At 36.8% G+C, this 72,089-nt stretch overlaps 1 protein-coding gene, 1 long non-coding RNA gene and 1 other non-coding gene across 6 annotated transcripts; 1 reads left to right on the plus strand and 2 right to left on the minus strand.

The window, feature by feature from the left end:
* Positions 1–7,810: 7,810 nt before the first annotated feature.
* LOC125495187 (uncharacterized) lies at positions 7,811–9,977 on the minus strand. Of its 2 annotated transcripts, XR_007271877.2 has the most exons (4): positions 9,469–9,977; positions 9,260–9,396; positions 8,807–9,182; positions 7,811–8,725 (listed from the first exon to the last, which is right to left on the minus strand). It is a non-coding gene; the product is annotated as an uncharacterized LOC125495187 (long non-coding RNA). The 2 variants fall into 2 exon arrangements; XR_007271876.2 differs by having other exon boundaries at positions 7,811–9,182.
* A 1,899-nt stretch (positions 9,978–11,876) lies between these two features.
* LOC104886953 (beta-hexosaminidase 1) lies at positions 11,877–32,161 on the minus strand. 3 transcript variants are annotated; one of them, XM_048638945.2, is made up of 16 exons: positions 31,632–32,158; positions 31,471–31,554; positions 30,213–30,248; positions 29,151–29,262; positions 28,920–28,990; positions 28,665–28,795; positions 28,243–28,259; positions 27,603–27,651; positions 26,993–27,093; positions 26,712–26,771; positions 21,123–21,156; positions 15,060–15,131; positions 14,809–14,907; positions 13,836–13,895; positions 13,506–13,756; positions 11,877–12,507 (listed from the first exon to the last, which is right to left on the minus strand). In XM_048638945.2, exons 1-16 carry the CDS (start codon positions 31,995–31,997, stop codon positions 12,332–12,334), a joined length of 1,719 nt encoding a protein of 572 aa, XP_048494902.1. In that variant the 5' UTR covers positions 31,998–32,158; the 3' UTR covers positions 11,877–12,331. The 3 variants fall into 3 exon arrangements, with proteins under 3 accessions (XP_048494902.1, XP_010669816.2, XP_057248562.1); XM_010671514.4 differs by lacking the exon at positions 15,060–15,131 and having other exon boundaries at positions 31,632–32,150; XM_057392579.1 differs by lacking the exons at positions 27,603–27,651; positions 28,243–28,259 and having other exon boundaries at positions 31,632–32,161.
* TRNAH-GUG (transfer RNA histidin (anticodon GUG)) lies at positions 32,137–32,208 on the plus strand. The gene has a single exon. It is a non-coding gene; the product is annotated as a tRNA-His (tRNA).
* Positions 32,209–72,089: the final 39,881 nt, after the last annotated feature.

Consider the following 72,089-nt stretch of genomic DNA (forward strand, 5'->3'; position numbering starts at 1 on the left):
TTCTGAGTTCATAGAGGGGATATTCCATTTGGTACCATTGAATTTTTGGCTTTTCCATTTGGTACCACTGTTATTTTAAAATTCCACATGATACCACTCTAATTTAATATTAATCTTTATCATACCATTTTTTAAGTAAAATGTTAGTTAATGGTTGAACAAGAATACGATTTTGTTTGGGTTTGCATGTTTCTATTTGCAGTTACAAAAATTTAATAAATTAAGATTTTAGGGTGCCGTTTTAACCCTCAAAACTCTATTTTTCAGTCAAAATTTTCATAAAAATGATCATTATATTCTATGTCTTTTAATTGTCAAATATGACCTCAACTTTGACCTTAACGACTAAAACAATTACTAAAACCTTAACACAAATTAAAACATGTAAATCGAAGTAAAACTCTAGCCTATTTTAACTTAAATTAGCACTTTACTTAGTTGAATGCTACAATAGAGAATAAAATCAAATTATAGTAGTACCATGTAGAATATCTGAAAAATAGTGGTACCAAATGGAAAAGCCTAAAGTACAATGGTACCAAATGGAATATCCCGTTCATAGAGTCTATTATGGAAGTCTTTATGGATGATTTTAGTGTGTATGGCTCTACGTTTGTTACATGCTTAGTTAATCTCACTAAAATCATGAAAAGATGTGAAGAATGTAATTTGGTCTTAAACTGGGAAAAATGTAATTTTATGGTGACTGAAGGTGTTGTTTTAGGCCATATTGTTTCTGATAAAGGCATCCAAGTGGATCGCGCTAAAGTCGAAGTGATTGAGAAATTACCCCCACCTAATAATGTTAAAGGAGTTTGGAGTTTCCTTGGTCATGCGGGGTTTTAGTGCCGCTTCATTGAGGATTTTTCAAAAATTGGTAAACCACTAACACAGCTCCTTCTTAAAGATGCTCCATTTGATTTTACTGATGAGTGTCTTGAGTCATTTGACAGGATCAAGAAAGCTTTGATAACTGCACCTATTGTCCGTTCTCCTGATTGGGAACTCCCTTTCGAGATAATGTGTGATGCAAGTGATTATGCAGTTGGGGCCATACTCGGTCAACGCCAGGATAAGGTCTTACATGCTATCTATTATGCCAACAAGATGTTGGATGAGGCACAAGTTAACTATGCTACCACATAAAAGGAACTTTTGGCTATTGTTTAAGCTTTAGAGAAATTCAGATCCTATCTGATTGGCTCTAAAGTCATTATATATACTGATCACGCAGCCTTGAAGTACCTTCTCTCTAAGAAGGATGCCAAGTCTAGGGTCATTCGCTGGATTCTCTTACTCCAAGAGTTCGACATCGAAATTCGTGATAAGAAAGGAGCAGAGAACGTAGTTGCAGACCGTTTGTCAAGGATTCGGCATGAAGATGCTATTAACTCCACTCCAATAGAAAATTCTTTTCTAGATGATCATTCGTATGCAGTCACCTCACAGATCCCTTGGTTTCAGACTTTGCCAATTACTTAGTAGATGATATCGTACCTCCTGACTTGTCCTACCAACAGAAGAAAAGGTTCCTCCACGACATTAAATTCTACTTTTGGGATGATCCCTTCTTGTTTCGTGAATGTTCAAATGGTCATTTCGCAAATGTTTTCTCGAGTGGGAGGTCACTGGAATTCTGAACCGCTGTCACAACTCGCCTTATGGAGGTCATCATGGTCCTTCACGAACTGTAGCCAAGCTTCATGATTCGGGTTTCTTTTGGCCCACAATGTTCAAGGACGCTTCTTTTATCATACCATGTGACGCTTGCCAGAGGACCGACAACATGTCAAGACGGCATGAGTGTCCCAAACAGGTATTCTTAAAGTTGAAATTTTTTATGTTTGGGGTATTGATTTCATGGGACTGTTCCCCTCCTTCAATTGGAATTGTTAAATCTTGGTTGCGGTCGATTATGTCTCTAAGTGGGTAGAAGCCGTGGCATCCCCTACCAATGACTCTAAGGTAGTCATAACTTTATTCAGGAAAATCATATTTCCTAGGTTTGGGGTCCCACGAGTTGTAATCAGTGATGGAGGCTCCCATTTTCATGAACGACATTTGGATACTCTTTTGAAGAAATATGGAGTTTACTATCGTACTGGAATAACATCACACCCTCAAACAAGTGGGCAAGTAGAGGTTTCCAATCGCGAAGTTAAGTCAATTCTTGAGAAGGTGGATGTAAGGTCTAGGAAGGATTGGAGTACGAAGTCGGATGACACACTTTGGGCTTACAGAACTGCATTCAAAACACCGATTGGTACTTCACCTTATAGACTTGTGTATGGGAAAGCATGTCACCTACCCGTTGGATTAGAATATAAGGCTTTCTGGTCCATCAAAGAGCTTAATATGGATCAAAAGCTTGTAGGGAAGAAACAACTTCTACAACTCAATGAGCTTGATGAATTTCGATTGTTGGCTTATGATAGCGCGCGAGTATATAAGGAGAAAATGAAAAAATGGCATGACAAAAAGATCCTACCAAGGGAGTTCACTGTGGGCGACAAGGTTTTATTGTATAATTCTAGGCTCAAACTTTTCCTGGTAAGTTGAAGTCTAAATGGTCTGGCCCCTTCACGGTTACTAGCGTGAACAAATTTGGCTGTATAGAGATTGTGAGTGAGAAAGGTGAAGTGTTCAAAGTTAACGGTCAACGCCTGAAGTTGTACCACGAAGGAGCTCATGTGGGTCTAGTCGAGGTTCTCTACCTCTCCACACCATCATCACATGACGAATGAGGGAAGTAAACGATCGTGTGGGACCTTTATATATATACCAGCGCTGTTCGGGAGGCAACTCGAATCTTCCTTTTAGTGTAGTTTTGATTTTCTATTTTTATTATTCTTTTTGGAGTGAGAATTTTTCATGTATGGGACACACTGTTGCAGGCATGTGTGTAAAGGGGCCACACTCCGACCAATAGCAGAACAACATTTACTGGGAACCGCCTGGGTAAGTCGGGCGCAAACCGCCCGGTCGGGCCCGTGAGTGAAATATCATGGCTCTCACAAAAAAAATGAAACAGGTGCAGAAGTTTTTCCGCCCGGGCAGGTCGGGTGATATCCGCTCGGCCGGACCCGCAAGCAATTCACCTGGGGAAAAAATTCACGAAAACGAAAAAAAGTCTGAAGAAAATTTCCGCCCGAGCAGGTCGGGCGAGACGCAGTGAACACGGTTTTTCGATATAAGCTGAATTTTTTTGTCTTTCTTTTCATCCTTTTCCAACTCTCACAACTCCTTCATCGTCTTCCTTTCACTCTCTCTCTCTCTCTCTCCTAACCCTGACCCCAACTTCATCCACTCTCACCATCCACACTCTCAATTTTCTCCACAATCCTTGATCTTTCACTGATCCTTCACAATTTCCCCATCCTAATTATACTTTTTTTTTCCCTCACTCTTTCACTTCTTCCTTTTTCTTCTTCCTCTTCCTTCTTGGGTTTATTGAGTCAAGGTTTGAATTTTGTGATAATTCTTGTTAGTTTAACCTTGCAAATTGTGTTCTTACACTTCATGGTGTCCTATAAGATGATTTTACTCAAGTTTTCGTGAAGTTCTCACTTTGTCCACCATTGCTCTCTGTTTTGCAGGTTTATCACCATCTTCAATGGCGGTCCGAGGTGGTGCACGTGGGACTAACACTCCCATAATTGAGGTTGATCCTACATACCCCCATATCATTTTCAAGGACGGAGACCAAAAGGTATGCTTTCAAAAACTAAAACACCGTCTGATTTCCCCCACTCGCTTTGTTAATCGGGACCTCTGGCATGTTCTTGGTATCTATGAAATCACCCGAACCTTGTTTGTTGGGGTTGGTATAGAGTCATTTTTTACACTGTACCATGCAACTTATGCTGATATCACCCTTGAATTTTTAAGTTCCCTAGACATCCGTAAGCATTCCACATATGATCACGTCATGTACTTTAGGATTGCTAATATGGATCGAAAATTGACCATTTGATAATTTGCCCAATTGTTTGGCATGACTGTTAGGGGGGGATAGGAAGAAACCCACCACCATGTTGTTGGGCCTCCTTTGGCAAGGTTTAACTGGCGTTAGACCCCCCAATGGCCAAGACTTGCATGTCCGTCCATAACCCACGTATTCGCTTCCTCTTAAAATTTTTTGGAGGCACGATTTTTGGGAGGTGGGAGCCCAACATCACCCAGACTGAGGAGATAAGCGCTCTCGGCACTTACCTATGGCCTGCTACCATGAACATGCAGTTCGACCTTGCCCATGCTTTTATGCATCATTTGCACAAAATCTCCACCACTTACCCCACTTTTGAGGAGGACGGCAGTGTTCGCTCCTCTGTGCCTATTGTTTTTGGGGGTTAGTCAACCACATCGCCTGTCACTTTGGTTATGTTGAGAATCGGAACAATGTTGTTCCGGGGGGCACTTATCTTGACCTTGATCACTTTCTTTCGGCCCGGTACTTTGTCCCTAGTGGTAGGCACTATAGGTGGATGATTGCAAATCGGATATCTATACTCCTCCCTAATCCTGACTTCGTCCAATTACCCATAGGAGATGGCTACTCCGAGAATGTTGCACCACCTACCTACCTTCTCCCTGTTGGAGATGAGGCACACTCCCCTGAGACTGGTCCTGTCCCTGAGCCTCGTCAGATCTGCCCTAGGTGTGAGCCCGCTCCTTCCATCCCCTCCTCTTCTTCACATCCCTCTACTGCTGATTTTGAGGGTATGATGAGTGTTTTACAGTGTATGGAACTGAATATGGCTACTAACACTCAAGCTATTGAACGCCTTGAGCGCTGTGTGGACACCATCTACGCTGGCCAGCGTCTATCAATGTTTCCTATGTACGACGACTATTGCAGGCTTGGTAAGATAGTTCAGGCTGGCCCCCACCCCAGTTGGTACACTTGGAACCCCACATATGGTGGTGCTGGGGAAGTAGCACAGGCAGTGGTACTCAGGCTGTGGATGAGACTGCTGGTGGTGCTACTGACTCTATGGCCGACTGAGGCCCGTGTTCCTTTCTTTCTCCTTGCTGCAGTGCAGACATTGCCAAGTTCAGCTTAGGGGAGGATATCTACGGTACATATGGTATCTTCTCTCACTCTTTAGGTAGTTTAAGGCTTTCGTGGTTCAAATTAGCATAAGTTTTCTTTTGTGTGGGTCTTTTCTTTCTTTTTCTTTTTCTTTTTTTTTTGTTTTTGTTTTCATTGTGTGTGGTGTGTGAAGTTTACTGAAAATCAAAGTCAAGTTGAATAGTTGTTTCCCTGTGCCGCATATTATCATAATGGTGTTTTAACTTTGGATTGTTGATGGGCATGAAACAATGATTGATCACCAGGGCATGACATATTTGTACTTAGATTTATGATAAGAATCAAAATTGTGGCACTCCATATGTCCTACAAGCATGTTTAGGCTTCTGAGCTTTTGTGCCTTAACATTGTGTTTTCTTGTGTGTATGCCCATTTCCTGAGGAATGCTAGAACTTGTGCTTTCTCTCCATTGATGCATTAGCTATATAATGTATAAACATAAATGATTATGACTCTCGTAGGAAATCGCATCACAAGACCAAATAGCCTTCCTACATTCATTTCCCCTAGTTAACCACTCTGAGCTGAGCCTATTTCTTTTGACAACCACACTATGAGCTCCTCATTTTTCAAAAATACATCCCTTTACCATTGGCAGTGAAGTATTTAGGAATTCTTGGTTGGTTAATGCTTGATAGATGAAATTGGTTGTTGGTGTGAATGAAAATTTGAAGTCAAAGCGAGAGAAAAAATTCATGTACATGAACAAAAGAAAAGGGCTCCGGATTATTATTATCGAGTCCTAATTGTTAATTCTCCTCTATCCTTATTAGCTAGTAGCTAAGGTAGAAAACTTTTAAAAATGAGACAAGGCTTCCAAGAAAAATAAAAAAAAAGTTGAAAATTCAAAAGATTTTGAGAAAAAAAATCTCATTGTGAAAAACGTCAAGTTGAAAGTCCTTACTTGGATTATATGAAAGGAGAAAGGAAATGAAATGAAAGAGAAATCGGTTGTAGTTGTGTTGCAATCCAATATACTACGTGGGGGTGTTTTATGCAAAGTTGTAGTAATACTTCACTCCCTTGAGCACCACATTCCCAAATATTTACCACACCTACTACCCTAAGCCCCATTACAACCTTTAATGAGTCATATGATTTGTTTGCATGTATAGCTACCTGATGTGAAGAGATGATACAAGCCTACGGACGAACTTGGTGAAGTGGAGCAATTGAGTGTTATAGATCACCCTTCAAACACATGAGTGTGAGAGTTGGGACGGGCACTAGGGGTGGACAGAAGCAGTCATTTTAACTGCTTGGAGATTGTTCTACAAACGAGTGGAGATTCCCCTAGTGAGATCCTTCTCATTGATTTGTAGCGCATATCTAGTGGCCTCTCTTGATTCTTATCCCTGATTGGTACTTCTTGTTGAGCTTTACAGATTATGATTTGCGGTGTGCTTGGATTCAATCTATTATCACATAAGTATTCCTTTTTGCAAAAATTCTATGATGGGGTGAAACTACTATTACTTCCTTGAACTCTTGATTTTCAGACAATTTTTACCCTTCTAGCTTGGGGGAGTTTGATATGTCTATTTTGTATAGAGTTTTTACCCTCGTCCCTCATGAATTATTGGTCTTAATTGTGCTCTTTGGAGCCATTTTTAGTACTAATGTGCTCCTTGTAGTGTGTTTGTACTCTCAGATTGATTATTGTAGGAATTAGCATGTTTTGGTGCATTTCCTATTCTTTATACCACTACAACAGATGAGTATTTTTGGGAGGACGATCACTTTGCATGAGTTGGATTCTATGGATCAAGAACTTTCCAAGGAGTGTCATTTGCTTAATTCCGACAACTAATGCAGAAGTTGTGATAATTTGAAGACCGGATTTTGCGCGTCAAAAGCTGATGAGGGACCGACCGGGAGACATCCGCCCGGGTTGGTCGGGCAACTTAACTTATCTAAATTCTGAGACTTGAAAGATGCCAATAAATTTTACTTGCGGGCTCGACCGGGCGAGAACCGCCCGGGTTGGTCGGATGAGACGAGGATACGTGAAATGAAGAAGCTGGAATCCGCCCATCCGCCCAGTCGGGCGCGACGAAGCAATTGGATACCTGATGACCGCATGGTCGGGCGGAATCCGCAGGGTTGGTCGAGCGGAATTCGCAGGGTTGGTTGGGCGGAATTCGCAGGGTTGGTCGGGCGTGATCTTTTGAGGCATTTTTTTTTTAGCACGTGTTGCGCCAGTTTTTGATGGAGATATAAATACTTATCCTTTTTAATTAAAAGGACTATGTTTCATTATTAGAGTTTCGACTTTTAGTTTCTAAGCGCTTTTTAATTACCTAAGAACCCTAGTATTACTCTTTCTCATTTTTGATTCATTGAACTTTCAATAGAAGTGTGAATTTCACAAGAATGTTTCTACAATTGGTATTCTTTCTCCTCCCTTATGATTCTTGCTTTGTTCTTGATTATTTATTCATCATGTTTGCTTATTTCAGCATCAGTATATTTGTTTCAAATATGATTGAGTAGTCTATTTCTAGGGTTTAGGGGATCCATGATTATTCATGAAGGGATGTTTATAAAGTATTGATACTTGATGATGTTTGTTGATTCCTATCGAATGTATTATCTCTATTCAATCTTATTTGGCCAGATTTGATTGTTATAGTATTGCAATATTAGGTTATGCGCTGAGAGGTAGAAACCTGATATTAAGGCTAGTTTCAATAGGTAGTTTTGGTATTGATAAATTGCGAGAGCTTGTTAATATTATTCTATGGTTGATTTCGATTCGAGAGAACAAATTAACCTGTTTAACTGCATTATTAATTATTGATTGTTGTGTTTCATCCTGGAATTATTGTTCACTAGTTAACCCATACCCTAGGCTTTTTATTATTGATATTCCTGATTTAGTTATTGTCTAGTTTAGTGTAATGACCAACAACACTTGTTCCCTATAATCTAGATTTGATCGACAATTAGGAAAAGAACACTGTTTTTCCCTGTGGATTCGACCCTACTTCCCTGACTATTATTTGTTAGAGGACTTTAGGATTAATTTTGGTTTGGCGATACGACTTTAGCCTGTCATCCATCAGCATTTATTCCATACTGGAACAGGCACAATTCCCATCTCTGAATCGTTGTCCTGTGAAATGTCATACGTCATCAATGTTGCACTTGTAGCAAAGACATCATCCTCTTGCTGACCAACACTCAGAGAAGACTCTGCATTCGTTTTAACCAGATCGTTCTGTCTCATCAAGTCCTTCATCGAGCCTACCCATTTGAGGTACAGATAAATTTCCTTATGACGTTCCCACTACACTTACGCCCCATTATATATTCATACATAAGTTTGGCCCTGATCGTTGTGGTCACCTAAACTTCCATTCCATCCAGCTCGTTCTTTTGCGCAGCGACTTGTACCTGTAACGCCTCAATTTCAATCCGTGAGGCCTCTTCAACGTCTGGAGCCTTCTTCCTTAGACCCTCTAGTTCATCCCCGTTCTTCTTCAGAGCCTTTGTCACCTTTGTCATTTCAAGACAAACCCTCTTTATTTCTGCGTCCTTCTCTTTCAAAACCGCTTCATTCTTCTCATCACATCAGGCTTTGGTAAAGCGATTATATCTCCTTCTTAACCATTAAAAAATGTTGCGACGAGCCTGGTGCACAAAGACCACAGTTAGAAATCATTATGAACAGAGGTAAAAAAAAAAAAACAAGAGTATGAGTCACTATGACACCTTGAATATCATCTCTAAACCATCTGACATTAACCCTGGCGTAAGACGGTCTCGCAAACGATCCTCAGCTCCAGAAAGAGGAATTTCTCCGCTTCAGGCCAGATTGACTTGTTTGACGACATAAAATAGTTAGGAGCTGTCACGGAGTATGATAGTCCGTCTTTGTCATGAGGGGCAGATAATTCAGACTTACGAACTTTTTGGTGATAATGGCAGCGTCGTCATCCTCGACGTGGACGACATCATGATGTCTCTGTTTGTCAGACGTTGTGGTAGATGACGCAGTAGAATGTTCTGTTCCCCCTCTTTCTCTTTCTAAGACCCTTAGCTAGGGCACGACCGTCCGTAGATCCCCTCTGTCGTGATTGCGAAGAATCTGTCGCACAAAAAGTGGGTATATTCAAAATAAATTACAAAGATAGTATCCAACGACTCATGGAGTGGTATATTTACCTGACGCCATTGAGGAGCAACAGCCTTGGTCAACAACAACAATTTTCTTGAACGATCATTCTTCTTCACCAAATTCTAAGAACTCCCTGCACCTTTTTCTGATACTTCATTGCGTACTAGCAGTTTTGGGTCCAAATCTGCGAAAAAAGCAACGTAAGAATAATGTTAACAACCAGACGTTCAGAAAAATCACAAGGAAATTCACGAACCTTCTATATTTCAACCTTCGATTAAGGAACTCCCTCAATCACCAAGAGACGATTTTTTCACAAAGATGTAACGATTCTTCCAGCCTCTGTCGTTCGACGGTACCCCTTCGACTAGCGCGTTTCTTTTCGCTCTGGCGTGTAAGGCTAACCTGTTTTTCCCTTTAACCCTAATCGCATAGCAGTACATAAAGTCCTAAAGGGTGAAATATTTGTCCCAGGTGGATGTTGCTCCATCAACGACGCTAAGGACCCCCCATGCATTATCTTTCCCGAGCTAATTTGGAAAACTTGCAGAAGATCTCTGACTATGGGTGGAAAGGGTAGCCTAAGACCTACTTTAAAAGGGTAAACATAAAGGACAACCCAATCGTCGGGACAATCTTCTGGACGCTCATGTGGTTCGAAGAAAAAGTAAGAAATTTGCACAAATCGGAGCTAAAAGTGTCGGAATTTAAGGCGGTTCGAAGTTCCCCAGAAATTTCTAGAGAAAAAGCCAAAGGTGTTGGCTCAACTGGCATGGCTTTTTATAATGTTATTTTGATCATTAGCAACGGATATATTTTAATTGTCAAAGAGAATTTATTATCTTTAATAGCTTATCTTTTACATATGACTCTTGAGTTATCTTTTGCAAAAGTTGTCTTGTTAGAAGTTAATTTATCGCATGACTGTCCTGATTATCAAATGGTTTCAAGTGTCAACGTATCAATTGATTTATGACTTTAACGTAATCCTTATTGTAACAATTGGGGGTAAATTGTTATGGCTGACTTTTAATGATTGGTATTGACGCAAGGAAGGAACGACGTTGACGCAAACAACAATGATATGACGCAAAGACTTGGTCAAAAGACAACTAATTGCCGGAGAATAAGGGTGACTAAGTCTTGTCAAACCCAATCGGTGCAAATGGCTTAGTAAGCCGTCAAGGAATGTGCCAAGGAAGCAAGGATATTATCCCATGACCTTAGTTAAGTACTTCTTATATTTTTGGGCGCACGTTGAAGAAGGTGAACGCTATATAAAGGCTATGAAGTAAAAGAAGAAAGGGCTACAAGCATACATATCACTCGTACAAGCAAGAGCAATCATTGTTTCACAACAGTCGTAAACACTTTACATTTTAAGCTATTCTTTCCATTACATTCCTATCAAACTATTGTACTTAGAATAATCATCCTAGGGTATATTGACTGTCGTTCACCTTGAACGTCATATACATACAGTGGATTGGTGGACTCATCTCCACCCGCGGTCTTTTTACCTATATATCTTCATCAAAATTTTTCTGCGTCAATATTTCCTTGTGGCATGTTCCTTTGATCCCCTTTGCATTTATCGTTTTAATGTAGTTGTTGTTGTCCTAATATTGATTTGTGTCGCTAAGGCAAAAATCCGCTTAAACAAAATCAACGATGTTCAACCATACAAGTAACATAACGCAGTGTTGCCTTATGGCTCGAACATATGTACTTTACTTCACAGCTCATGTCACACCGTATGTGATTTTTTCTATGATATATCCCTGTATTTTTTTTTGAAATTCTACGTTATACCCCTAATGTTTTTTTTTCTACACAATACCCTTAAGTTTTTAATGTTTTCTACATAATACCCCTATCTTAAGTGTACATAACGTTTACCTTTAAATTCTCTTTGCATCTTTGGGCTTCTCTCTCAACCTTCCCCCCTACCAACCCCCATCCCCTCCCCCTCCCCCTCCCCTCCACCCCCGCAACCACCATGACCACCGCCAGCCACCACCCCCTCCCCCTCCCCTTCAATTTCCCGCAAGCCCCCTCTCCCCTCCACCCTTTCCCTCCCTCGCATCGCAGCAATGAGTAACAACCACCACCACATTCGTCATTGTTTTTGTAAAAAAATCAACTTAGAGTCAATCATGTTTCAACGCAAAATCAACACTCATATCTCTCTCTTCCATCTGCAACTGCACGATGCATCAAAAATTGATGCGGGAAATCAAGGGGGAGGGGTTGGGGGCTGCAGGAAATCGAGGGGGAAGGGTGGGGGCCACAGGAAATCGAAGGGGAGGGGGTGCGGGTGCGGGAAATTAGAGAGGGGGTTGGGGTTACGAGAAATCGAAGGAGAGGGGTAGGTGGCTAGGCTGGCAAGGGGGCTGCAACAAAGAAGGGGAGGGGGCTGGGTTGGTAGGGGGAGAGGGTTGGGAGCTGCGGCGGGTGTGGGGCTGGGGTGGAGGAAATGGGGAGGTTTGGGTGGGAGTAGATTGTACTAAACGAAGGTTTGGGTGGAAATTCAAAAATCATTAAGGTTCGTTTTTATTAATACACACTAGGGGTATTTTGTAGAAAACTTAAAAAATACAAGGGTACAATGTAGAATAAAAAAAACATTAGGGGTACATTATAGAATTTTAAAAAGCACAAATATATCATAGAAAAACACTTTTTTTATTACAAAGGTAAAGATACAAGTAGGCCACCTTATCTCAAGGAAAATTCCACAAATGATACAATATTGGAAGAAATTGAAAGAAAAATAAAAGCAGCAACAAAGTTCAAAGGAAGTCTGAGGTAATACAGAGGGGTAGATTTCCAGAATCTATGCACCAAAATAAAGGCAGGTAAGGTAACATTCGGATTCCGAATGCCGATCCATATCCACAACCCTAGAGCATCCCCAATCAGCCGAACAAACAAACCCAAATCCCACAAGTACATTTTAATAAGGTATATGCACAACGACGAAACAAGCTTCTGGGCTGTCAGCAACTCAGCATGCACTTCAAGCTCCATATCAACTTGTTTGAACAATTACCACAAATTGGAGCTCATCAGTAGTTTTGTGCGACCATCATAACAACTGTACATAGATAATCCCACGATCATTGTTCATAACAAGATCCTGGACCAGTAGGAGGACGTCGAGCATAATAGTTAGTGACAGGAGCAGCTTGAACCCCACGCATATTCAGGAGGCATCTGAAGTAATGCAGTCGGGGTAGAGCTGTTATGCTTATATTTCCTTCAGATGTAGCACCTCTCCTGCTCCATAAGCGTTCTGGATGGTAAAGGTAGATTGAATATCAAGAAATAAGCAGAAGCATATAGCCATATACAAACACATAAAGACACAATTTTAAGACCGCAGGCACTATCCTATCAAGCCTGGCAGACTCTATGATATTTATCAAGGTGAATGAACAATTTAACATGGAAACTGCTTTCTACACATTATGAAAGCTAGGAAAATAATCATACGCCATCATCTTTCTGAAGAACAGAACAAAAAAACTCAAAATTGAAATGTTTCATTAAGAATCTTACTGCACAAATAACTAACAGGAAGGCAATGAGATGAGATTAGGACCACCAACCTCTCAACAAAAAAATTAGAAAACCAATAAAAGGGTGCAATATCCATGTTCCTTGACTACAGACAGGCATGATACAATTAATTGAGACAGGGATGGTTTTGTACTTATGTCCTAATCTCACTCTGTAATCTGTATGCTAAGTATCTAGTCTTTATCACTCTCAAGTCTCAAGTCTCAAGTCTCAACCAATAAAACCAAGATTACCTATTCGAAATCTTCATTTGTTATGAACTACTTCATTTCATGATGTTTCAAAATTCAAACCCCAAATCTCCAGCTAACCTCACAAAATATGCTGGTGAATGAAACCAACAGGAGGAGCAAAGCTATGCTAGAGGTGTCCACCAAATCAGGGTCTCGAACAGGCTTCAAAAGCACAAAGCTTCACCTTTGCCCTTTCCAGGAGACTTAAGATAACTTAAACCTATGACCTCCAGATCACAAATAGGCAATCTCAGTGCCGCAACTAGCACATCCTATAAAGATAATGGTGGTCTATCAACGCCTCAACAGAATAACTCTTGGCACAAATGCTATAAACCCCCAATTCATATCAAAGTTCAATGCCTAAAATTTTCTGCCAGATAAACGTCAGACAAGGAATTCTGAACTGGTGAGCATGATTAGCACACTGCAATTTTCTTTTTCTTTTTTTGTCAAGAGATGTAACTCATGTACATACCTGCAGCAGCAGCTGCTCGTGGCCATATAGTTTGCTGAATATCTGAAGTATCAGCTGTCTCACCCCACATGCAAACTTCTCCTCCAAGAATTAACTTTTGCTGAGTGACATCAGTAATATTCTCCAAGGGATCTGCCTTGTAGACAGGTTGCCAGGGAACATCTAAATGATCAAGGTACCAAACATCCTGATTGCTGAATATACATCTAAAACCTTTAGCGACAGCCTTAGGACAGATTCCAGAGACCAGCCTATCACCAATTTGCACAGGTTATATGATTACATACACGAGAACCTTACAAGAAGACGTAAAAGTTTAAGTTAGCTTACCAGTTATGCACAATCGTTCTTGGATTTAGTTTTGTCGGGAAACTTATAAACGTTTCTTCCCTAAAATGAAAAATTAACTGATTTCAGACAAGGTAATTTCCATCTGGTACGAAAAGCAAAGAGTGGCACATGCAAGGTCATTGTATGGCTCTAAAACACAAGCTGCTGAAGTACTTCCACTCCCATTTAACTGCAACACTCAGTTTTGGCACTATTCACAATCACTCATATAACTAGTTTTTGTGTTTCATATGTATGGAAAAATATAGTCATTTGGGATCTTGCTGGATTTGTCTCAATGTATAGTATTAAAATATAATTTTTTTAATTAAAAAAAATTACTAAAGATATTAATAATGTAAATTGTGCATAGTTAAGCATGAAACTGGAAGTGTTGCAATTAAATGGGAGCAGAGGAAGTAGATAAAAGAAACAGAAATTGTCAGCAGTTGACAATTCGCAGTCATCTTGTTCTTCCCTCAAAAGTAGATCACTTTTACCAAGATGACCCTGCATATTTATTGACTGATGCTAACTCATCTCATGGCATTTCACATTGAAACACTCACTTTCGCCTAGTTTATTTTCCCCATTTGACAGTGGTGTTAGAGAGCCAAACTTTTGACCTTTAATTGTGATCAATAATGAAAGTATAGTTATATAAAGACAAATTTGTGAAAGCTTTCTTTTTTATTGCATCTCACATGATCAGTTTTTCATAGTAAATTAACATGCATACTGAGTTACATATCACGGTGAACAAACTTTAGACCTCAATTAAAACAAGGCAAACAAAATGGGACAAAGAGAAGATTCTTTTTCAATGTTTTACTTTTTAAAGAAATAAGTCATATTCATTCTGCCTGCCTCTCTTCAAAGCATAGGTAAGCTGGGGAGGACACTTGTGCAGTGGGCCTTTTGTGTTTTGTTTGGCATCCAAGGACAAATTTTATGTAGCATACAAAGAGCATACCAGTTGACAGGTGTTCGATTATTTGTAATAGCTATTTCCTGAGCTTTAAGTACGAAATACTGGTAGGCGTCTTTTCGAGTCATATTACGGTCATGCAACCTGCATCAAAGAAGTTAATATACAAATTCCATGGACAAACTACTTCACAGTGATTGTAGTAAAGCATCTCTTAGATACATAAAAAAAATATCGGGGGGATAGAAAGGAGGAAAGAGAACACTTGATAATTAAACACACACAAAGTACCTCACCTTGAAAATTCTAAAGCCATGAATGAAATGTTAATCAAGATTTGAACAGTTCCTCGAATAGATATCATGTTCCTATAATTTCATTCTTTAAATATATTAGTACTACGAGTGGCGGATCCAGAAATTGAACCACGTGGGTTCGAACTTGTTCAAACTTAAAGTCAAAATTATTCGCATACGGCGAAAATTTAATATTAATACTTATATTAAAAAGCGATAAAAAGAGTTGTACTCTTGATAGTATTTTGAGTTAATTTTTTTTCAAAGATAAACAAATATGTCCTTAAACCTCTTATCTTTAATATTAAATATTGAAATTAAGCATATATATACAAACTTCAATCAATAAACCAATTAATTAAAACTCTGGTATATTTATCTTATATTGATAATTTTGATAGAGTTGTCTTTGGGAAAAATAAGTAAGGAAACTCCCAAAATTCTCACGGGTGAAATGAAGAAGATAAACAGATAGTATTAACAACAAAAAATACAAGAAGAGAAACACTTAAGTTGTAGTAAACTAGTAATAAAGCACAAAGGGGCATCAAAAAATGAAAAACAAAGGGTGAGAAAAAAGGAAAAATAGTATTAACAAAAAAAACAAGAAAAGAAACACTTAAGCTGTAGTGAACTAGTATTAAAACACAAAGGGTAGTAAACTAGTATTAAAACACAAAGGGGGGCATTAAAAAATTAACACCAAAGGGTGAGAAAAAAAAGGAGAAGAAAAAAAAACTAAAAGTATAACTCATGCTGTTGCTGGGATTCGTTCCCACGACCTTGATTAACAACAGCCCCCAAGATTAAATGCAGACTGTACCACTGAGCTACAAGCGTATGACATGATGCATTGTTTAACTTCTCTTTATATGATCCTTGTTTTTTTCCTGTAAAAATGGGCTTTTTTTACCATCGATCCGTGTGGGTTCAATTGAACCCACTCTACCCACGCTGTATCCGCCCCTTAGTACTACTGACATAACTACTAAACTTTTTCCATCAAGTTTCTTTTATGCTGCTTTGACATATATAGTAATGCAAAATTTTGTTAATAGAGCCATATTTCATCACCAAAATTTCAACAAATATAAGTAAGTGTACAATGTTAATCACAAGATTGAATGTCAGAGCACAAGCACAATGACTTGACTATGATGAACCTCTCATTCGATTTCTTCAATATAATTTGGACAACCCAAAATGGATTCTGACAACAATATGGTCTAGGACTTGCATATATATATGCACCTTGTCAGTAACTTAGCCCAAACTTGGAGGGCTCATAGAAAATGTAAACTCTTGGAAAGCAATAGGAAAAAAATTTAGTAGCTTAATACCCCCTCCCTCTACATATACTTCTTCCGCTCCAAAATGAATGCTGGCAAGGAGTAGGAGGGAGTCAGAAGTAGGGTTTTGTGTTAATAATTATGTTAAAATAAAAAAAGAGAAAAGTTGTTTAACGTGAGTGGTCCCATGCGTGTGTATATCTTTCCTTCCATTTATAGAAGTCACTCCATCCCCTCAAACTTAAGAATTCACCATAATTTTACCAACATTTTGAGAACTTGTATCCTTCCCTTCTTTCACCAAATCTTATACTTCCTACTGTTTTCAATAAGTGAAACACATGAGTTTTTTTTACGGTTTTTTCACCACATGTTTCACAATATTCAACTGGTACCCTCGCGTTTTCAACAATTCACTTGGTGCCCTTGAGGTTTTGAAAAATACTTAGAATATCTTTAATGACTAACGCTGTCAACTCCGTTAGTCATTAAGGTTAAATCAACCAAATTAACCCCTAACTAACCTAATTAATCCTAATTAACTCTAATTCAACTTAATTAATACTTTAAAAACCTAATTAACCTATCTCTCTCCCTAACCCCTAACCCCCTACCTAACCCCACCTCACCCTAACCACCCAAAACCCACCACCTGACCCACCTCACCTTAACCCCACCACCACCGCATCCCCTCCCACCACCCCTGCCTCTCCCCACCGCAGCCCCTCCCCCCACCTCTACCCTTCGCGCAACGCCTCCCCTCACCCCCACCCCTCCCACCCCTCGCACAACGATTCCCCCACCCCACCTTCCCCGTCGCATTCTGCGCTCCCCTCCCCCCACCTCCCGTCGAGTTTCGCACTACCCTCCCCCACCCCCCATCAAATTTCGCGTAGCACCTCCCCTGAGTCGATTTTTTGCGCAATCGAGGGGGTGGGGGGAGGGGAACGCGGAATTCGACAGGGTGGGGGGTAATCGTTGCGCGGTGGCCGGTGGGATGGGGTGGGGGGAATCGTTGCGCAGCGAGGCTGGGTTGAGGGAATCGCTGCGCGAGGGCTGGGGTTGGGGAGGGGTTGCGGTGGGGGGAGGGGTTGTGGTGGAGGGGCTGCGGTGGTAGGAGGGTTAGGGTTAGTGTTAGGGGTTAGGGTAGGGCTAGGAAATAAGGTTAATTAAGTTTTTTTTAGAGTTATATTTAACAGAAGTTAGTGGTAGGGTCACTTCAGGTAGGGGTACATAGTGAATTTTGGAAAACACGAGGGTACCAAGTGAATATTAAGAAGCCTCATGGATACCTGGTGAAAAAACCTTTTTTTTCAGAGTCTCCCATGCATGCTTTTGGCCTTTAGTCTTTTTTTTACGTATTAGTAGAAATTATAGAAAGTTGATATCTTGAAAATACACATTTAAAACAAGATAATAAGGTCCCACAAGATAATATTTTGCTCATAATTAGTTAAGGAAAAAGGTCAAAGTTTGTGAAGTTTAACGACCGAAAAAAACCAAGTGTGCACTTAATAGTACATGTCTATTACAAAATCCAATAACTCAATTCTTTTAGGAAACTTTTAGGAAACTTAGACACTTTTTCCTGGATATTCAAAAAGTATATCTAATTATTATTTCCAAATAAGAGGAATATAAAACTAATATCAAGATATTAACACCACCACCATCATGAAAACTAACACAAATACACATTATTGTGATATGATACAGAGATAAAGTGAGCACTTGAACATAAAGAGATAACACACATTAGTAAGAATTAATATAAAAGAAAAGGCAAGTCAATTAATCTTAGTAATACACATGAGTGGGAGTAGAATATCCCCAAGAGGACACGATCATGCTAAGGGCCTAAAAAGTCTAAGAGGATGACAACCACCCCCCCCCCCCCAAACAAAAAAAAAACATTACTTAGGGATCACGATTCACGAACATGAATCCTTGAGCATGAAAACTTCCTGTCACAAGCCATATCCTCCATATGTTGTCCATGACTTATATCATGTTTGATCACCTCATACTAACTCTTTTTAGCTCTACCTTTCTTCAATCACATTCGGTAACATAATATTTACACATCCACTAAACAATAATATATTACGCATGTTGCCTTTGAACAGGTCCAAACCATCGAAACATTATCTTTCATGTCTTAACTTCAATGGGGGAAACCCACCTTGTTTTTGTTAACTTAATCTTGGCATTCTCTATTCTGTAAGGTTGCACATTCAATGGTAGTCAATGCCACAAAGAAGAGCTGGCCTACTAGCTACTTAATTAAATATCAACTTTGAGTTTGAATGGGATTTCCTTGACTCACAAGACTCTTGATGTATCTCTTAGTTACAACCACCATCCACTAACCTGATTCCAATTTCATAGGCTATAGTCAATTAGGTACAAAAGATGCTCTTTGAAATGAGAATCATGAATCTGTTTGGAGTAGGGAATCATGAATCTGTAGTTGACGTGGAAAAAATTGCTTTGAGATAAGTTCAAATTTGCTATTCCAAATGTACTAAATAGTTATTGTTCCTTCACAACTAAATGCGACCCTTCTAGCTTGTTAATCTCATACCCCCTTAAGTCAAAAACATTTCTTAAGAGGTTCTTTAAAACATAGAACAAGGCAAATAAGAGTGATTATTGGAAAAATAATCAGCATGGACTTTTTCACATAGCAAAAAATAATCTTCACCTCCCACCAAACACAATCCAATTCCTCCTTAAAGTAGATCTTTTGGTATGCATTACAAATCATCTTTCTACAGCTCATGATTTCATATCTCCCATTCGACAATAATACTCTAGTTTTTGCAAGCCTCATGAGGGTAAATTTGTTTCTTTTAAATGTTCTCTTCCGATTATTAAAGCAATGTTGGACTAGAAGTCAATTTTACAAAAGAGTGTACTCTTGCTAGTTGGTGAGACTCCAAATTTGGGGACCTCCGTTGATGTCTTAGCTATGGGTTGGAGTTCCTTCCATGTTCTATATGAGTCTCCACTTGGTTCTCCATCAAGTGATAATCTATTCGGGAAAACCAAAGCGTTTACCAGGGAAGGGTAGATTAACATTGACAAAAGCACGCTATCCAAGAAGTAAGATTACTTTATGCACATGTTCACAATCCCAGGTTGTCTACAGATAGAGAAAATTAAAGGAAAATCCCCATGGGATACAAAAAGAAGATTATCAAAAGGGCTCTCATTGTATTAAGGATGATTTCTCTTCACTTTAACAAGACAAATCTTAGGAAACTTCACATCATATAAAATTCAACAAGTTGTAAATATAAGTTCCAATAAGTTTTCAAAACTTCAATTCAGCAAGGTTTAGGTGAGGATAACACTTAATGCACAAATGTATATCGCTTAAAGCATAATAACCATCTTTGTATTACACCCCTATCAACAATGAATGAGGCTTTGAAGGAAAGGGCTCAGAAAGTTCACATTTCAAGAAAGGTTCAGTAAAAGAAATTATCAAAATCACCAATATGGTCTAGTTAACATAGGGTGGTGAAGCAAAGTCTTTTCCTCTCATAAAGTAGACATAAAAATCCAGTTTAGGACACTTGCATATCCTTGGTTGAGTTCAAGGTACAAAGTGTTTGACATGATTTTTTTTTTTTTTTTTGATTTATCGTTTGATATGGGAATCAACCCTCAAAGACTGAAAATTCTCTTACTTAAGAAGGCTACTATCAGAGAGGTGTTAGTGTGTAATGGTAATGAGAAGCATTCTCTTCCAAGACTTTGTAATAGTTGAAATCACACTCGTGGATTGGAGCGTCTTTTTTTTTCTTGAGAAGATTGATGTGAAGGGATTTCACAGTAGCATGATAAGATTGCTTCCCTTTTCATCGAGATCTTATAGATTTCTTTTAGATTTTTCTAATGATACCATTTGGAAGACAAAAACTTTTCCTAGAGCTCTTCTTTTTGATAAGCAACCATCATTAAGAAGATTTTAGAGGAGAATACTCTAAAGAGAAGTTGTAGTGTATCTCATAAATCAAGGGAGAATTGATCATCCTTCACACTTTTGTCTTTGGGTTATCTCTCTTTCGCACTTATCATTAGCCTTGACTGCGACCTAGTTCTACCAATCATGTGCCTCCAAAAACAAGGATGAAGAAAGGTTGGATTGCAAAGTATGAAGGATAAATCTATTCCCAAAGTAGTGGTGCACCTGGAAAGAAGAAACCAACTACTTGTTTAAGCTTTCAGGCATAGGGCTGAAGATTTTGCTTTAAGTTATTGTATATCTAGAGTCAAGCTTTGAATTTGAGTGGCACTTGCTCTTTCTTGATTTTGTAGATAAAATGTTACATGATCCCTTATCGGCATGAGTTATTTACCTTATCAGAGCTTTAAAACTCAGTCCATATGTATTGTATAGGCCGATACATACAAGATTTTTAACTTAACCTGCAATTGAGCCAAACGAGCTGATATAGCTGTTAGGGGGAAAAAAGGCTGATATAAAATCATAAAACATGAAACCACCGTTCTTTACACATACTCCGATAGTGTACACTTAAGTAGGACCGTCGCTGCAATATAAAAGCCCTGAATGTGTGCCCTCCTTTAGTATATGGGTGGTACCCCCTTGGCTTAATTGTAGTATGTGTGTATTATTTTATCCATGAGACACAAAAAGGGTATCTAAATACTGCGGCCAATTGAAACTGAAAGTCAAATTTTTACAACATGAGGCACAATATCATGGATAAAGGGGAAAAAAAAAAAAAAAAAAAGAACTTACCATTGCTTTATGTGTGCTGTAGAATTCCAACAGTCTGTCAAAAGATAAAAGCACAATAACAATTCAGATTCTACATCTAATAGAAACCTTTAAGGGAAGAAGAATTCAAAGCACTACATTACTACAATCCTTTACACAATGTACTAATAACATTCATTCTAGCTTAAGACACCTTACTTTAACCTAACCACTAACTCGTCACTGTTAATGATACCATGGCGGCATCAAAAATCTCAGTCCCAACGAAAAATTGGCTCTTAAGTAAACAATATCTCCTAAGACAACACTTAGATTTAACATTTCATTCTTGAAGGACTGAAATGTCTAAGAGGAAACAGCGGACGGCTCCTTGTTTCAAAATTAATAAGCTAAAGTGTCAAAACATAAGAAAGCCAAAGACAAGAGTCGTCTCGAAGCCAGCAACACAGAACCTAAAGGTTAGTGGATTACTAATAAGAAATCCAGTCACTAAGAGGTCTAAAAAGTGGTATTTGAGTTGTAGAGCCTCAACTCAAAAGGGGAGACCCTGTCAGCTAGTATCAACCAAACACAGACCAAGGGATGTTAGAAAGATATGAAGGGTATAACTTTAATTCCTTTTAGTAAAGTTCAAGTAGTAAAGTTTTTTAAGGAACTATATGATACTTAGTGAGTAAATAGTTTGTTTCGAATAAGGAAATCATGGCATATTCTCTATGAGATCATCTAATTTTGTTTAAGAAACTTACATTCAATGCTTCCTCCTAATATTGCAATGTTTTGACTATCGAACTATTCACATGCCTCACTTCGAGGGTTGGACCATATTTTTTTTTTAGGACATTATTATTTACCGTCCGTATTTACTACAAATCGTCCGTATTAATTTCAATACATCCCTAAACAGCCCCTACATATACCCTATCATTATTTGTCATCCGTATTTTTCCTTTAAACGCCCCCCATACCTTCCCTTTCCCCCCACTCTTACTCTCTCACCTTTCATCCAACTTCACCCCACTCCTACTTTCTCACCTCTCGCATTACCACCACCGGAGCAACACTCGCACCACCACACCACCACCAGAGGTACACTCGCAAACAACCACCACCACAGGAGCACCACCACCACTGGAGCAACACCACTATCACAGCACCACCACCACCGGAGCAACACAATGTCCGACGAAGAACCGTCAATGCCGCCATCATCAACGAAACAAAATGTGGTTATTCTTTAATATATTTTTTTCCGAAGCGTATGAAATTTCCGTTTCCTCCATGGAGGAAACAAACAAGATGTTCGTTTCTTCCATGGACAAAACGAAATTTTACCTTGTTACCATGGTAATGAAACTAAATTTTGTTTCCTCCATGGAAGAATCGAAGATCTTGTTCGTAATGGAGGAAACGAAGATCTTGTTCGTTTCCTCCATGGAGGAAAGGAAATTTCGTTTTGTTACCTTGCATTTTTCGATTTTGTTGATATGTTATCATAACAAATGCGCAGAGTTAGGAAACACTTCCCAAATCGCTTTCATAAAACCCAAATCACGGTCAGTTATGAATGTAACATGACAACATTCACCCCGATAAGCAACTTAAACTTGTTCAACACGCAATTGTAACTATCAACTGTTTCGTTGGTTGTTGAAGAATAAAAACCATAAAGTTCTTATTACAAAGTGTCATCCGAGCTCCAGAAAAGGCATGTTATACTTGTTGGTTTTGTACGTTGTATCCATACCAACATACGGATAAGTACGGAGGTTATTTGGTGACCGAGGGTACACCATGAACATCTGTGTCATTATATTTGTCTTCTCGTCTTGTCTTATCCAATGAAGGTAGTCGTGCTCTCGAGCAAGGTGAATGAATTGTTGCATCATGTCTCTACCATCCATTACTTCCTTTCAATCTTTTTCTTTCAGTTTATAGAAATGTCTCATATTTGTATGATCATCGGAATATTTCTCATTCACAGCTTTCATGATACTAGCACGCCTAACGTGTGACTTAATCATATCGCCAGCAAAAACTTTAGCCGTACTAAGGCCGCTCATGGGTGGGTGGCCCTCACGATAGTGAATGAACTCGTGATTGTGCATTCCCCTTATCTCTATTTTGATCACCCATCATGTTCAATCAGTGTAATGCAAAAACTCTATTTTAACTCCCGCTTTACACGTTTTATTACGTTAAGATTCCTACCATCACCTCGATGAGGTATGGCATACCTCGGTTACATTTCATATAAACATATTCTCGACCACTATGCTAAAGTCTATGATTTGACGAAATTACCATCACAAACCTAATTTCACGTGCCCTTGTTTTAACCCAAGCTTGCACTTCATTTTTCTGAGCCAAAGCGCTTCATTATAAAACATGTGATTATATTCTATATAATCACCCCCAAAATCCAGCAAATAAATCTAAAACATTTTAACACTTACTATTTCGACCTAGGTAGCATGGATACGGGTAAAGGGACGAAAAACGGCAAAATTAAAATTTTCGAAAACGGGTACAGCTTGGATTCGGCAAAAAAAATTAAAAATTAAATTTATAAATTAATATTCATATATAAGTCACTACCATAAATAAAACGGTTTTTTCACCATGTACCCCCGAGTTTTCAGAAAATTCACCTGGTACCCCCCAAGTTTTCAAAATACACCGGGTACCCCTAAGTTACAAACTAATACACTCAGATACCCTTAATGACTAACAGCGTTAACCGTCGTTAGTCTTAACTCTAATTAACCGTTAATTTTAACCCTAAACCCTAAAATCTAACTCCTAATTAAACCATAACCTCTAACTTCTAACCCTAACCCTAACCCTAACCCTAAACCCTAATCCTCCCACCACCCTTTCCCCACCCTCCCACCACCCCTTCCCCCACCCTCCCACCACCCCAACAGCCCCCTCCCCCACACCCGCAACCCCCCTCTCCCACCCCACCCCTCCCCCTCCCACATCCGTGTCGCGAGCCTAGAATCCAAGAGCCCAGTTGTCGGCGAGCTTCCCGTCGCGAGCCCAAAATCGCCGGCGAGCTGCCCCACTACTGTCGCGCTCAACCTTCTCTCCTTCGTCTTCGAACTGGAGTAGAGCAAGGTAGGGGGATTCAACAGGGGGTGGGGAGGAGGGGGATTCGACGGGGGGTGGGGGAGGGATGCGAAATTCGTCGGGGGTCGGGGAAGGGAGTGCGGAATTCGTCGAGGGAGGGGGTGGCGACGGGGCAGGGGGAGGGGAGGGTAATTCGACGGGGTGCGACGGGTAGGGGAGGGAGGCTGCCACGGGGTGGGGGGGGGGGGGCTGGGGTGGGGGGTGGGGGTTGTGTGGGAGAGTGGGGGAGGGGGGTTAGGGTTAGGGTTAGAAGTTAGAGGTTAGGGTTTAATTAGGAATTATTTTCGTGTTTAAGGTTAAAACTAACGGTTGATTAGGGTTAAGACTAATGACGGTTAACGCCGTTAGTCATTAGGGGTATCTGAGTGTATTTGTTTGTAACTTAGGGGTACCCCGTGTATTTTGAAAACTTGGAGGGTACCAGGTGAATTTTCTGAAAACTCGGGGGTACTTGGTGAAAAAACCGTAAATAAAATACTACTTTTTCTTTTTGAGGTGAGTGAACATTTTTATTAATGTTTGAAGCAAAATTCGGAAAATAAGGAACACGTTGTACGATTTTTCTTTAGTTAAAAGTGAGCTCAAATTTTTTATGAGTAATAACTAAAAATTTAAAAGAAAGGGAGGAAGAATTAATGACTTGATGACAGTTGTATATTAACTTTAGCGGTGAAAGTTTGAATGATGTGTCTCTCCTCTTCTCCTACTCTCTCATATGAAGTATTTAAATATTATATTTATAATATAAGTACAACAATCACTTTTGACAGTCATGATAGAAACTAAAAAGCAAGGCAAAGTTCGCAAAAAGTAAGGCAAAGTTAGCAAAATATGTCGACATATTGAGTCAGAAACTATAAAGCAAAAGAGTAGAGAGAGAAATTAGAAATCATAATAGAGAAAACAAAGGTCAAGAAGGGAGAAAAGAAGCTGAAGGTTTCTAATGGCAGAAAAAGAGAAGAAAAAAATGAAGGTGAAGAAGATGAAGAAAGAGAGAAAATGCTTGGGGACGTTGCATAGCCTCTAAACCCGTCCACAAGACGTCTTCAGTTTACAGCCAAGGCGTACCCCCACATGAGCTCGGCGTCCCCACCAACCAGGTTCGTTTTGGGGACGTTTTTGGGCCGTACCCCTCCCCGACCTATCCTCGTCCCCGGTACGGGATTCGGTCTAAAGGAGGCGTACTCGTGCTTCATAGATTTCGACAACATTTAATCACAATTGACATGCAATAATCACTAATATAGGCTAATTAAATCAATCACTTACTTGTCGTAACAACAAATTACTCAATTAATCACAACTATTAATATTAACTAAATATTTAATATACATCCATTAACAAAATTAGCAAATTTTTACAAGATTATTATTTGCTAATAAAAAAAACAACTAATTATCAGAATAATTCTTATAATACGCAAACATATTTAGAAAAAGTTAAACTTAATATTAACTAAATATATACTTACACAAGCTAATAACAAATGTTCATTAACAACATTAACAGATTTTCATGACTATACTAATCAGAAAATTACTACTAATTATCAAAATGTTTTCAATAATGTGCGAATTAAGAGATTTTCAATAATGCAAGGTAACGAAACGAGATTTTGTTTCCTCCATAGAGGAAACGAACAAGATCTTCGTTTCCTCCATGATCTTCGATTCCACCGTTGAGGAAACGGAATTTCGTTTCTTTACCGTTGTAACAAGGTGAAATTGCGTTTCCTACATGGACGAAATGAAGATCTTGTTCGTTTCCTCCACGGAGGAAACGGAAATTTCACACGTTTCCGTGCATTGGTGGCAGAAAAAAAATACTTCATCCGTCCCAGAATCCTCTTTACACTTTCCTTTTTTTTATTTGTTCCAGAATACTCTTTATACTTCTATTTTAGGATATGACCCACTATTATTTGAATCATTCTACCTTTTAACTATTGGCCCATATTCTTTCTCCTTTAAGTAAAATAATACCACTCGTATTACTTATCAACTCTAACCATGACCCACATTTTCTCTCTTTAAACTGAAATAATACTACTTTTACTAACTACTAACTCTTATCACATCTACTTTTCAATAGTTAAAAGGTAGAATGATTAAAATAATAGTGGGTCATATCCTAAAATAGAAGTCTAAAGAGTATTTGGGACACATAAAAAAGAAAAGTGTAAAGAGTATTCTAGGACGGAGGGAGTAGTACATAATTAAAGATATCAATGGTTAAAATTGTGCATTATCCATAGTGCTAAGTCTAAATATTTCAACTTAGAGACAGTGAGGAAGTAATCAAAGAATAAATGTGTTGCATCCTTTAAGGAGGTTACAAGGACTTCGGGTATACATATGTGAGTAAAGCATAATATGATGCATTTGCTACTTGATCATTGTTGTATTTACTTGATCAATCAGGGTCTAATTATGGCATAATGAATAGTAAGCTTTTCAAAAATAATATTCTCAGTATACCTGTATTAACCTCATCACCTCCTAAGTGGAATAGCTCAAATGGGAAGATCTTTTTCAGATCTGCAAGATACAAGTGTATATCATGTCATGAATTGCGACACACGGGAGCATCTATAATATGACATTTCATTGAACATTGTGATATGACTAATTAGTAATTTGATTTTTAATTAAACAATCATCTGAGGATGCTGACTTAAAGTGAGATTTAAGGGTCTAGAGCCAATCAGTTTAGATTTATTATAGGTCATATCTGTGAGAGTGTGAGTTGAAGATCTGACCTGTCAAAATGCCAGAAACCACATCGAAAGTAAAATTTTTAGAAACATCAAGTGGCTCTTTACAAGAAGAAGAAGGCCAGAGATCAGGATAGCCAACACCCCTGCATAGAGGAACAAGTCCTGATATTGGGATTGGAATTCAACAGTATGAGAACTACTGATAATCATCAGAGATTAACCCAAGTGATAGACTTTGAGCTTATCAGCACAGACACAACATTTACAAGCATCTTCACAAAATAATATATGGCAGGGAAGTCTTTTCATGGGTTCTAATTTCGTCATATAATTAAAAGCTACAAGAAAGGAAGGATGCATCAGAGGCAGTTTAAAGCAACCGCAAAAGATACTGAGCCAGGTCACATAGGAGACTAAGTAACAGAAAGGAAAATAAATCCCAAGGGTCATTCTTTCAATTCAAATTGACAAAAAGAACCAAACATCGTATGAATATTTCAGAAGATATATAGGCTTCCAACAGTTGCAAGTAAACTGATAGCCTGGATAGCATTAATAGATATGGGACTTTCCTTATCGGGGTAGCTTCACTTATGGAGGTTCAAGCTTAATTATATACAAAAGATAAAGGCCGTACAAGGAAATTACATACCATGATTCAGCATGACCAGGAACATCTATCTCTGGCATGACATTAATACCTGCCACAAGTATGGAGTATTGTAAAGCTAGAAACCTTATAAGCAGTTTAGCACAAAAATATAGATAGATATAGCACACAGAAAGGGCCCATGGTTTAAAAAGCGCAAGCCGCAAGGTGCTCCAAGACAGTAAGGGCTCCAGAGACATGAGGTGTTATCTTAAGGCATGCACATCAAGCACACAAAGTCCAACAGTCAATGTTTATGCAAGAATGATCACATTGACTTTCACTTGAAATTTGCATTAAAAGCTCATATTGAGAAGGTAGGAAGATTATGTTTAAAGTAGTAGTATCAAGAGAAATGAGAAAAGGTAAATAAATGGGGGGAAGAATGAAGAGAAGGGTGCGCCTCATTGTCTAGATTGCGCCAGGATTGCTTGATGGGATGAAGTTGGCATTTCACTGCTTATGAGTTTATCAGGCCTAGGCAAACCACAAGAGCCTTTTACATGCTAAGCTAATGGCCAAGAAAGATGACAAATGTGGAATACTAGATCTAATTTTATGATTTAACGCCAAATTTAACTCCGGAGTGACCCATAGAAGGAAAGTGATGGGGGAAAAACACAAAGTAAATGATAAGGCGTACCTCTTGTCTTTGCAAAGCTGCAAGTAAGCCATCACATAGACACAAGAGGGTGAAAAAATTAGTTAGTAAGAGAGAAACTAAGAAAGCAACAGAATTAGCTATCATGCAGTCCCTGATCAAGAGACAAAGAAGAGGGAGGGAGCAAAAACATAGAAAATGTCAAAACGGAGTGGAGGGTAGGTCATAATGATACCAAAGGAGTGGTCAATAACAATAAACATTTTCAGCAAGATGAATAATGGAGTACCAATGAAAACATCAACAATGCAGCAGGGCTATAGAGCAAACCCACTACAGACAAGAATCAGTTCCAATCACTTTTCTGACCTTCCCTTTCACTACTTCAACTACCAAGAGCTTAGGAGATAAACAAGAAATGCTTAACAAGTTATGATACAAAGAAAACGATAATGAGAACATACTTAACGATTTCATAAGCATCCTCAACTGTGTATCGTTCCGACTTTGAGTATGAATCCTTCCACAAATATGGATACGACGGTGTTTCAAGAGGAAAAGACTCCTCATCCACGATATGCCAATGAAGAACATTCTACTGAACAAAAATTTCGAACATAAGGTTCACAAACAACTTAAGAGGCAGCAAGACAGGAAAACAGTATATCTCATACGCTAAAGAAAACACATGAAAATAGAAAAGTTGGAAGAAGACTTACAAGTTTAGCATATGACATGGAATCAATTATATGCTTGATAACATTTAAGGGTAAATAATGTCGAGAAGTATCTGCAAGGAAGTAACAAATGTAAGAGAGGAATGACAGCAGATGAAAATTTTTAGGCAGAGCAATTAATTTTTGTTCTTTTTTCTGATTGGGGTAGTGGCAGCTCAAGGACAGTCGATATTGGCATTTGTGGTACTGGAATTTAGAAATGTTTTCGCTTACCAATAAGAAGTCCACGATATGCAAACCTTGGTTTGTCTTGAATATACCAAGGAGCCTTGAAAACTTTCACAGTTTTTGATATATAATCAAATGTGCATAACTGGCTGAAAGTCTGCACAATAAATTTAAAGAAAAATTTCAGGGAGAAAAAAAGAAAGAGAACAGAAGGATGTTTAATGTATTCTCGGCAAGCAAAAAGAGGAACTTCCCTAAATGAATTTATTTGTAGATGTTCTTACTTGTATCAAGATAAGGGGAAAAGATGAAAGGCACTTCTTAAAACTCCATCTATTTCCATCTCTCTCACGTTATATAGCAAAGGTACCAGCATAAGGGAAACTTCATTTCACTTCCGTATTTTCTAATGTGAAAGAGCAAATATGTGAGTATGCAGGTGAATTCTGCCGCATTCAAGAAGATGAGAGAATAATGAATATTACCACTTTATGAGCTTAGGGAGTTTACTCCTATTGTCAAATAAATTTGTGATAGTCCAACTCTCCTCCCTCGTGGAAAAAGCCAACGCCCATATACAAATACTTAAAAAGATTTACAGCTTGTTCCGTAATATGGATAAAAAGCAATAAGAACTGCAGATTTGAGCATACCAGTGCATAAAACCGTACAAACTGCATGATATGCAATGGTATAAGAACAATCAACCCCTTAAAGAAAATTAAGGAGTCAAAGAGACATTCCTCACATCTTGAGTCTCTTTATCTGAATAACTACTCTCATAGCGGCTTCTTGGCGCATTAATTGCAGAGGACTATGACATAAATTCTGAAACACATACAACATTAAAAAAATATTCGCCTTGGCATATTTATACAATCCACATTCTAAGCAGTCTTCTTACCCCAAATACGCGCATAGTTTTTCCCAAGTACAAGGGAATATGAAGGGCGAACTTTCATTATTGACGTTTTATATATACTACATGCAGTTATGAACTTCTAATTCACAAACTCACATGCAATCCACCAACGGAGGCCTTACCATAAGCACTAAAAAATCCATCTTGAATAAGACATGGCCAGAAATGTATTACAAAGTGCATACCTCTAATGCCCGCAATGCACCATATACAGTATTGGCCTACAGATAGAGCAAGAAAAACATCAGCCTCATTCCCATTTTCTTACCTTTTTTTGGATGAAATGAAATTAGCTCAGTTAGTATGATTTCAGTCACAGAATTGCGTAACCAAAGTAGCTCGGCCACAATCCTATCACAAAATATATTCTATGTCTATCCATGATGAAATTACATCCGCCCAAGCTACAACAAGTCAACAACTCCCTCTATCAAATTCTCATCCAAAAACGAAAAAATAATAGAAAAAAGAATCACTTTTCAATTTTGCATTACCAAAAGAACTGGAATTTTTTACTTTTTTTCTTCTTTTGAGGGAAACAGGAATTTCTTTAAATAAATAAAAAATATGTTATTCCCTCCATTGACTTGCCATTTGCTTTTCTTCAAAATCAAACAAACTTTAACAGTAAATTCTCATCAATGTATAATAAAGCCTAAGGACATAGTCACCTGGAAATTAGGTTAGATTCGTCTCGATATGTATTATCCAAAACATCAATTTCTGAACTTCCTCCTTTCTCTTGCAACACGTTCTAGTTTTTTAATTATTGGTGTTTCAGTTTAGTTGCAACATTATCTCTTTTAAATATTAGTTATTTCTTATTTGTATCTTTCTCCTCATCACATGGTCCCTTTTTTATCTCTCTCCTCACATCATATATTTATATCAATGTGCCTCCCCTTATGTTGCAAAACGGAGGAAAAACTATTTTTACATAATTACATACATAATTAAACATAGGAAATTTTGTCAAAACTCATAAACAACCTTTTCAATACAAGTTAACAATCTTTAAAAAAATATTGCCAAAAGAAGACCTTAAAATAATTTTTTTGTGAGGAGTACCCTTGACCAACATTGACCACATATATTTCGGCGTTGATTCATTGCATCTCTTATGTTAAGGTTCCTCCATTATCCCAACATATACTCATGAAGTCAACGTCGGAAAATACTTGCTCGATGCCGAAAAATGGGGTTGATACATAATGGATGCAACTCACATTCCCTTCCCATGTTTGGTTTTAATGAGTCAACGTCGGAAATACTTGGGTCAATGCCGGAATGTATCAACTATCAATGTTGTTCCTCACCAAGAAAATCTTTTGGAGCCTTATTTTCCCAACTTGCATTGAAAAAATGCTGTTTCTAATAAATTTTCCTTCAATGTATAAAAGGTCAAAGATGTGTTTTAGATAACAAAAAAAGTCAAAAACTAACCTCAATCGTGATGACTCCAACAATGGAGTGATCATCTCTCCCAGATATCTTCAAAATGTAGCTCTCGTCCACTCCAAGTTGAAGCTGACAATTCCAAACAATTATAACCTAAAGAATGCATTTAATTTTAATAAAAAAAAATATTAATTTAAAATTGAAACCTCTTCACTGGAAGAGTGAACAACGATCTGAAGAACGCCGATGTCAAAACTGGGACCACTGAACCGGAGAGAGCGAAATCCAGCGGGAATTTTAAAAGCGTGAGTGAAAATAAGGCGTTTGTACCGGAAAAAAGCGTCGGAGATGATCGGAGAACCGCCGGAAAAAGAGAGTGAAAGGTCGGGATCGACGGTGAGAGTTTCGTCGCCGGAAGTGAAATATTCCGGCAACGGCCAAATGTAGGTGAGAGAATCATTGAGGGAAGAAGATGAAGGTGAGGAGAGAGATAAGAGTGTGAGTGTTGGTAAGAGGAGAGAGAAAATGAGTGCATGAGGAGAAGTGATGATGGTGGATGTGGAGGTAAGCATTTTCTTGGGAGCGTCAATGACTGATGATTTCTAATCTTGGTACTTGGTAGTAATACTTTTATTTTGTAACCATTTCAGACACTTTGCTGTGATTTTGATAAACAATACATATCTGTGTATGATATTTTTATTAACAAAAGTGGCTGTAGTTTAGTGGTTAGAATTCCACGTTGTGGCCGTGGAGACCTGGGCTCGAATCCCAGCAGCCACATTTTTTGTTTTGGAGGAATTTTTTTAAGAAAGACAATTTTTTAAATATTTTTGGGCAACTTCAAACCTTAATAAAAAAAAATTGTTGAAAACAACCTTAACCTTGTTTCCGATGTTGACTCGCCGGATTCCGGTGTTGACTCCACTTAATGAGTCACGTGACTTCATTAAACCCAATTCTTTCCCTCATTTTCCTCCTTTTTCCACTCCCTAACATTCATCTTCACCTTTCTCTCTCTTTTCCTCATTCTCCATTTTTCCCAAAGCTTGAAGAATCTCAACTCTTCATCTTCTGTTTGTGTAGGGAGGTAAATTTCTTGCACAACAGGATTGGTTTGTGAGCGTGCAATTAAAGGTAAGTTCCAAATACCCTTTAATGTGGATTTTTTCAGTTTGTCGCAATTTAGGGTCTTTTGCCATTACGAATTTATGTCAATTGTACCATTTCGGTGGTTGAGTGCATTAATTCGTAGCTTCTCCAATCCTCCAGTTTAGTAATGGCGAGAAAGGGGAGTTGGAAGAGCAGTAATGGAAGTTGGATGTTAGGGGGTGGGAAAAGGTGGGATGAATGTTAGGGGGGTGGGGAAAAGGTGGGATGGATGTAAGGAGGTGGGGAAAAGGAGGGAAATGGGGGGGGGGGGGGAGAATTGGGTTTAATGAAGTCACGTGACTCATTAAGTGGAGTCACACCGGAATCCGGCGAGTCAACACCGGAAATGAGGTTAAGGTTGTTTTCAACAAAAAAAAATTCATTAAGGTTTGAAGTTGCCCAAAAAAATTTAAAAGGTTGTCTTTAGCAAAAAAACTGTTTTTAAAAGGTTGTCTCTGACAAAAAAACTCTATTATTTATAATTTATATTAATAGTTTTATCTCCCTCAATTATATTACTTGGTGATTTGAATGAAATCAGTAGTGACATAGATAAAATAGGTGGTACACACTTCAAATTTAGTCGAACAAATGTAGTGAATAATCTCCTTAATTTCATTTGTACTACTGAAGGAGGTAAAAAAAGAATTATGGTGATAATCACATTCATGAACGCTTATATAAAGGAGTGGCTAGTATTCGGTGATTAGTTGAATTTCCCCAAACTAAACTCAAAAAACACTTTTTTTTTCTTCTTCGGATCATTATTAAATTTCTTTGAGTTTTTTTTCCAACTGGGAGTTTGAAATCCCCTCCCTTTGAATCTGAAAAAAAAATATAGTGTTTACGTAAATATTCGATAATCTAGTAAAAAATAATTGGTGTACTAGATTTGCATGCTCTAACATGCTTGTTTTAGTTAAGAAATGTAAATTATTGAAAGTTAAAGCCAAAGTTGGGAATCAAACACAATTTCAAAACATTTTTTTGCAAATGCAAATGGTTGAAAAAGATTCATTTACTCCTTCACTCAAATGATAAAAAATGCCAAGATAAACAAAAGAGTAAAGCGATGTACTTACGTAAAGGAGATGCTAATTTCGAATATTATCCATGCTCATGCAATATCATTCAATGGTAATAGATACACTTGGAGGTAAAAAAAAATTATGGTGTTAATCACATCCATGAATGCTTAGATAAAGGAGTGGCTAGTATTCAATGATTAGTCGAATTTTTCCCAAACTAAACTCAAACAACACTTCTTTTTTTCTTCTTCGGATCATTGTCAAGTTTCTTTGAGTTTTATTCCAACCAGGAGTTTGAAATCCCCTCCCTTCAAATTCGAAAAAAATATAGCGTTTACGTAAAGATTCGATAATCTAGTAAAAATAATTGGTGTACTAGATTTGTATGCTCTAACATGTTTTTTTTAGTTAAAAAATGTAAATTATTGAAACTTAAAGCCAAAGATGGGAATCAAATACAATTTCAAAACAGTTTTTGCAACAAAATGGTTGAAAAAGATTCATTTACTCCTTCATCCAAATGATCAAAAATGCCAAGATAAACAAAACAATAAAACAATGTACGTTACGTAAAGGGGATGCTAATTCCAAATATTATCCATGCTCATGCCACTATAAGGAGAAATAGAAATCAAATCAAGGAGTTCACGAATGAGGCCCGAGAGATTATTAGTACTCCCTCGTCCATTGCTTGGTGAAATCTCTAAAGAATTCTTCTAGAAATTCATTTCTAATTATACCCGCTCTTTTAATATTGAGAGTGATTTTAATCTACTCTCCCCAATTATTTAGAATTAGGATAATGAATTTCTCACTAAGGATGTCTTAGGATAGGAGATAAAATCAACCAGTTTCGATTTAGCTCCTGATAAGTCTTCAGATCCGAATGCCCCTTTCTTTTTCCAAAAATATTGGCCTTTAAAATTTATCATACCTTTCTTACCTTAGTTCCTAAAGTTGACAACACGAGTTGTGCAAATCATTTTAGGCCTATAAGTCTTTGTTCTACGATCTACAAGATCATTTCTAAAATAATCACTAATAAACTCCAAATGGTTATAGGTAAGATCATTCACCCTCTTCAAGGAGCCTTTGTCCAAGGACGCCTAATTTAGGATAATATCCTGATAGCCCATAAAGTGTTCCACTCATTTAGGAAAAAAATTAGAAAGGTAGGCTGGATTGCGGTCAAGCTTGACATGAAAAAAGCCTATGACCGATTAGAATGGAGCTATATTTTATCTACTTTAAACAAACTCAGTTTCTGGAACACTTGGTGTACCTCGATCAAGATTTTTGTGACTTCCCCACTTTCTCTGTTCTAGTTAATGGTATTCGAGGGGACCGATTTACCTATCTCGAGGCATTAGACAAGGGACTCACTTTCTCCTTATCTTTTTATTATTTGTGCACAACTATTGGCACGTGATAGTGTAACAACCCGAATTTTTTGACCATCTTACAGAAGATTAAGCAAAGTGGAAGAGACTTTAGTCGAGATAACTCAGACTATTACCTTCACACTCACCGAACTACATCAGAGAGTGTGGAACTCAATTCCCAATTCTATTCAAATTAATTTAACTATTACAACAACACCCTGATTCTCAAACTCTACCCTCATAGATTTCTATAGAAAATCCGGCAGAGTTTCCTTTGAAAATAGGATAACTCTAAAGTGAGAAATAATATGAACCTGTTACGTACAATTTCAATAAATAAAATATTTCCAAATCCTAGAACTCAACAACCTCAACGCTTTCACGGAGAAACACCCAACAAAGAATCAAGAGCACTAACAACACTTAAATGGAGAGATATATTATAAACAGTAAACGACTAACTATTACAAAGTCGAGCGTCCTCACTTCGAAAGGAAATACAATACCACACCATCTTGTATCAGCTTCAACTTGAAAAAGATTAAAGTTCAACCTAAAACATTTAGGATACTGCCATCCACCAAGTGGCAGGCCACATAAATGACAAAACAATAGACACATCAGCAAAGCTGAGTACTAAACCCATAAATAAGATTAACACATGCTTTGGTGGTTTTACTTGAAAATGACTCAAAACTCAACAATCATCATGCTCAAATTAATCACACAAGTCATAACAAAGTATAGCATTAGTTCTGACGAACACATACATGCAATACCATTATTCAATGCACTTCATAGTACACCATCGTTCATAAAATAGCAAACTAAAGCAGAGACATATCTCATATATCTTCATTTAATTAGTTTTCAACATATCATACTTCCTTATGAGGAATCTAAGTTAACCAACTCTGATATATGTTATATGACTTATTTTCTTTAATCGATTTCTTATCAGAAATCCAACTTATATTATCTAACACTATATCAGTCACTTTCTTATACTTCTTACAAACAATTCCTTATTAGGAACTAAATAACATGACAACAATCCATGACATGATTCCTTATCGGGAATCCAATACCAAATATGATTCCTTATCAGGGATCGAATATCATAACGACGTACCATGTACAATTCCTTATCAGGAATTCAGTATCAAAATGTGATTCCTTATCAGGAATCCAATATCATCATTCATATTCAAATTTTGAATAAACATTCATTACTTACCCGATATGATTCCTTATCAATCCAATATCGAAACAACTTACCACGATATGATTCCTTATTGGGAATCTAATATCGATGTAACTTTCATAATTTGAGATAACTTTCTTTTAACCGGGGGGGAAGAGAACGCAGCGGATGAGACAAAGCTTACACTCCGACAATGGGGGTCGTCATCCAACCATTCGCTTTACTTCTGGCCAATAATTGCAACTAGTATGGAGTACATTTTTCACTGATTGAATCAACCATCCACATGTTTTAAATTTACTTGATATATCACCCGATTATTGCCCCACAGCGCGATGGGCAGGTTTCCTTGTGGAGACCCCCCCAAGGTTCACATTCCATGGGGGTACTGTTCATGTCACCTCATCCATCGATTCAGACGAGGATACTTTACCCTTTAGATCAATCTCCATTATCATTCATAACATAATCATCATTCTTGGAGCTCATCCAATAATACTCGTGATTCTTAACACCTTTTGTACATCCAACCACATTATAAGACTTCACTCTAGAGAACTATACTCATTTATCATACCTTCATACGTATTTCAAGTTCAATATATATATACATTTACGTTCAATCCAATTCCAATCATAAAACTTGTCACTACAATCATATTCAACAGCATATTCATCACAATGACAAAAGTCTCTCAGTTAGGATTAACTGATGAGAGTTACTAAATCACTTACGCATAACTTGTACACTTGCATATAAATATGTTGCTTATAAATAGTTTATACTCTTTTATACTTCATGGTTATCAATCAAAATTTATCTCAATAGTGATAACAACTGTCATCAAGCAACAACAACAATTACAATAAGTCTCTCTCTTACAATTAACTAAGGAGAGTTAGCGTAGATTCCACAATTCGAGATTCATTAAACAAAGGTTGATTAGACTTAATCAATTATGGGCCATATTATCGCGTAAGTTCAATTCCAATACTATTATAAATGTCAACCATTAATGGATCATATTCTTACTTAGTAGAGAGAGTCAACCTAATTTCTAATTAGAAGTCGTTTAATTACATAACTCAAATTACTTCAAAGTATTTCATGGACTTACACTTACTTAAGTAATATGAGGTATTAACTTACTTTTGGTGATTACTAATTAAACAATAGAATAACCTTATTATATTACTTCATCTATCAATATTAAAGTGAAATCTCATTTTACACAACTTAGGTAACTAAGTTCATAATTAATTAAGCAACCAATATACAACACATTATTAGCCATTATTGAATACCTCTTTCCAAGGTTATTTCTAGCATCAACAAAGTCACATCCTTCTTTTGAGACCCAATCAGATTGAATCTCTTGCAATTTAACTTTGATTAACCCAACTCTCAATCATTTTACAAAGAAATGGATAATGTTTTGCTCTATGGAACTATCAACTTTATTTAGTAAGTGTTACTAAAAGGAATAGACATCTTAATTCCCTTTTAGTAAACTATGAATAGTGTTCTACACTTTACTATATTAAACCGTTTATAGGATAACCTTATCACGTTAATTCATATATGTTCACAGATTAACCTTGTTAATCGACTTTAGGAGTTGTTAACTACTTCTTTACTTTAGTTAAGTAAACTGACAAAATCAATTCATTTTAGAGTGTAGGTAAATAGTCCCCACTGACATACTTATATCATTAATTATTTCAAAAAGTGTTTTAAGTCTTATTATAAAATTTAATTAATTATTAGTGATAATTAATTGCATTTTGAGCTCAATCCTTTGAAAAGCCTAAAATTAATTATTCATGATAATTTTTTATTTTGATAAATAAATATTTTCAAAGACATTTTCGTAATTAGAATCAAAGTTCCGGAGTCAAAAGATAAAATAAAATCATTTGCGTTTTTACTAAGAAAGCTGTCAAAACTTGTCAAAACCAGGCTTGTGCGCCTAGCGCACACCTTGCGCCTGGCACACCATTGCCCACCTATGTCAGGTGCACCAATCTACACATGACACGTGGCATTATGTGTCAGACCGAGTTGTGCGTTTGGCGCACTCCTCTACGCAATGCGCAATTTTCTTCCTTAGCTTTTTCAAAGCGTGTACCACGTGTATGAAGTTGATTGGGCATGATGCGTCAGACGCACTAATGTGTGTCTGTGATTGTGCGTCACATAGGTCCCGCGCCTAGCGTACCCAACACGTGATGCCCAATTTCTTTTTCCCTATAAATAGGTCGTGATTTTCGTACGATTTTAAGATGGTGTTTCACAATACACTTCAACATATATATATTTCATACCTTATGAACCTTTACAAAACCTCTCTACAAACTCATCATTCAAAAACACATATTTTCCTTTAGGCTTCACGATTGCTCGTCCGAATGTTGTCAATCTCTCTAACCCAAGCCACGGTATAATCCTGAGGGTCCTTGAATAAATATATTGTTTTTATATTCAAGTTACTGCTCATTTCTTTTATCATCTAGATCTGTAATATAAATCGTGTCTTTGTACATTCGAATCCTTTATTTCTTTTTATTTATTATTCATACATGCATGCTATATGGTTGTCATTTTCAATAATTTCATCACTCATATGTTATTTTTGCTAATGAAGACCTAAAGAATTGTTCTAGTATTAATTAGATTAATTTGAACAACCTGCTAGGTTACCAGTAATTTGATTTCCTAATAATTTATCACAAAAAATAGTCTTTTATGTGTTTCCTAAACCAACCTAGACTAAATTATTTTTAGGTGCATGAAAATATTTTATGGTCTTTCTATTGCATATAAATTAACATGAATCGATATTAAGTAGAGGCCAACAATGGGTGACATGGTTCCTGACCGTGTTCGTACCTTCATCGCTCGAACTCAATCTATGGTTCATTGACCATCTATGGAGTTAGGATGAGAAAATCTACATTGGATAAATCTCTAATTTGTCCCTATAATTTCTCAATATCCAATTAGGTTTATGAGTCTTCCTTTAAAAACTAGTTGGCGACTTCAGAAACGTTTTCAATAAAACATTTACAATGAAGTAGTCAAATACGTGCTTACACCGCTTAGGCGAAATAAAAACACACCTATAAAAGTATATTTAATAAAAGAATATTTTAAATTATTTTTATAAACTTAAATAATAAAATACTAACTAAGCATGTATAAAAATAGAGGTGGCCAATGGGCGGGCTCAACCGGGTACAACCCTGGACCAGACCGGAGATGGAACCGCCCGGACTGGACCACTAAGACAACAGGTCTGAACCGGCCCAGGACCGGACAAAGGAGAGGGTTGGCGTGGGTCCATAGTTGGGGGTAATGGACCGGACCACCCTGAACATGTAATGGACCGGACCACCCTGAACATGGACCGTAAATCGGAATATAACCGAGGGTTAGCCCGCCCACGAACCTGACCCTAAACCTGAACCGTGACCATCCCTGAACCTGTACCTCGGACCGCGACAAAACCGGCCCAGTAACCGTGATGTCCAAGACCCTGAACCTGCCTGTGACAAAAACCGGCCCAAAAACCGACGAAATGTCCTTCCCTGCCTTCGAATTTCGAAACCATGGGTTGGAACTTGGGAACCGCGCTTCTCCTTGGGACCGTTGAAGACCGGCGGTCTGGCGACATCTCCATCCCTGCCTGCGCTTCTCCCTCCGGCCCTACCCTACCTATCCCCTGTCCCCCAGCCTTCGAAAATGAAGAGGAGATTTTTGAAATTATGAAGCTTCAGAATTGTGAATTGTGATAAGATAATGAATGAGTGAATGTTGTGGAAACTGGAAAGGATAGGATAAGATTAAAAGGGAGAAGAAAGAAGCAATGGGTGGAAACTGAAAAGCCTGCAAGTTGCAACCACCATTTTTGATTTCACCATGCACCAACATACTATTAGTAACAGTATCAAAAGAGAGAAGGAGAAAATGTAGCCGTATATTGTGTTATATGTAGGCCACATGGGCAAATTTTTTTTTTAAAAAAATGAAAGATAACTCATTTGTTACTGTTACTCCCAACATATTGAATGAATTTGCAGGATCACAATGTAATTGCAAGCTTTTGCAATGTAGCTCTACTATTCATTTGCAGATGAGTGAATTATCATCCGCTCACCTCAATTCAGCAAGTATCTCCCAAGTCCCAACATACTTCATTTCATGATTTTCCCACCCCAATTGAATTTCAAAATGAAAATTCCCCCCCCCCCAAATTATTCCTATAAATACCGCATTCTATCAGTTTCATTCTTCACATCTCACATCTCAGCATCTCAATTTCATACTCTTAAACATCCTTTTATTTCTATTTCCTTGAGTACTACTTAAATATCCTACTTTCCATCTTTATTTATTACAAAAAGAAAAAAAAAACTTGTTTCGCTTTCTGTTCTCTACTTAGCTAAGTTTTAGTTCCTTAAGCTATTGTTTTACTAGATTACTTTAATATTTTAGTTTCTATCTCCAAAAAAATGTCTAAATTTTTCAAAAAAATAACTGGAAGAGGTAAGAGCGGTGGTTCAACTAGCCGAAGGGGTGGTTCTTCTAATTCACCGTCCATCGACAATAGCGATTTCATCGAAGATTTAGAACATGAGTTGTTAGATGATAATGAAGTATTTGTGCAACCATCCAACCGACAACCATCTGCTTCAAACATGCAACAGCCGGGTTAGTGTTCAATAATTACCAAATCAACTATCAGTTAGAAATTTATTTATGATTATTTTAATAGTCAATGTAAATAATTAAGTCAATGTAGATAATTAATCATGATTATGATACAATAATAATTGTTGTATAATATGAGCACTAAAAGAGGGGGGGTGAATTATAGTGAGAGAATAAGCTATATTTTTTTGCGGAATTAAAAGTAAACTTGGGAACAAACAATGGGAACATGAGAGATTTAGCGAGGAAAAATTTCCTAGGCCTAGTAGGAAGAAACAACCTCGACCACAAGGGATTTTAAACAACTTTCCACTATAATAGGCCAAAACAACTCTGATTACAACCTATTACTTTTCTCTCGATTCTCAACTTAATTCACTCAACTCAAGTTCCCAACGACAGTTCCCACAACTGACGTTTCTCTCAAACTTCACTCGAAGTTCCTTTCTCTTTCTCTTTCTCTTTCTCTTGCTTCTCACACTTACAAGAGTTCACTCAAACCCTTTTCTCAAAAATACACTTTGTAAAATAATGGAAGAGTAATAAACTCGATTAATGTAAGTATGAATTCTCTTAAGGAAAAGGCACTGACACTTTAGATAAATTAAGACTAATTAACTAAGTCAGACACATTTTACTCAAATGAATTAGGTGCCTATTTATAGACAATTAAGACAAGACATGTTCTCCACTAATTACACCATTATCACATGATCTCCATGATGTTTAATTAATTAAATTAAATTAAATTAATTATTCCATGTCATGTAAAGCATCCACTAATCCACTACTTCACTTCATAAGAGAAGCAGTAACACATTACGTGGTTTTTACAAAACTTGGAGATTAATTAAACTTATTTAATTAAATAAATACTTGGAGGATAATTAACTAAGCCACTAAATCCACTAACTTGCTGCGGGATAAAGGCTCTTTGAAAGGTAAATGAATGCTTATCCTGTGGATGCGGCACTCGGAATTAGGTAGTAAGTGAAGACTTTGGTCTTTTGGCCACCGACTGTGAAGGAGGCTTCCCCAGTCAACATAGAGAAGGACAGTCGATAGAAGCAATCATCCGGGAAGCCTCTCAATGTGAAAAAAAGACCCCAAACCTGCTGAGAGTACTCACAAGCAAAGAACAAGTGCTGAGCAGATTCTGCACCCTGCCCACATGCCACCAACCAACTCCTGAAAGAAAACAAGAGCTTCTCCGTCCGGCAAACCACTAGAAGTACCCATCGAGCCGAGCAATGATCCAATGAAGCAAGCTGCTCTTTGTCACCCCACATAAAACGTGTAGCAGTAGGTTTAGGCGTGCAATCTAGTTTTTAGGAAATAAATAAAATAAATCTTTTAGCTAGTTTTTAGGAAAAATATCTTTTTCAAAATATATTTTACAAAACCGGAAATAACAGTTTTATATTTAAAATCCGAAACATTTTAAAAACCGGAAATATTAAATTTTCGAAAACTAAATCTTTTAAATAAAATATAAAAGATAAAAGATAAAATATAAAAGGATAATATTTGAAAATCAATTAAATTAAAATCAGAAAATCTTTTAAAATCTTTTCCTAACAAACTTAAACTAAATTCCTAAAATAGTGGATCTTAGTCAAAATATCCCTAAAAACTCTAACAATTATATTGGGCACAAGTTTCACTTAGGCGCACAATATTAGAGTCACTTAGGAGTTCCTAAATTAGTTTTTAAGTCTTGTTCCCTAACCTTTAAGTCTTGTTCCCTAACCTTGTTCCTATAGTGTCAGGTATGTTCCTTTCATGGGAACAGAACCAAGTTCCTTTGAGAATTCATCACGAACTTAATTAAGCTTTTACTCAACCTTAACAAGAAGATTAATAAATACCCTAATGTATTCTAATCTTCATTCCATGCTTGATTCTTTATCTCTCGAACATCTTTACTTCGATCTTGATTAATTCTCCGCTTTAATCTTCAATCAAGTATTCTCTTAGCTCGAGCATGAATTACCTTGCAACAACATAAATAAAATATACTATGTCTTTTGTGGTTAAGTCATCTTCAAAACTCAAGGGTCAACAATTTCCCCCTTTTTGAAGATGACAACAAAAGGCATATACTAATAATAATACACATAAGTCATATAAAAATAATTTTAACAAAGTATGTAACCAAGTTAAATTAAGTATATAGACTCGTTATTTTATTTTGTAAAGTAGAAATATGAGAACATAATCCATGACAAAAAAAAATTTACTCTGATTGCCTTTATCTTTCCCCCTTTGGCATCTTCAAAAACATTAGTCCACGATTTCAAAAAGATGAATATTATCTACTAAAAACATCACACCACGAAACTTGTGAGAAATAATTTGGTTAGTATAAGCAAATAAAGCATTCAACTCTCAAAAACCGCAATCCAAGAATATTAGCCATTCATTTAGACGCACACATGCAAAAAGATCAAACTTAGAAATATCAAATTAACAAGTTCCATTGTAGCATGATTAAAGGAGAAGGATAGAAAAGACAAATATTAAACAAAGTTCATGTTCCCACACACAAAAACAAACTAAACTAGAAAAGGTTTATGATTTAGGAGAGGGAGGTTGCTCGACTTCTTCCACCACATCATGAAGTTTAGCCATCACTTCTTGATGATTTTTGGCCAATGTATCATTTCCCTTGAGCACAATATCTTCCAACTTCAACAACCTAGAGTTCATTGCTTGAATGGAGGAAGAAAGTTCACCAAGCCGAGCCATGATCTCTTGTTGTCCGTCCAAGGCTTTGTCAACTTTGTGCATTACCCTTTTTACCAACCCATTTAAATCCTTAGCTTCCGTAGCAAACTCCATCATTGCTTCCGAATGACCCATAACCAAGGAGAACAAAGAATCCAATCTTCTAGCATGAGCTAGAGTATATGTAGAACCAATGGTAGGATTTTGAGAAGACGAGGGAGCATTTTGAGAAGGATTTGGTGCAGCTGTTTGTTCCTTAGGTTTGGGAACAATAGGTTGTTCCTCTGGAATGGGAACATCATCTGTTTTCTTATCTTTAGGAACATAACAGGAGGGTTTTGAGGTAGAGGGAGGGATAGGATCATTTTGTGGTGCTAGTGTAGATGGTGAGGCAGATTTATGTGGAGATGGAGGAAAAGGAGGATTGGTTTCCATGGGAACAGGAGTCGGTTCCCTAGAAGGAGGTAGGTTAGATTCATAATCTTCCCTATCAATCACCCTAACTTTATCTTCCTCAAAACTTTCATCTGTATCAAGCAAAGGAAAATTAAGCACTTTCATGTTTTGAACTCTTTGACTAGCTCTAGTGCTTTTGGCAACCGGTTTCACCACCTCTTCAACCACCTTCTTCCCTTTCTTCTTAGCTTCTTCCTTTTCTTTTTCGATTTTCTTTTCTTTTTCATTTTTCTTTTCTTTTTCTTTTTCATTTTTCTTTTCTTTTTCTTTTTCCTTATTCATCCATGGAAAATTTTTCACAAAATTCATCCATTAATTTAGGAATGAAACTATTTCCATAACAATTCACAAAGAGATGCTCCCACCCTTGAAACTTGATCATATTGAGCAATTGACAAAAATTTACTCTTTTACACCAAGAAACATCAATAAAAAGTCCATGAACATACCTAGATGCCATGGATTTTTTCGAGCAACTCTGTTGTTCCTCTCTCGGGAACATCCGATTCCCCCTCACTTGTTGCATGTGTTCTTCAACCTCCATTTCAACGTTTCTTCCATTTTCTTCCTTTTCTTAGAATTCTGATGAAGAATTGGGAGAAATATCCATGGGTGTAGGTGATTCAATTTAGGGAGGAAGGAGAGGGTTTTTCGGCTTTGTGGGAGGAGAGAGAGTGAGTAGTGTTTTTGGATTCATATTTTGTGGAGTATTTTCGGTTTTATGAGAAGGAAAGAAAAATTTGTTTTGTTTAAGAGGAATAAAAATAAATAATAAAACCGTGTATGTACACGTTTTTGAAAAAAAAATCTATCAATAAAATATCTTCAACTAACTTGAGAGATATAAGGAAAAATCAGATTTTTAGGAAATAAAATCTGAACAGAATATTTTTTGGATTTTTGAATTTTGAAAGAATAAAAATCTAAACTGAACACGCTGGGAACAGCGTTTTGGAACAACGAAATCTTGCTACTTTGGAACACCATTAATTCTTTTAATCCTTTGTTATCACTTAAGGCATAGAATTGTCTTATGAACAATAAGGGGAATATTATTGGACATTGGTGAGCAGTTTTCAGACATTTTTACTTATACAATGAAATAATCATATAAGATTGTGATGTATTTAAGCAAATAAAAACATCAATATGCACATTCAGACATAATGCCAAAGAATTAACACAAAGGGGAATATTGTAGCAATCATTTCAACTTGATTAAGCCAAGTTCAAGTCTCAATTTCTCAAACCTATCTCTATTTAAGGGCTTTGTCAAAATGTCTGCAATTTGACGTTCAGTCTCACAGAATTCCATTTTAATAAGACCCTTTTCAACATTATCTTTCAGAAAGTGATGCCTAATATGGATGTGTTTGACTCTTGAATGATGCACGGGATCTTTAGAAATACTAATAGCACTAGTATTATCACAATAGATGGGAACACATTCAAAGAAATTCCATAGTCACGTAGTTGTTGTTTTATCCATAGCATTTGGGAACAACATGCTGCTGCTGCAACATATTCAGCCTCTGCTGTAGATAAAGCAACTGTGTTTTGCTTCTTGGTGCTCCAAGAAACTAAACTATGACTAAGGAACTGAACCATACCTGATGTACTCTTCTATTGACCAGATCTCCTGCATAGTCAGCATCCGCAAATCCTTTAATTCAAAGGTATCACTTCTCGAATAGAATAGGCTTAAATCATCTGTTCCCTTGAGGTATCTTAGGATTCTCTTCACAGCTGTGAGATGAGATTCCTTTGGATTGGCTTGAAACCTTGCACATAACCTACACTGAAAGCAATATCAGGACGACTTGCAGTTAGATATAGTAATGAGCCAATCATACCTCGATACTTGGTTTGATCCACACTTTTCCTATAGAATCTTCATCCAATCTGGTTGAATTCCCATAGGTGTATGATTTACTTTGGATGCTTCCAAACCATACTTTTTCAATAGTTCCTTTATGTACTTTTGTTGATGGATGTAGATTCCTTCTTCTGTTTGCTTGATTTGCAACCCCAAGAAGAAGTTGAGCTCACCCATCATACTCATTTCAAATTCTTTACTCATGAGATTAGCAAAGTCCTTGCACAAAGATTCATTATGGCACCAAATATAATATCATCAACATATATTTGAACAACTAATAAATGTTTTCCTTTTGATTTTAAAAACAAGGTTCGATCCAATTTTCCTCTTTTAAACTCATTTTCAAGAAGGAACTTAGAAAGTCTTTCATACCATGCTCTTGGAGCTTGCTTTAACCCATAAAGAGCTTTGTCAAGCTTAAAGACATGATTAGGAAATTCTTTACTTTCAAAACCTGGAGGTTGTTCTACAAATACCTCCTCATTAAGATAACCATTTAGAAAAGCACATTTTACATCCATTTGATACAATTTAAAACCCATGAAGGCAGCAAAGCTATGAAAATTCTAATTGCTTCCAATCTTGCAACTGGAGCAAAAGTTTCTTCATAATCAATGCCTTCCTGTTGATTGTATCCTTTCACAACTAACCTGGCCTTGTTTCTTATTATAGTTCCGAACTCATCTAATTTGTTTCAAACACCCACTTTAAACCAATAACCTTGTTATGTTTAGGTTAGGTTCAAGGTGCCAAACTTTGTTTCTTTCAAATTGATGAAGTTCATCCTGCATGCTACGATCCAATCAGCATCAGTGAGAGCTTCTTCATGATTCCTAGGTTCCAACATAGAAAGAAAAGCATGAAAAGCACAAAAGTTTTTCAATTGAGATCTCGTTTGAGTTCCCTTTTTATGTCACTGATTATAGTTCCACAGGATGGGAACGATGAGTTTTCCAAGGCTTTGGTTGGACATCCTGGATGGAAACTTGGTTTCCTTGATCATCTTTATTTCCTGTACTTAGGAACCAGGTTCAACAATAGTGGATTCATTCACTTATGTATCATCACTAGTTCTTCTTCTTCCTCATTGGGAACAGGAACAGGATGTTGTTCCCTTGGCTTTGTTCCCATGACTTCGTCTTCCAAAGTCTCATCAATAAGACTTAGATCTTTTGTCAATCCTATTTCGAAGTCATCTTCAACCTGTGTGCTTGCATCAAATTTATCTGTTTCATCAAAAATAACATGCACACTTTCTTCTACACACATAGACCTTTTATTATACACTCTATAAGCTTACTACTAGAAGAATATCCTAAGAATACAACTTCTTCACTTCTAGCATCAAATTTTCCAAATTTTGTTTCCCATTATTATGAACAAAACATTTACATCCAAATGTTCTGAAATATGTAATATTGGGCTTTTTACCAAAATACAGCTCTAAGGAGTTTTATTTAATAAAGGTCTTACCATGGCTCGATTTATATATGACAAGCAGTATTCACAGCTTCTGCCCAAAAGTTTTAGGAAGACCACTAGCTATCAACATAGTCCTAGCCATTCTTTCTAGTGTTCTATTCTTCCTTTCAACAACACCATTTTGTTGAGGTGTTCTAGGGGCGAGAAATTGTGATCTAACCATTGTCTCGCTAAAGTCATTGAACTTAAACTTTTCAAATCTTTACCATGGTCGGATCTAAGGTGTAGTAACTTATGACCACTCAAATTTTGAACTTTCTTTGCAAAGACAAGGAACTCATCATAAGTCTCGTCCTTGCTAGAAAGAAAAATAACCCAAGTAAATCTAGAGAAGTCATCTACAATTACAAAACATATTTCTTTCCACTCTACTTTGTATCCTCATAGGTCCACATAAATCCATATGATTAACTCTAAAGGTCTTGTGGTACTTACCACATTCTTGGACTTGAAAGAGGACCTAACATGCTTACCTTTTGCGCATGCATCACAACATGATCTAAATGAAACTTAGTAGAGGGTAAACCTAAAACTAGTTCTTTAGAACGCAGTTTGTCAAGCAAGAAAAGCTAGCATGACCTAGACGCTTGTGCCATAAAATGAATCATCATCAATAACACTAAGGCATGTGAATTTGTTTTTGGGAACAAGGTTGAGATCCACAACATATGTGTTCCCTTTCCTTGTTCCTTCCAAAATGATATCCTTTGTGCTATTGTTGACAATTAAACATTTTTCACTATTAAACTTCACACAGTTCCCTCTATCACAGAATTGGGAAATACTTAACAAGTTATGCTTTAATCCATCAACTAGAAAACATTATCTATGGAATGTGACGATGACTTACCAACTTTGCCCATGGCAACTATGTTACCTTTCTTGTTGTCACCAAAAGTCACACTTCCACCATTATAGGCTGAGAGTGAGAGAAATCTTGATTTATCTCCAGTCATATGCTTAGAACAACCACTGTCTAGGTACCATGTGTTGTTCCCCCTCACTCCAACCTGCAAGAAAACTAATTGTTAGAGTTAGGAACCCAATCTTTCTTGGGTTCCTTTCCTTCAGGAACAATAGATTTCTTTTTCCAAATTACTCTACTTGTTTCCAAGTTCTCATTAATGCGACCAAGTCTTTTAGGACAAGAGTTCCTAAAATGACCAGTGTTCCCACAAAACATACAAACTTTATCACTTGGTAAATCAACTCTCTTTTTAGGTTTTTCAAATTTCTTTTTGTGATTAAAACCAAGACCTTCAGTTCGTTTTGTTTGAGGGTTCTTAATCCAGTTTGGAATAGGTAGCATTTTCTTTTCATTTCTCATTTGGTGCAGTTCCCCTACAAGTTCATTATTTTCAATTTCCAAAAATGAAACATGGTTTTTCAATTCGTTTATTTCAGATTTGAAACTTTGCAAGGGAACTGATTTAATGTCAAATAAACTTACTTCAGGAACAAACTCTTTTATTGTGATAACTCAAGACTTAACAAGTAGTTCTCATTTTTAAGATTTTCGAAATCCTCTTTTAATTTAAGATTTTTGTCAAACAATCGAAAAATCTTTTCTCAATATCAATTCGAACACTTTTAAGCCAAGAGGTATGTTCCTTTGACATTAAAGCATGTTGACATTGTTTTAGTTTAATGGTCTCATCTTTGCAATCATTTACAGCGTCAACAATAAACTCAAATAAATTTTCTTTACTTAAAGAATTAAGACGAGTTTTGATGGTGTCTAGACTTGCCTCAAGAGATTCAATCTCTTCATCAGATTCGGAATTGTCAAGAGCCATAAGACAGAAGTTTGCAGTCTCCTCATTTGGTTGAGGATCATCTTCTTCTTCGAAGTCAGAGTCTCCCCATGCAGCAACCATAGCTTTCTTCATGTCAGATCGAGTATAGGAGTTTTTGTATTCCTTGTTCCTATCTCTGCCGTTTCCCTTCCTTTGCCTTTTTCTTGTTCCCATTGGGGACAATCCTTGATGAAGTGCTCAGAACTGCCACACTTATGACAAACAAGTTTGTTAGAATATTTCTTATTCTTACCTTTGTAATCTCCATTCTTCATGTTCCTAAACATTCTTTTGAATTTTCGGACCATGAGAGCGGATTCTTCTTCATCAGTTTCTGAGTCTTCATTTCATCAGCTTTTAAGGCAATCGATTTTGCTTGGACATGTCTCCATTCTCATTGTCCAATTGCAACTCATGAGTCATAAGGGAACCAGCAAGTTGTTCCAAATTGAACTTAGTAAAGTCCTTAGTTTCCTGTAAGGCAGTTACCTTAGCCATCCACGATCCCTAGGAAGGCTCCTTAGGACCTTTCGTACCTGTTCCTCAGATGTAATCACTTTACCAAGAGATGTTAGCTCATTAAAATATTAGTAAAGCGTGTAAACATGTCTTGGATAGACTCTTTTGATTTCATTTGAAAAAGTTCATATTGGTTCATCAAAAGATCTATTTTTGATCTCTTAACTTCACTCGTACCTTCATGAGTGACTTCAAGAAGATCCCAAATTTGTTTTGCGGTTTTACATCCCATGACACGATTGTGTTCATGAGGTCCAAGACCACAATGAAGCAGTTTTATAGCAAGAGCATTAATTTCCATCTTTTCGAAATCAGCTTTATCAAAATCAGATATAGATTTAGGAATTACCTCATTCTTGTCATTAGTGGTAGTGACTTCAAAATCACCTACCTCTATGACTCTCCATACCTGGTAATTGTCGGCTTTGATAAAGATCTCCATTCTGTTCTTCCAGTAAGTGTAAAACTTACCATTGAACATTGGTGGCCTCTGCGTAGAGTACCCTTCTTCCAGTTTCTCTCTAGTATTCATATTTTTCAAGATCTTGAACTCAACAGGGTTTCCTGAATATTAGAGTTCCCGCTCTGATACCAATTGTTGTATAATATGAGCACTATAAGAGGGGGGTGAATTATAGTGAGAGAATAAGCTATACTTTTTGCGGAATTAAAAGTAAACTTGGGAACAAACAATGGGAACACGAGAGATTTTACGAGGAAAAACTTCCTAGGCCTAGTAGGAAGAAACAACCTCGACCACAAGGGATTTTAAACAACTTTCCACTATAATAGGCCAAAACAACTCTGATTACAACCTATTACTTTTCTCTCGATTCTCAACTTAAGTCACTCAACTCAAGTTCCCAACGACAGTTCCCAACAACTGACGTTTTCTCTCAAACTTCACTCGAAGTTCCTTTCTCTTTCTCTTTCTCTTTTCTTCTCTAAAGCTTCTCACACTTACAAGAGTTCACTCAAACCCTTTTCTCAAAAATACACTTTGTAAAAATGGAAGAGTAATAAACTCGATTAATGTAAGTATGAATTCTCTTAAGGAAAGGCACTGACACTTTAGATAACTTAAGACAAATTAACTAAGTCAGACACATTTTCTCAAATGAATTAGGCGCCTATTTATAGACAATTAAGACAAGACATGTTCTCCACTAATTAACCATTATCACATGTTCTCCATGATGTTTAATTAATTAATTAAATTAAATTAATTATTCCATGTCATGTAAAGCATCCACTAATCCACTACTTCACTTCATAAGAAGCAGTAACAATTACGTGGTTTTCAAAACTTGGAGATAATTAAACTTATTTAATTAATTAAATACTTGGAGGATAATTAACTAAGCCACTAAATCCACTAACTACATAAACGTGTAGCAGTATTTAGGCGTGAATCTAGTTTTAGGAAATAAATAAATAAATCTTTAGCTAGTTTTTAGGAAAAATATCTTTTTCAAAATTTTTAAAAACCGGAAAAACATTTTATATTAAAAATCCGAAACATTTTAAAAACCGGAAATATTAAATTTTCGAAAACTAAATCTTTTAAATAAAATATAAAAGATAAAATAATATAAAAGATAATATTTGAAAATCAGTTAATTAAAATCAAAAATCTTTTAAAATCTTTTCCTAACAAACTTAAACTAATTCCTAAAATATGGATCTTAGTCAAAATATCCCTAAAAACTCTAACAACTATATTGGGCACAAATTACTTAGGCGCACAATATTAGTCACTTAGGAGTTCCTAAATTAGTTTTTAAGTCTTGTTCCCGAACCTTGTTCCTATAGTGCCAGGTCTGTTCCTTTCATGGGAACAGAACCAAGTTCCTTTGAGAATTCACCACGAACTTAATTAAGCTTTTACTCAACCTTAACAAGAAGATAATAAATACCCTAATGTATTCTAATCTTCATTCCATGCTTGATTCTTCATCTCTCGAACATCTTTACTTCGATCTTGATTAATTCTCCGCTTTAATCTTCAATCAAGTATTCTCTTAGCTCGAGCATGAATTACCTTGCAACAACATAAATAAAATATACTATGTCTTTTGTGGTTAGGTCATCTTCAAAACTCAAGGGTCAACAATAATATTTTAGGAACAATAATTATGTAATGGTAATTATGTTAACTGATATCAATTAGACTAATTAATCATGATTATGTTACATAAAAATGATTTAATCAATAAACATTATGTAAAAAAAGTATGATTTAGGTAGTTAAGGGTAGTGGTGTTATTCAATAATGATTAAGATAATTATTATTGATTATGTTACATAAAATTGATTTAAGCAATAACAATTATGTAAATCAAATAACACTTAGCTAGTTAATCGTGATTATGTTAATCTTAAATAATTAAGATACTTAATCATGATTATTTAAAATTAATAATATTTTAGCAATAATAATTATGTATAATAAGTACATAAATAAACTATCACTTAGCTAATTAATTGTGATTATTAATGATTTAAAATTAAGATAGTTAATCGTGATTTTGTTTAATTAATAATATTTTTGCAATAATAAGTATTCATAATAAGAACGTAAATGAACTAGCACTTAGCTAATTAATTTTGTATTATGTTAATCGAAAATGAGTAAATATATGTTAACTTAAATATCGTAGATGAAGCCGGTGAAACCGGCGTGGGCAACGACGACGACGGAGCTTGTGGCTCACAACCTCAAGGTACCAAAAAGGTGTCATGGGTGTGGCCATTCTTTGAAAAACTTGCAACCAACGAACCCAGACAATGGAAGTGCATTTGTCAACTTTGCAAGAATGCAGGCGTCAACCCACCACCGACTTACAACTGGAGGAACGGTGGTGGAACGGGGACCTTAGGTCGTCATTTGACCAACAAATGTGGCCTTACGGCAGAGAATGTTAGCCGTGGCAGGGACCGAAACACCCAGACACAACTCCACGGGTATGCTGGTGAGATGCCCTGCGCAGGTATGCCTTTCTCCTACAATAGAGATCGTATGATTGATGAATTTGCTAAATATGCTATCACTGATGAATTGCCGTTCAACCATGGAGAAAGTGATGCATATGAATGTTTCAATAGAACTGCTTTGCAACCAGTATTTAGGAAAGTCCCTAGGAACACACTTAAGTGTCGCACACAAACTGCATTTCATCTCTATAGAAGTCATATGATGGAGATGTTCCGTACCTTCAACGGTCGCATTAGCCTGACAACGGACATATGGACCTCGTGTTTTAGTGAACCTTTTATGTGTGTTACTGCCCATTGGATCGATGATGAGTGGTTTTTGCAGAAACGTATCATTGCTTTTGAGCTTATGGAAGAGAGTCATAGTGGGTACAACATAAAAGCCCGTTTAATGGAGTGTTGTAAGAAATACCATTTGCTTGATAAAGTGTTTTCATTATATATGGATAATGCAACGGCCAACACTAAGGCCATTGATTTCTTGAAGCAGGATAGTACGTTTAAGCTTATATTTGATGGCCAATTCTTACATGTTAGATTTTGTACTCATATACTCAACCTGTCTATTCAAGAAGGTATAACTTGTTTACAACCTTCATTAGAGCCCATTAGAAATATCGTTAGGGTCTTAAGAAAAAGCCAGATTAAGAGGTGGTACATGGCATTGTGTAAAGAATTCGGCTTGCCGAAGAAGGTCTGGTCTCTTGATACTCCAACTCGATGGAACTCTACTTATAAGCTGCTGAATGATGCAATCAGGTATCGTGATGTTATGACTCCTTTATATAATGAAGTTGTTTCGAAAGAAGATATGTTGATTACTGATTATCATTGACAGTTACAATGCTTGTTCGGGATGTTCTTAAATCTTTTCACAATGCAACTAACACATTTTATTTGGTTTATGAACCCAACATTCATTCGGTAATTGTAGAATGCATTAATGTGGTACATGCCATCAATGAGAAATTGGATGTGAGTGAAATCAAAGTTGTGCTTGATAGCATGAAGGTAAAGTGGTTTGCATATTTTAGTGAATTTTCGTACATTTATGGTGTTGCCTGTATACTTGATCCGGCGCTTAAACTTGATGGCCTATCAAACTTGTTAAATTTCTATTATCAATGTTTATGTGTTTCTTATGATGTTGGCAGTTATGTTTTAAAGTGTAGACATCTTTTGGAGGAACTTCATGATCATTATGTCTCCATTTATGACCCCGATTTCGTTCCGACTTCCGGACATACAAATATTGTTCGCTTTGATTTTTTAATTACTAACATATTGAAGAAACAAAAAACTAGTGTTTTTGGATCCGCTTGCGCAGGGGTAGACGATTATTTGTCCTATTAATTTGAAACAGGTTTAGATTTCCACATTCTTAAATGGTGGAAACTTAAGGAAAATCAATTCCCCATTTTGGCTAGAATTGCAAGCGACGTACTTGCAATTCCAGCATCAACTATTGCTTCGGAATCAGCATTTAGTGCAGGTAGAAGAGTGCTGGATGAAAAAAGATCTCGTCTATCTCCACAAATCATCGAGATATGCGTTTGCAAGAAAGATTGGGATCAAGCCGAAAAAAGAACGCAAGGATTAAGGGAAGATGAAGCAAAAGAAGATGATCCTTGGATGCTAATGGAGACCGAATCATCTAGTTCATCCAATGCAGGGGAACATACAGATGGAGGACAATAGTGAACTGTCAACTGTTAACCACGACTTCAAATAAAATAAGGTATGTAGAGAACTACGTGGGCTTTAATTCCTTCGGGATTCTAGTCAGCTTACTCCTTGAAAATTTTAATACAATTGCCAAATTATATTGTAATTCCTCAAAAAATTTCAATATGATTGCCAAATTATATTGTAATCTTCAAATGTAAGTCCAAGCCCCCCCTCCCATCAAAAAGGGGGGGTTTATGGGGGGGGGGGGGGGGGGGTTGGTTTATTAGTTTGATTATAAGAATTACATACAAAATTTTATTGTTCTTGTAAATGATATATATTGTAAATTATTATTTGTGTAACCATTTAAATTCTTATTGTAAATGTTTTTATTAATTTGATTATAAGTATTACATACAAAATTTATTGTTCTTCTAAATCATATATATTGTAAATTCTTATTTGTGTAACCATTTAAATTCTCATTGTAAATAAATTAGATACCATAAATTCTTATTGTACTGAAATTCTCAGATTTGCAAATTCTTATTTATTGCATATTTATATTTCGATATTGTAAGTTCTTATTATAAAGTAAATATTTAAACGTATATCTTATTTATCTTCTGAGGTCTTACTTCGACATTGTAAATTTTATTGTAATGCAATATTTGTTATACATTCTTATTCCTATATTCTTATTTATCGTCAATAGTTGGTTTTTCTTGTTCTTTATTATTTAATTATGCTCAAAATCTTATAATTCGTCGGGATCCATATGTGTCTCCCCTTTAATGGCTTGTGGGCCGTTGTTAATGACTTGGGGTCATGAACCAAAGCGACCCAGCCTTGAACCGGCCCGCACAGAACCGTGGATCGACCCGCCTTGAACCGCTTCTACGGCCCTGAACCGAACCCGCCTTGAACCGTGGATCGACCCGCCTTGAACCGCTCCTCGGTCCCTGAACCGACCCGCCTTGAACCGCTTCCAGCACGTGGCAAACCGCTGCTTCTGGTCCCGGTTCCGCTCTTGGTAACCTTGGCCCTGGACCGGATCAGACCGACCACCTTCCTGCTCCAGTTCAGGTTCCTTTCCACTTGGCCCGGCCCGGCTAACAACCCGGCCCTGAACCAGCCCAGCCCGGACCGTGGCCACGTCTATATAAAAATATGGGGTGTTATAAAGAGGGTTCATTCGAAGGGAAGTGGTCGATTATAATTGAGATTTTCTCACCAATGGTCTGACACATAAATGCTACTTGCTACGGTTAAAAAGTGCCCTATTGCTAATAGGTATTAATTATATTGCTGCGGTTTTAAACCGCAACAATATATACCAATATTGTTGCGGTATTTAGGCCAAACCGCAGCAATATTATAATTTTTTTATCTGTTTAACACGTAATATTGCTGCGGTTTTTAGACCAAAACCGCAGCAATATGTCCCTCTACAGGTTTTTTTTTTTTTTTTTGCATTTACCAATTAAATTTGAAATATTAAAACCAAACAATTAACCCATTCATTATCCATTATGTCTCAGGCAAACTGAATATAAAATAACATGAATCTCATTAATATATTAATATATAAAGATGAAAAATTAATTACATGAATATTACAAAAGAATAATATGTAAAATGAAAAAACAATCTAAAAAAACGAAAAAAAAACTATCTAAAATGAAAAATTAAAAAAAAAATCTACAAGCTAAAAAACAACAAACAGATCTAAAAAGTAATCGGAAAAAAATGAAAAAAAACAAAAAGACAAGGAACGATCGAATATCGAAAGAGTAAAAGCGATCACAACCAAAATGATCGAATATATTCAAAAAACGAAAAAAAACGAATATCTACAAAAAATAAAAATAAAAACGATTGAATATCTACAAAGAAACGAATCTACAAGGAAAAACAAACACAACCAGATCTAAAAAGTAACCGAAAAAAATGAAAAAAAGGAAAAAAAAAGATCGAATATCTAAATGAAAAAAATATCTACAAAAACTAAAATCACGATCGAAAAAAAACGATCGAAACAAACAGATCGAATATCTAAAAGAGCGATCGAAAATATATCAAAAAAAAATCGAACATCATCACTGATAACCAAAAAAAACGCGAGAAAAAACAAAAGGCTGGCAGATCTGGATCGAACGGCGGAGTAGAGGAGCACGAATACTCTGGTCGAGGCCGGTGGCTTGGCGGCTTCGTCGCGTCGCTGCGGTCGAGACTGACGGGAGCGGTCGCTGCGTTCGAGGTTGACGAGAGCACTGGAGTTCGAGGAGAACGTGTCGCTTCGTTCGAAGGACGACGAAGAAAGAGTCGTTGATATTGCTGAGGTTGAGAGAGATGAGAGAAAACAGAGAAGAGAGGTTGAGAGAGAGAGAGGGTTGAGAGAATGGAAGGTTGAGAGAGAGAGAGGGTTGAGAGAATGGAAGGTTGAGAGAGAGAGAGGGTTGAGAGAATGGAAGGAAACGACTGTGAGGATTGACAAAATGAGAAGGAAAAAACCTAACACCCGTTTTTATATTTTTTTTTAATAATATTGCTGCGGTTGCCACGTAGGACCGCAGCAATATATTAAAAAAGTATTTTTTTAATATATTGCTGCGGTCCTACGTGGAAACCGCAACAATATTAGCTGTTGTGGGCCCTACATGTTTTTCAAAATTGACCCGTTGAACGATATTGCTGCGGTTTTTGGCGGGAACCGCAGCAATATTGTCATTTTCAATTTTTTTATTTTTTTTGTGTATTATATTGCTGCGTATAGGTAAAACCGCAGCAATATCAGCGCAGCAAATAGCATTTATTTTACTAGTGGTACACTTCCATCATGGTGTTACTAGGAATGGTTGCACATTAGAATCTTAAACTTTAGCAACTAGATGTAAAAACAATTTTCCTACATAGGGAGCTAGAAGAGGAGATTTATAAGACTCAACCAGATGGGTTTCAAGTTCCCATAAAAGAAAATTATGTTTCAGATTGAAGACATCTTTGTATGGACTAAAGTAGTCTCCTAGGCAATTGTACAAAAGTTTCGATAGCTATATGATTGAGTTGGGCTACAACTGTAACACCCCGACTCATCCGGAGTCGAGTCTATCATCACCAATGCGCATCTAGAGCCAACAATTGTCCCCAATAATCAACACAAGTTCTTCTGACGCATTTTGTCCTCACTCATGCGTACCCCGAGAAACTTTCTAGGACGTCACCCATCCCTGGACTACACCCAGCCAAGCAAGCTTAACTGTGGAGTAACTAAGGAAATGAGCTTCCTAAAAGAAAGATGCATCTTCTTGGAATAAGTACTATATCAAATCCATTTAGAGAAATCATGAGGGATGTTACATACACCCCCACTTGAGGACAGCAACGCCCTCGTTGCACCTAAGGACTCCACATATTCGGCATACGGCCTGTAGGTCCCCCCAGCCTGAAGATTGATCGCTTGAGTCCAGATATTTGGTCTGACGACCTCTGGGTCGCTCCTTATGACAATACAACCCCTGAATCCTCCCCCACTAGGCGTCTGAGGACTCCTAATATTCGGCCTGTCGGCCTTAGGGTCGCCCCAACACGCAGTCGTAGGATTGCTCTGATATGATTTATAACACCCGACCCATCGGAGTCGAGTCTATCGTCACCAATGCACATCCAGAGCCAACAATTGTCCTCATTAACCAACACAAGTTCTTCCGGCATATTTTGTGCTCACTGCGCACCCCGAGAAACTTCCGAGGAGGTCAGCCATCCCTGGACTACTCACAGCCAAGCACGCTTAACTAAGGAGTAACTAAAGAAATGAGCTCCCTAAAAGAAATATGGATCTTATTGGAATAAGTAGTATATTAAATCCCTTTAGAGCAATCATGAAGGATATTAAAACAACAAGAGTCTATATGATTGTTTTATGTATCACAACAAGTTGTATTATGGCTCGATGATTTATCTGGTCCTATATGTAGATGATATGCTCATAGCTGCAAAGTCCAAGTCTGATATTCAAAATTTGAAGGGTATTCTCTAGGGGTGAGCACAACCGGGTACCCGGTAGAATTTCATAGACCCGGACCCAGTGGGTATTAAAAATCTGGAATTGGAATTGGTCCAACCGGGTCCTAAATTTTTGGACCCAAACCCGGAACCGCTGGGTACCAGATCCAGAAATGAGTACCCAGTTGTAAGTTCAACAATATACTAAGATGGACTAATTGAGCTATAAAATTTTTTAAAAAAATAATTAAATGGGCCTAAAGGCCTACTTACTAGAAAGTACTACAAGTTAAATGGGCCTAAATGCCATTTTCATAAGAAACATTCACATTTAATACACTACAAACATCATAAATTAAACAACTAAATCCACAATACATAATAAATTACAATTTTACAAGTCTCAAGTTACAAGAGCACAAAAGTTGCAAAGTCTCACAAAACACACTTTGTAAAGCTTAAAAAATTTACAAATGGGATCTTGATTCATTCCAATCATGAAATAATTTTCTCTTTCCCTAAATATAAAACACAAAAAAAAACTTGTTAGTGGCTTAGTGCATTAAAATTTGAAAAATGAAATAAAATTGTATAAAAAAAACAAAACTTTAAATTAATTGTCTCCAACAATATCATCAGCTTGCGTAAGACCACTAGCATCCAATTCTAAACAAATTAATCAACAAGATTAGTAAGTTTTTCAAAAGACAAGTAAAATAGATGATAAATTTTATTAAGTGATGAATGATACCTTGTTCATACTTTTCAACATCCTCTAAGAACCGCTCAATATCCATGCAAATATTTGATGCTCTTAGCCAATCTTGTGCACAAACTAAAGCTTCTACCATCTTTGGCCCTAAACTACTACGAAATTGATCAAGTACACGACCCGATGTACTAAATGTCGATTCACTAGAAACCGTAGAAACCGGTGTTGCCAAAATGTCCTTAGCCATGATTGCTAATACCTTGTATTTTTCACTTTTACCCCTCCACCAGTGCAAAATATCAAACAACTCTCCTTCAACCCTTTTCTCTCTAACTTCCTCAAGATAAGTGTCCAGTTCACATTTCTCAACAACACAATCTTCCTCATCAAATTCATCATAGATTTTCTTCATTTGCTCATTTTTAGCCGAATTTGCATTCTCGCCATCTTTACCATTCATACTAAAAAGCCTAGAATCATGATCAAGATTCTTGGAAGAAGAAGAGAGACTAGCATTATAGAAGTCAAACAACTTTTTAAGCACTTCATACAAATGATCACATATTTCATCAACTTTCGAATTCTCATGAGGAAACAACTTCTTAAGAGAAAACTTCACAAACCTAAGCTTATAACAGGGATCAAGAACAACCGCAACTAGCATCATTACATTTGACTTGCCAAGATCTCCATAATATTTATCAAACTTTTCCCTCATTTGAACACCCATTTTACAAATATCTAAATTTGAAGAACTTTCTCATTCCAATAAAGATGAAAGGACACCCAACATTTCATGAAAATGCAAGTTGGCAGTGACATACAAACTTCCAGACATCTTCTTAGTAGACTCGTAAAATTGCTTTAAACACATTGCTAACACTTTAGCATTTACCCAATCCTCTTTTTCTGGAACTCCTTCCTTAAGTTCCTTACTAAAATTAGGGTCATCTTCTTTAAACCGATTAAAAGCCTTTTCAAATTTCAAAGCAGTATAAGCATAGTAAACGTAGAATTCCATCTAGTTGACACATCAAGAACAACAGACCCTTTACAAGAAACTTTAACAAGCGAAGCAGAGTGTGCAAACAATTTAGCTCTAGAAGGAGAACTCCTCACATATCTTACGGCACCGCGAATACGAGTAATTGAGTTTTTCACCATAGACAAACCATATTTTACAATCAAATTGAGAACATGGCAAGCACACCTTATATGAAAGTATGAACCATCCAAAACAATTTCTAAAAATTGGTTTTCAAATATCTAACCGCCAAATCATTAGAACTTGCATTATCAACTGTTAAACATGACAATCGATCCTCAATCCCCCATTTAAGAATGCATGCCTCCACAACTTTTCCAATCTCCTTACCTTTATGACTATCCATAAGTTGAAAATTCAAAATCCTTTTGTGTAACTTCCACTCATCATCAACAAAATGGGCAGTCAAACAAAGATAATTAAAATTTTGAATAGAAGTCCAACAATCAGTTGTTAAAGAGAATCTTGATTTCAAAGCTTTCAATGTGTGCTTCAATTTTTGACTTTCAGAAACATATAAATTTTTCACATCCCTTGCAACGGTGAAACGTGAAAGGATGTGAAACCATGGAAGACCAACATGACAAAAGTATCTAAATCCTTCATGCTCTACTACAGAAAATAGTTGCTCATAAACAATAACCATTTTAGCCAAAGCAAGCCTAGTTGCATTTTGATCAAAATTATTATTCAATGAAACTTCAGTAGCAGGTGCTGATGGAGAAGGTCTAAAAACAGAAATAAGTTTCTGTTTTTTATCAATATTTACAGGGTATTTCACACAAGTAAGAAGGTATTTTTTCAAAGAGGAAGTCCCATTATTACTATTACCAGATAAAACCTTTTCACAATACTTGCATTTTACTTTTTGAATTTTACCAGTTGATGGATCTCTTATGTCCCAAAAATGGCTCCAATACTCCGACTTCCTTTTGTCACCAATCTTTGGTGGCTCTGCAGATTTGATTCCCGTGCCAACATCACTTTCATCATCCAAAATGATCCGTTCTGATACAGATTCTGTCATTATGAAGCCACTGAAAGGAAAAAAAAAATTATTTGAATTTTCTTCCAAATCAGTAAGCTTAATATAAAACTTAACCATATAAAACTTAATATTAATACAGAATGTGGAACAAATATAAATTAAGTACCATGATGAACAATGATTGAAAAGAACAAGAGGCAAATATCTACATCAAATTAGTGAATGAATGGAACAGAGACAAACAAAGTTATATAACAAAACGCGAATTTATAAAAAGAAAGACAGAGATTTAAAATGAAATTCAGTTGACGAAGTTTAACTTTGATGCTTGAGTTTCTCATGAATTATATACAACCAAATGAATTGATTCAGTAGAAGAAGTTAAACTTAAGAGAATTATATACAACCAACAACCATTTGACATATAAATACAAATAACATGGGCGAAGCAAATCAATTACTTCATATCTAAACATGGAACGAATACATTTGTTTGATATTTCATTCATTAATTTCGAAATTCCACAATAAGTAAAAAAAAAAAAACCATAAAGAACTGAATTTATATAACAAAAGCATGAATTTATAAAAAAAATACAGAAATTTAAAATGAAAGAGATAAACTGTAAAAAGAAATATACCTTAAGAATGATGATTGCTATGAACAGAGTAAAGATTATTGAGGGGGAGAAATGAAGTATGAGAGAGAGAGAGAGAGAAGAGGCACCAAAAACGGCTGGGTGGGAGCTTTAGAGTTTAGACTTAGGGTTACAATCTAAAGTGGATTAGGCTGATTTACCCTTCACTATGTTTGGGTCAACTCAGCACCTCACTATTAAAATATAACTAAAAACTAATTCCAAGTATCGGGTATCCGGACCCAGACCGCCCCCACCGGGTACCCAGATCCAGAACCGGTCAAACCGGGTACCCACCAGGTACCGGGTCCAAAAAAGATTCTACCTAGAATTGGAACCGGTTGCAACTGGGTACCTTTTTTTGGACCCGGACCCAGCTGGACCGGGTCCGGGTCCGGCGGGTCCATACCGGATCCGGGCCCGGGTGTCCGGAATTTCTTCTCACCCCTAGTATTCTCAATGCTGAGTTTAAGAAGAATGATTTGGGTGTTGTGCAAAAGATTATGGGGATAGAGATATATAAGGAAAGAGATAAGAGGAAGATATTCTTGTCATAAAATGGTTACATTTAGAAGACATTGTCAAGGTTTTGCATGTCATCGGCTAAGCCTAGATTCTCTTAGAAGATATTTCTTATGCTGAGAAGGACTATATGTCTCAAGTCATATATGCTAGTGCGGTTAGAAGCTTAATGTATGATATGGTCTGCACTAGACCGAATCTTGCACATGATGTTAGTGGTGTTAGTAGGTTCATGGGGTAACCTGGGAAGGAACATTGGCAAGCCATGAAGAGGATCTCTCATTATCTTAGTGGTACATCTGATGTTAGTCTCATTTATTGGGATGACGCACAATGTTTAGTTAGTGGTATTTTAATTCTGATTTTGCTGGAGATGTTGGCAGTAGGAGGTCAATGACTTGTTATGTATTTACTCTTGGTGTTTTTGTTGATAGTTGGAAGACAACTTTGCGGGCTACAATTACTTTGTCTACTATTGAAATAGAGTAGATAGCATTTACAGAAGTTGTTAAAGAGAGAATATGGTTAAAAGGATTAGTTAGTGATCTTGGTCTGCATCATGATCAGGCTATAGTGTATTGTGACAATTTTTGTGGAATATGTCTAGCTAAGGAAAAAGTCGAACATGAGAGGACTAAGCACATTGATCTGAGATATCATTTTCTGAGAAGTGAGAAGAATATTAATATGATGAAGGTAGCTACCGCTGATAATCTTGCTGACATGTTCACCAAGTCGATTCATCATGGCAAGTTCCAACATTGTTTTGACTAGCTAAATGTTCCAAGTTGTTAATCTGGTCCCTTAGGGGTATTCTAAGGCAGAGAGAGTTTATGGTACATCTAGTTGCTCATTGTGGCATATGGTGCGTACCACCTGCATCTGTTATCTGTTTATATAATATGTGAGAGATAATTCAAGTCAAGGTGGAGATTTGTTTAGTTTATCGAGTCTATTTTAGTTTTGGGCCGTTTAGGCCCATATGTTTAGGTCAATTAGTATTATAAAAACCCTACAATTAACTTATGTCTTCATATTCTATATAATGTACTCTCTCCTATACCTAATAAAATTATTTCTCCTCTGCCAGTGGACATAGTTAGCACATTATTGTTAGCAAACCACGTTATTAAGTCCTTGTGTCAATTGATAGACCCAAACCAAACTAGCTATTACAATTCTCAACAAGATTATCAAACCATTCTACCTCAGAATTACTCCATTTATCACTAATTTTAGTTCTAACTCTCTTGCTGACAACACTTTTAATTTCCTTCAATAGTACCTCTGGCTTAGGTACTAATAAGCCGACTTTCTAGCTTTCCACACATAATACACAGTAGCAGCAAGGGCACAATAACAAACCTACTGCATTTTCCTACTCCTGTACTTCCTGCCACATGTTCTCCAAGCATTATATAAACATTCATCGGCAGCCACATTAATGTTAACCAACACATAATCCCAATGCACAATCTTCTACTAAACTGACATCTAAAGAGCAAATGAAGGTAGGCATCTTTTTTAGTCTCACAAAGTAAACATCGATCATCAATGCAAATACCTACTAAAACTAATCTCTCACGAGTTTCGACTTTCCCGAAGTCACCATCCAAGCAATGAATGAATGTTTAGGTATGTTATAGGAAGAACACCCAATTATGCCAGTTAACTTTCTCAAATTGATCTTTCAACCACTTGTAGTCCTCCTTAGCAAAGTATTTTTTTTTCCTGTTATCCAGTCAATTATTACTTATATCACATCCCCCTCTCATTAATTCTTTCACTTTGCAGATGTTCCTTCATCCTAGCTAGCATATTTTGGTGGATTATACACCACCAATTCACTTCTTTGATATAAATAATGTGAACCCCATTTTGTCCACAAAAGATCCTCCTTCTAATTCACTTTTCATACATACTTACCAATTGCAGCAATAATATGCCACACTAAGCAATCTCTAAGGCCCAAACCTCCACTCTTCTTTTGCATACATATCTTACTCCAAGCAATGTGAAGTGGTTTGTGGAGATACTCATTTCTTTCCCATAAACAAGCTATGCAGATTTGAGTAATCTTCATCATCACCACTTTAGGCAACATAAAGATTTATGCCCAGTAAGTGTGTAAGCTAAGTAGTACAGCATTGACTAGTGTAACCCTAGCAGCAAATGACAAATGTCCAGAACTCCAACATAGAATCCTTTATAACATTTTGTCAACAATCACATCACAATCAACCTTAAAGATCCTCCTTGCAGTAATAGGCATACCCATATATCTAAAAGGGAACTCTCCCTTCTGAAAACCAGTAACTAGAAGAACTCTATTTTGGATCTCATTATTCACATTCCCAAAGTGCACAATAGTTTTTCCCTGACTAGCATGAAGCCATGAAACCTCAGAGAAAGCAACTAATACTCTTTTCATCAGCAAAGCAGAGTGCACATCACCTTTAGAAAAAAAAAAGCATACGATCATCAGCAAAAATCAAATGATTGATTTTCAGCTGAGAACATCTGTAATGAAATGATAATTGCTTTTTTTACTCATCAACCTCATCAATCTTGAGAAATACTCCATAGCTAAGACAAATAAAAGAGAGACATGGGATCTCCATGTCTAATGCTCTTTTTTCCTTTAAAGAACCCACATAAACCGCAATTAATGCTCAAAGTGATTAAGTGAATGAATTGAAGGTGAAGTTACACATAACATCACCAAATCAATGAATTGCTTAGCAAAATTCCATTCAATTAGCGGCTCTCTAATGAACTCCCAATTCAAGGAGTCATATGCTTTTCTTAAATCCACTTTAAGAGTACATCCTTAGTTTTAAAAGCGTGCTTAAGTGCTAGACAAGTAGAGGCGCAAGCCAAAACGCCTCTGACAAGCCAGGCGAAGCGTGACACGATAGGCAAGCTAAGGCACGCGCCTCATGCCGCTTTTGCTAAGGCGCATGGCGCACCGCCTGGGTCGCCTTTTGTTAAGAAGAGAGAAAAAGAGGAGATATGCATTTAAAACATGAAAAAAACCATAAAATTTTCAGATTTACCTCTTTCCCAATATGTAAGACATGAAGTCGAGCAAAAATCCTCACTTAATTGCATGTAATTACTTCAATTTTGGCCCCAACTGAAAAGCCTAATTTTTGAAAAACCTTAATCTGTGAATTATGAAGCATTTGCAATATTTGGGATATCTTGGTATGACTAACCAAACGACCAATGATTCTGGCACCGAATATATCGGTTCGTCGCCGGTAAAGCTTTCTAGGTCAGTCATCTTTCCTTCTCTCTCTTCAATCTTGTCTCTTTCTTCTCCTTCTCACTCTTCGATCCTTCTTCAGTTCTACTCCTTCTAAAACTCATGTGGTTTTGGGTTTTCTTGTTTCCTTTTTCTTTTCTCTTTTTTTTTCTTTTTTCCTCTTCTTTCTTATGAAATTCATGTGTTCTTTCTTTTTTTCTGTTCTTTTTTTCTTTTAGCTTCTCTTTTCCTTTTCTTCTGTCAACTAGTAGTTCTCAACCTAGAAAAAATAATTTTCTTTTACTAAAACCTTTTTTTTAAAATCAAGTTTAGTTTTATAAATACAGGAGTTAGAAATACATTTCCATTTTAAATTATAGCAGCTTGTAATTTTTTAATTATTATATTATTTTGAGTATAAAATATATTTTGTAATTAACTTTGAAGATTTTTGACCCCAAATGTGCGCCTCGTTCACGGGATGCGTGCGCCTTCGCCTTGCGCCTTGTGCCATAGTGCGCTTTGCAACTTGCGCCTCGCGCCTTTTAAAACTAAGAGTACATCTAATAGGGCCACTCCTTCTACACAACTTCATAATGTCTTGGCATAGAAAAATATTATGTAAAATCACTATATTGTGGACAAAAGTACTTTGCACTTGATTGACAATACTAGACAGCACCTCAGTGAGCCTACTATAAATCATTTTAGATTTGATCTTGTACTACATAGTATAGAAAGCTATGGGTCTAAATTAAGAGACATCCATAGGTTGCTCACATTTAGGAATCAGACATAAAGTGGTAGCATTCATCTGTTTTAGAAGCTTCCCACTTTGAAAGAAATCCAAGATAGTAATTGTGATATCTCCTATAGTGCCAAGCTTTCTTGAAAAACCCACTTGTATAGCCATCTGGGCCAAGAGCTTTAATCTCCTCAATATCAAATAAAACCTTCCTCACATCTTCACATGTGAACCTTCTATACATAGTTCCTCTCTGATCATTGCTCAACACCACTCCTTTTTTAATCATTGTGTTGCTAACTTTGGTTTGTAACCTTTCCTCTCTGGTCATTACTTGCAGATGTGATTATGAGCTCTTCTTTTCCTCAAAGATGCATAAAAGTATGCAGTGTTAGAGTCTCTTCCCTTGAGCCAATCACCCTTCACATTTTGTTGTAAAAAACTAAGTCTACCTTTATTAAGAGTATTATACTGTACTCTGGCCTCCTACTCTTTCCTATGAAGATCCTTATTGCTAGGATCAGTATGAATGTTCTCTTGGATTTCCAACAGCTCCTACATTGCCAATTCAGTCTGTTGCTCAATATTAGAAAGTTGCTCTTTATTCAGCTACTTTTTACATCATGATCAGTCTCTTGAGTTTTGTAACAACCTTGAACATTGCAATCCTTCCATTGAGATCTACCACCCTTGTTGGACCACCTCCTTAAATCTCTCAGCTAGGGTCCACATATCGAAAACTTTAAAAGATTTAGTGTAACAGCCTTCTACTATTCACAACTGAACCAATCGTAGTTCTAATCAGGGAAAGCACATGAATTAATTATAGCGGAGGCTATCACCTGCTTGAGTCGGAGCAATCAAAATACATACTTAAATACATTTATGATTGAAATGCTTATTACAAAACCAAAAATATCATATGTAAATAATTTAGAAATCATTAAACAAGTATTATGTTCGAGGCACCCGCCTCTGCTAGAGCGTCTTAACTTCACATTTTCCTCAGGTTTGCTTGACTTTATATATATACCTCGAGATTCCCTGCAATAAACTATCTAACCTCACCATAACAGGTTCAAAGAACAAAATCAAAGACCAAAGAACAACTCCATATCCCGAGTCACATTTTGGGCCTTTTTGGGTCTTAGCTGGCAGTTATTAACTGTCAAGTGGTCTTACCAAAGACTAACTCCATATTAACTTACAAATGAAAAATACGCACACAAAAATAATTGATTGCAATATAAAAAAGACAATAATGCTAAAAGTTGTTTTTTTTAATATCAAACATCTAATGTTTTAAAGACCACTTTAATTAGACAATCAACTTATAAGATACCTAGTAGATTATTCAAATTATCTGATTTAATAATGACAACTAGGGGTGTAAGTTCGGTTTTTGGTTTGGTTTTAGGTCAAAACCAAACCAAAGCGAAATAAATTCGGTTTTGAAATTTCCAAACCAAATCCAAACCGAAATTCGACTCAATACAAACCAAACCAAACCAAAATATGAAACCAAAAACCAAACCAAACCAAACTAAACCGAATTTGTTTTATCTTTCAAAATCCAAACTAAACCAAACCAAATTTTTTTCATATTCCAAAATCCAAACCAAACCGAAATGAAATTAAATTAAATGACAATATTTTTATATTTTCTATTTTTCGCAACCAATATTAAAAAAATAAACACAAAAAAAACAGAGATTAATGATATATTTTCATATTTTCTATTTTTCGCAACTAATATTAAAAAAAATAAACACAAAACAACATAGATTAATGATATATTTTCATATTTCTATTTTTCGCAACTAATATTAAAAAAAATAAACACAAAAAAAAACAGAGATTAATGATATATTTTCGTAACTAATATTAAAAAGAATAAACAAAAAAATACACATAGATTAAAATACCTGATTTCAACCGGCGAGAGGAGAGAGAGATAGGGAGAAACGACGTGCCAGCTACCGCGTGAGGGAGTCAGGGAGAGCCAGGAGGAGAGTCCTAGGGTTTGAGTTTAGGAGAGAGAAATGGCGTGGGTATTGGGTAGGAGTTACTGAGTTAGGACTTCAAAAGATAAGTGGGCTGGGCTTAAGATTTATTATTTCAAGTTTTGTGTTTCGAGGCGTGGGGCTACTGGACTAGGGAGTCAGTTTATATTTTCGGTTTTTTTCGATTTTCCAAAACCAGGCCAAAACCGATCCAAACCCAAAAAATAAATTTTTTGAATCCAAACCAAACCGAATTTCAAAAAAAAACAAACCAAATTACTAATTCGGTTTGGTTTGGTTTTCGGTTTTTAACCAAATAACTTACACCCCTAATGACAACAATTATTTATGTCTTGACCATATACCATTATTCTAAAGGTTATACAAACAAAGAAGCATTCACATAGAGTTCGTCATTATACTAGAAATATGTACAACATGAATGCACATACAACCTAAAAAAAAGGAAAAATTGATGGTAGGGATCTCAACTATTGTCGGACATTTTTAATAGGTCTCAACTATCAATAACATGTAGAGGTCCTAACTTTAGGGATTATTGTTTTTTATAGGGCCTAGTTGACTTGTGATCGGTTGATAAGGTTAAAAATAATACAGGACTTGATTGAACAATTTATAATTTTAATTGGCTTAATAGGACATGTGTCATACTTTTGTTGGCTAGCATATTTCTTCTAAAAAAATAATCTTTTTTTCCCTCTTATTTCATCTTCCTCTAGTATTCACGACACCACTGTTGGATTTTCAAGTTTACTTTTCTGGTAGAGCAACATCAGCGAAATATACGTCAGAACCAACAACAGAACAATAATAATAACAAGAACAAATCCCAAACCCCAAATCCACACCCAAAGAAGAGAGAGAAAGAAATGAGAAATTAATCTCAAACTAAATCTCCATTTTTCCTGTATTAATCCTTTGATTATTACTCCATTTTCATAATTGTTTGGGCTTATTTCACAGGTTAAACCAGCAAAGGGTAATTCAAGCCCAACAGAGCCTTAAGCCCCCCAAGGGTCCGCCTATGGTGGTTTCTTTCAGCTGTCAGTACCTTCCAGCTGGCCTACAGTTGGGATCTCCAAAAGCACTATAAATACCCAACCCTCTCATCAATGAGAAGGTATTGAATTCTTACCTATCAAACCAGAGCATCTCTCTCTAGACTTTATCTCTCTAGCTTGATCACTGACTTGAGCGTCGGAGAGGCGATCCCGGAACCACCTCCGGGGCAGTCTAACCGTTACTTTTGCAGGATTCCGGCGTACGGACTTTGGACTCAGGACATTCAGATCTGACCCGGTATTCCCTAAGCAAAGGAGTTAGCACCCTTAATTTCTAGACAGAAACAATAATAATTTCACCATAAACTTTTATACACACAAAAAAAAAAGAAAAAAAAAATCCCAAATCATCTTCTACTAAAACAAGACTTCCTCTCTCTATATTTCTCTTTTCTGCTCCTACAATACTAACCATTAACAATAGTGATGGGTGTTGGACAGATGAATAGATTGCATAACTACATATAAATCTTCGAGACCCACATCATGAAAACACCATTTCGATGGCAGGTTGAAAAAGATGGATCTTTCCACTTGCAATCGGGAAATCCTGTCACTTTTCCTCCTTTTCTATCAATCAACACTGACCACCTCTTTTTCTTCCCTTCTCCTCTAATCCTACTGTTAATCATCACCACTATCTACTTCACCCTCCATTTTTGTGGAATCAAAGCTCCATCTTGCTCCAATCTCTGCCTCTCTCCTCCTTACGCTTCCCTGGTTTGCTTACTTCACATCGGGTTCTTAGAGGGATCGGATGACATTTCACTTGCGAGTAAAGTAGCTATTGCAACTGCCAAGCTAGGGTGGTGAATTGGTGATACGTCGCTGGAGAGAGGAAAGAGGTTGGCTGCAGCAGCCGAGCAGTCGGCAGGAGTAGATGAGTGAGAAAGAACGGGTAGAAGTGAAGAAATAAGAAATAACAGGGGTGGGGAAAAAATTTGAAGTCATGTGATCTGTTTGCTTGCTATAGTAGGTGGGAAACCTATTGGGACCTATAAAAACAATACCCTCAAGTTAGAATGCACATGTTATGATGTTAATTGATAGTTGGGATCTGTTAAAAAATACTTCCTCAGTTTCTTTTTACTTGCATCACTTTCCTTTTAAGGAAATGTCATAATACTTGCAACCAAGCCTAAAATAGAAACTATTCTATAATAAAATGACACATATACCCTTACTTAGTTAATTAATCCTAACAAGTTATCACTCATAACCCACCCCCAACCTAAGTTCCTACTCTCTCTCCTCCCCCCCCCCCAAACCGTGATAATTCCCCAGTCCTAACCACCAACATCACCACCACCCCTCATAAACACCAACATCATTATGCCTAATTTGTCGGCAACTAACCCCTCCTTTTTTCGACCCTCTATTTTTCGGCGGCTCAATATGACGATAACTGTAAGTATTGATTGTGGAAATTCATCAAAGCTCCAGATCTGGAACTTTCATGGTGAAGTCTAGCCATTAAAGCTCCATGGATACCGATAATCTTTCTCTCCTCCCTCCTCTAGTCCTCTCCCACCATCACTGATGAATTTACATATTTTGGAAAACTTCGACTGTTCGACGGCAATATTGCAGCCTTAGATCCACGAATTTTTTTTTCTAAATTTTTTCCACAATCTCTTTCGTTTTCTTGCAAGATCTACCGTAAAAATGTGTTTTTCTCTCTTTCTCCTCTTTTTTTATTTGGATTTTGATGTTGATTCTATTGAAAAATAGATTGTGGTGGTGGTTATTGTGGTTGTGATCGAGTGGCGATGGTCAGGTGTGGTGGTGACTAGTTGGGTGTGGTGGTGGTGTAGGTGAGGGTAGAATTCGTGGGGATAGGAAATGGGAAAGTAAGTCAAGGAACAAAAATGTAATTAGTGGTGGTGGTGAGGGTGGTATGGTGGTGACGGTGCTCTATTTCTGGTGATGGTAGTGGTGGTTTATTTATTGGTAGGGATGAGATTAAAGTTTGGGACAAGTAATTAACTTGATTAAGTAAGGGACCACATGTCCCTATTACTTTCTCTCTCCTGTTTCTTAAATACCGTGCAAACCCTTTGGTTGCAAGTATAAAGAAACGGAGGAAGTATTTAATAATAGTTGGGACCTCTACCGTCAATATTTGTTAGTAACTTCAACATAAACAAATTAGAATCGAAAAATATTGACCCTTAAATATTTATATCTCCATCTTAGTTGTTTATTTGTACAAATCTTGGATTAAATAGGTTGAATAAGCCTTTAAAAATTACATTAGTTATGGAATTGAATTTTGCGTTCACTTGGTATTTACTACTTTTCCTTTTTTATTGCGTTGTGAAAAGGCGACTAGGTTGATCGGGAATGGAGGAAATATGATTTATTTTGCTCGTATTAGGTGTAGCCGCGTAGGTAAAAACAAACTACTATACGTAGCTTTGTTTTGGGAGGGATGATAAATGTCTAACTGTTAGACATTTGCTAAACATCTAACAATCATGTGGCAGCACACAAGTAGGTGCAAATGTCATGCTCTTATTTGTGCAAAAAATATTACTTTTGCAAATTTGAAACTTGTATATTTCAAAAAATGTGTTTTTTTAAAAAATTAAAAAATTTAAAATATACTAATATTCATATATTTTATTTCTATAAATAGACATCCATTTTATATAATTTCATCACATTTTATTTTACCCT

Source organism: Beta vulgaris, chromosome 2 (genome assembly GCF_026745355.1).
Source record: "Beta vulgaris subsp. vulgaris cultivar EL10 chromosome 2, EL10.2, whole genome shotgun sequence".
Lineage (NCBI taxonomy): Eukaryota > Viridiplantae > Streptophyta > Magnoliopsida > Caryophyllales > Amaranthaceae > Beta > Beta vulgaris.

Coding starts and splice junctions, on each gene's coding strand:
- LOC104886953 (XM_048638945.2), bottom strand. CDS start 31,997: ATGCTTACCTCCACATCCACCATCATCACTTCTCCTCATGCACTCATT. Junction 28,991..29,150: donor ATATCGTGGACTTCTTATTG/GTAAGCGAAAAC, acceptor ACTTCCTTGCAG/ATACTTCTCGACATTATTTA. Junction 14,908..15,059: donor ATGGCTTTAGAATTTTCAAG/GTGAGGTACTTT, acceptor TCTTTGATGCAG/GTTGCATGACCGTAATATGA.